The 72089-nt window shown below is 46.8% G+C and overlaps 3 protein-coding genes across 4 annotated transcripts in view; 1 reads left to right on the forward strand and 2 right to left on the reverse strand.

The window, feature by feature from the left end:
• Window positions 1-34002: 34002 nt before the first annotated feature.
• On the reverse strand, window positions 34003-37620 carry LOC542858 (protein disulfide-isomerase-like). Its single transcript, XM_044518006.1, has 10 exons — window positions 37342-37620; window positions 36979-37009; window positions 36604-36888; window positions 36311-36499; window positions 36012-36137; window positions 35257-35394; window positions 35036-35155; window positions 34813-34930; window positions 34586-34698; window positions 34003-34500 (listed from the first exon to the last, which is right to left on the reverse strand). Exons 1-10 carry the CDS (start codon window positions 37539-37541, stop codon window positions 34273-34275), a joined length of 1548 nt encoding a protein of 515 aa, XP_044373941.1. The 5' UTR covers window positions 37542-37620; the 3' UTR covers window positions 34003-34272.
• A 1627-nt stretch (window positions 37621-39247) lies between these two features.
• LOC123096310 (uncharacterized) lies at window positions 39248-44168 on the forward strand. Its single transcript, XM_044518007.1, has 2 exons — window positions 39248-39973; window positions 43782-44168. Exons 1-2 carry the CDS (start codon window positions 39469-39471, stop codon window positions 43925-43927), a joined length of 651 nt encoding a protein of 216 aa, XP_044373942.1. The 5' UTR covers window positions 39248-39468; the 3' UTR covers window positions 43928-44168.
• A 25553-nt stretch (window positions 44169-69721) lies between these two features.
• The window catches only part of LOC123096312 (TOM1-like protein 3), an 8589-nt gene continuing 6221 nt past the window's right edge, over window positions 69722-72089 (reverse strand). For both annotated transcript variants that reach the window (XM_044518008.1, XM_044518009.1), the window contains 3 exons: window positions 71283-71368; window positions 70967-71200; window positions 69722-70808 (listed from right to left, as the gene is read on the reverse strand). In XM_044518008.1, the coding sequence (XP_044373943.1) occupies window positions 70049-70808; window positions 70967-71200; window positions 71283-71368 (1080 nt within the window). In that variant the 3' untranslated portion in view covers window positions 69722-70048. The remainder of the gene's footprint in view (window positions 70809-70966; window positions 71201-71282; window positions 71369-72089) is intronic.

Genomic DNA, 72089 nt, shown 5'->3' on the forward strand with positions numbered 1-72089 from the left:
TTGGGGCTTGTCGTTGCTGTTTTTGGTCTCAGAGGTGCCAGCTTTGCTTGCAGTGTTATTGCTACAGGCTAGCCAACTATCCTCGCCCGCACAAAAACAGGTCATGAGTGTCGTGAGGGCTGCCATGGACTTCGGCTTTTCTTGGCCGAGGTGACGGGCAAGCCATTCGTCGCGGATGCTATGCTTAAAGGCCGCTAGGGCTTCGGCATCCGGACAGTCGACAATCTGGTTCTTTTTAGTTAGGAACCTGGTCCAGAATTTCCTGGCTGACTCTCCGGGCTGTTGAACTATGTGACTTAAGTCATCAGCATCTGGAGGTCGTACATATGTACCTTGGAAGTTGTCACGGAAGGCGTCTTCCAAGTCCTCCCAGCTGCTAATAGAGTTTTCAGGCAGACTGTTTAACCAGTGCCGAGCTGGCACTTTGAGTTTTAGCGGGAGGTATTTGATGGCGTGAAAGTCATCACCGCGGGCCATATGAATATGGAGAAGAAAATCCTCAATCCATACCGCGGGATCTGTTGTTCCATCATATGATTCGATATTTACGAGTTTAAACCCTTCTGGGAATTCATGCTCCATTACTTTGTTAGCGAAGCAGAGGGGGTGTGTGGTGCCTCTGTATCTGGCCAAGTCGCGAGGTAGTTCGGATATAGTCTGTCTGCGATTTTCGGCCTGGGCGTGATTATGTTTGTCACGTCCGGCCAAATGGTCGTCGTCGCGCGTCAGGGCACGCGCCCGTGATCCGTAGATCGATCTAGTCTGACCTGTTCTGTTTTTTAGGTCCTGCCGCAGGTCATATGTATAACCCCGAGCCGTTTTATCTCTTCCTTTACGGTGAGGTAGGACGGGCTGGTGTTCAGCTTGAGGTGTCGCTTTATCCCGGCCACGTGGTGGTCGGTCAGCCGCATTACGCGCTGATGGTACGGGCTCCAACGCCTCATCATCGGATTGGGGTAGCAATTTGCGCTTCGGGTAACTTTTAGTTGGGCAATCGAGGCCGTATTCCTCGGCTGCCAGGACATTAGTCCATCTGTCGTTGAGTAGGTCTTGATCAGCTTGAAGCTGATGCTGCTTCTTTTTCAGGCTCCTCGCAATGGCTATTAGCCGACGCTTAAAGCGCTCCTGCTCGAGAGGTTCCTCAGGCACGATGAAATCCTCGTTGCCGAGGCTCACCTCATCCTCGGCAAGTGGAAGATAATTACTGTCCTCCGAGTCTTTGTTTATGGCCTGTTCAGCAGGGCTGACTCGCCCGTCCTCCCGTTCGTCTTGTCTTCGGCATCGTCCGGAGTATTGTTTTCTCTCGTGTTGATATTGCTATCTTTTCCACGGTGTGATTTAGAGCGGCGCCGCTGACGTTGGCGTTTTTGCTGTGTCTCAGGAGGTTTATCCTCAACTGGATCCTTCACGTTATCGCCATTGTTCTCTTTAGGTGTATCCACCATGTACACGTCGTACGAAGAAGTGGTCGTCCAGCGCCCGGTAAACGGCGGGTTTTGGCATCGTCGTCCATACCGTCGATGTCTTCGGAGCCGCAATAGAGCATGTCGGTTAAGTCTTCGACAGTGGATATGACGTGGGCGGTGGGTGGGAAGCGAAATTCTCCGTCATCAGCCTCCAGTTCGAACCGGATATAATTCGGCTGTGAGTCCCCCGCTAAGGAGAGTGTTTTTAATGAGCTTAGCACATCGCCTAAAGGTGAGTGCCGGAAGATGTTCGCGGAGCTGAATTCGACAATCGATGCCTGATCAAGCTCGACGTACGCGGATGCATGTGGTTCGAAACCTGTAGCCGGAAACGAGTCCGAGGTTCCGGTGGCACAGATTCCACTCGAGGTTGGGTCTGTGTGCGGCTCCAACGCCGCTGAGTCTGCGGCTTCCGTGGCGGGGTTGAGCTTTCCGTCCTCGGATGGCACGATCTGCTCCGGATCTAGGGCTAGAGCAGTCACAGGCACTATCTCCTGGGTATGGTCCGATGACAGATTTAAGTCATGCTCATCGCAGTGGCACGGAGCGGCTACCGTGGGCTCGAATATATCGAAGATCAAGTCTCCGCGGATATCAGCGACGTAGTTCAAGCTTCCAAATCTGACCTGGTGGCCAGGGGCATAGCTGTCGATCTGCTCTAGATGGCCAAGAGAGTTGGCCCGCAGTGCGAAGCCGCTGAATACGAAGATCTGTCCGGGAAGGAAGACTTCCCCCTGGACAGCATTGTTGTAGATGATTGACGGGGCCATCGAACCTCTTGATGACGATGCAGGGGAACTCTCAATGAAAGCACCAATGTCGGTGTCAAAACTGGCGGATCTCGGGTAGGGGGTCCCGAACTATGTGTCTAAGGTTGATGGTAACAGGAGACGGGGGACACGACGTTTACCCAGGTTCGGGCCCTCTCTATGGAGGTAATACCCTACTTCCTACTTGATTGATCTTGATGAATATGAGTATTACAAGAGTTGATCTACCTCAAGATCGTAATGGCTAAAACCCTAGGAGTCTAGCCTGTATGATTATGATTATCCTTATCCCTACGGACTAAACCCTCCGGTTTATATAGACACCGGAGGGGACTAGGGTTGTACAAAGTCGGTTACAGAGAAAGGAATCTTCATATCAGGGCGCCAAGCTTGCCTTCCACGCCAAGGAGAGTCCCATCCGGACACGGGAGAGAGTCTTCGGTCTTGTATCTTCATAGCCCATCAGTTCGGCCCACGTACCATAGTTCGGAAGCCCGAGGACCCCTTAATCCAGGACTCCCTCACCAACCTATTTGAGAAAGACATCATATAGTTTTGTCATGTCATCCTGTTTAGATACTCATCATATGTTGAATTATGCCATTATATCCTATTAAGTTATCCATCATATATCTGAAACTGTGTCATGCTATCCTATTTAGTTAGGCATCATATATGTGAAATTGTGTCATGCTGTCCTGTTTGGTTAGACAACATATATCTGAATTACCACATCTGTCTATCATACAATGTCTGTACGTTCAATTTCTTTTCTTGTTTATCAGCCATTTGAATTGGAGGGGGTGATGTCAGTATCTAAGGGAGCAAACACCCGTTCTTCACAAAAGACAGTGATACCCGTCGATGCAGATAGAACCATGGTTATACTGGCCCACAAACTAGCCCCACCACACATAATCGAGACTCTTCCAGATTGCACACTTACACCGTTGGGCAGAGAACCAGCTACAACCCATCTAACCCCAACCCCAGCGGATAGTAACCCACTTCTAGTTGACAAAGCACCATGTCCACCACAAAGTACCCCCACACGAGCAGCTTGTAAAGCAACTGCAGTGCCCAAAGCACGAAGACCACCACAGCAAACCCAAACTCCACGTTTAAAGCAGAAGAGCAACTATTCTCAGGTCAGATTCCGTAGCTATGGTCCATACTCCTTTGCTATTGCATCACTGTATTTACTCATACCAACTACTTTCGAATTTGAAGGATCCAATTGAAACTCCAACGACGCAACAGGTATGTTTTAAACCTATTTCTTTAACTGGATTGCTGTTCTAACTTCTTGCTCTATGTTGATTTCAGTTTCAGTTGTATAAACAGTTATGTTCTCATGTGATGCACATTACAAGTGTTGCCAATGCTGTGTAGTTTCTGACACTTATATTCTATCTATGTTGATGTGTCTTAAAAATATATGAGTTGAATTGTGTCTCTATCTTGATTAGGCAACATAAACTGGAATGATATGGACAATACAGTGACCATAGTACATACATATATGTTTGTTTCATGATGTTATCCTATCCACCTTACTACTGAATCGGTTTACCAAAATGAGTTTCGTATACTACATGCTAAACCTGTGATGTGTCTGCTTGTTTCTCTTGTAGTATGCGAACAGAATATTGGAGAAGAGCACCCCACTATGCAATGGTAGAGTAAGTAATGCAGATAAGGTTCAAGATAGTGAGACAACCCTGTTGGTCTCCAAGAAAGGTGATAAAACGATCTTGTAGACAGTGAGAAAACCCCACAGTCCTGTGTTGATGTAGTGTTCGAGTTACTGGCCAGTACCACTGGCACAAGCTCTTCGAACTCGCTGCCTGAATCACTTCGGCTTCTTCAGTCTCAGCTACAAGCTAAAAGGCATCAGTCAGCTGTGCTGCAGCAAGAAGCCGAATGACTAAGGAAGTCCTTGCAGAATTCAGATGCATACTTTCTGGTGCAACAGCAAGTGCTGGAGGATTTAAGCGCCAAACAAGAGAAAGTTAATAAGCTTGCTAAGCATCTTGCCAGCATTATGGGTACCCAGGATATTGTTTCTTGAGCTCTTCTGAAGTGGTTTCAGTTCTGGACTTGTTTTCCTGCGGCGTTTATTTGCACTGGTCGCCAACTTTGACAACCAGTGTATATGATATGCTGCTTTATTCCCTATATTTGCACTGGTGGCGAACTTTGATGCCCAGTGGATGTAATATGTGTAATAGCCGTGATAGCCTAGCATAAGTTGCTTGCTTATTTATTTCCTTGTTGTCTTGTTTATTTGTTTGCTTGTAGTCAGTGCAGTTCTTTTTTCGCGGTTTGCTAGTGGCCGCAATAACCTATTTTTTAAAACTAGGCCACAACAACCATGGGCTACATATTTACTGTAGTTACCATGGGCCTCCTACTGGTCGTAGAAACAATGGGCCTTCTTAGGGCCGTAGAAAGAATGGGACTTCTACGGGTCGTAGCATCAATGGGCCTTCTACGTGTCGTATGATCGATAGGCCAAACATGGGCCAATAACAGACCGCATTATGGGCCGTAAACGGGAGATTTGGAATCGTCCTTTCATGGGCCGACAATAACAGGCCATCGTTAATCGGCCGTATTTGATGACGTTATGAAAACAGCCCAATGGAGTAACGGGCCGCAAACGGGCCGATTGTAACTGCGGGCTAATTTTAGCCCATAGGCAGAAAAGGCCAATTACGGGTCGTAAGTAACCGAATGCTGGAAATGAGCCCAAGAATAAATGGGCCCTGAGAAGGCCAAAAGATAACACGGGTTGGAAATGGCCCAATGGAATAATGGGCCGTTAATGGGTATAAAGGGGTACACTATTCATTGCGGGCCAGATTCACCACGGGCCGTTAATGGGCCAAGAGTTACAAATGGTCTCGTATGGGCCGAAAGACATCATGGGCCATACATGGGCCGGAAGTTACAATGGGCTGGAATCATATTGGAAGGCCCAGATGAAGCTACTGGGCTTAATTCGGATAGGTCATAACGGGCCGTGAGTTACCGGGCCGTAAATGGGCTATATACGAACAGGCCGTTAACAGGCTTTCCGTGGGCCAGCCCGTTACCTTTTGACCAAGTCAAACGGGCCGGCCTTTTCACCGGAATGGGCCTCTATTGGGCCGTGCCACGTGTCGACGTATCATAGGCGCCTCCTGTCCAATGAATGGATGACATCTGTCCCAACGGTGAGCCAACACGTGTTTCCTCCGGCCAATGAGAATTTTACACGTGGAAAATCCTCATTGGTCCGGGCTGTTAGCGGGTTATCGGATCCAAAACCGGACCCGATAGCTTAACGGCGTTCCGTTACGGTGAATGCCACGTGTCGGTCACCCTTGATGAAAGCACTTCCATGGCGCGTGATTTATCGTCATGGAAGTGGACACTTCCGTGATGATAATTTTGGTAATGTCATGGAACACTTCTACAACAGCATAGGTATGACTATCTTGATTCTGTCATAAATTTGTCATGGATGTACATGCATGACAGAAAACGTGACCTACTGTGACAAACACGTATCATCACGGAAGTGTCTTTTTTTGTAGTGGTAGATGAACACATCGAATCTAGGACACAGACTAGAAACATGAATTCTACCACGATTTCGAATAGGAAGGACAGAAACACATACGGTGCAACGGGAGCAGCACCGTTGGCGTTGAGGTTGTCGCCCATGTCGTTGAGGAAGAGGTTGCCGAGGTCGGGGAAGAAGTCATCGTCGATGAAGTCGTCGCTGCCAGCAGTCGCGAGAGTGCGCTCCCCAAATTTCAACAGTGCCCGCCGAATGGAGCGCAGGAGGGAGTGGCTGTAGGGGAGGTTGCGGCGGCCGAATGGAGCGCAGGAGTAGCACACGTAGCAGTAGATGGTGCTCCTCCCTATAGTCTCTATCTCTACTCTTATCTCTATCTCTACTACTCTTCTTTCTTTTTTATAATATACTAGTAGCTGTCAAATCGAAGAATACTGTACCGCCCGCTGCACTCCCGGCTGAACACGCCTCCTCACCTCCATCAAACCCCTCCGTTAAACCCGCATGCAAACCGAGAAACCTACTCCGGCCCACGGGAGGAAATTTGCCGGTTGCCGTTGGAGAATAATAGACTCATGTCCAATCCATTTGAGTTAATTGCGTGTATGATTCTCCCTCTATAAAAGTTAATTGCATCCTTAATCTTGTATTCTAAGTACTTTGTGGGTTCCACTGTCAATACAGTGTACATTACTTGCAGGCTGGCTACAGATTTGTACAGAAAGTTAGAAAGAAACGAATCCATACTTAATCTTGTATTCTAAGTACTCTGTGGGTTCCACCCCCAGTACAGTAGCGAAAGAAGTACTCCCTCCGTCCCATAATGTAAGACGCTTTTTGACACTACAGTAGTGTCAAAAGGCGTCTTACATTATGGGATGGAGGGAGTATATATTAAAAAAAAATAAAAAGCTACAGTTTAGGACAGAATTCGAACTCAGGCCATCGCGCTGCAAGCATCCGACCCGGACTAGTACACCAGGTGTTCGTTGCGAACCATGCAGGAGATAAACCTTTATAGCAATGAGCCCGTCGGTTGCAACGGATCCAAAGTAGAATAATACATATTCACAAATTTGAAAGAAAACAGTTTAGTTTTGATATACATATCACTAAAAATATCTTATGTTTCACTCCAAATATATTCTTTGGGTTGTTTTGATGAGGTAAGGGAGGAATGTGGTTGGTTTCTAGATACTAAGGGGTTTTGTGTAAACTGGAGCAGAGAAGTGGGAATTGTTGCAAAAGGCCACAACTTACATCACAGCCATTAGATGCAGATCTAATGGTCAGAAATGGTGGATGGCAGACACACCATCATCACCAACTGAGTCTTTTATAGGAGTATATAAGTATAAGTAATATAGGAGTAGGAGTAGAGAAAAAACCGAGTTGGTGATGATGGTGTGCCTGCCATCTTATAGTATAGACCGTCCGATCTATATATGATGGATAGAAAGCAAACTATGACAATTTTACAAAAGATACTCACACCTCTCTCCACATTTACAGATAAGGCCTTGCCTCGTTCATCCTTATCTCCCACAACCTCATTGCCGAGCAATTAAAAAAGGAAGTCTCTGGAACAATCTGGCATGGTGGCCGCTGCCGGCGCCGTCCATCCCCATGCCTCCGCCCAGTCCGACCACCAGTCACCACCACACCCCACTCCTCCTCACCTTATTTATCATCTTTCTCGAGATATCATTTTTTCGATGAAATGGTTGAGATACCATGTTTCCGATAAAATTCTCGAGATATCATTAGTTTTTACACATGGGATTACTCCTGCATGGGTCAATCACAACAGGTGTTTTGTAAAAAAATGCATCTTGATGTTCCGTGCAATGCATGTGCATCTTGCTAGTTTTTTTGCATATAATTCCAAACACCACGTAGACACGGTCTTTGACCATTTTACAACTATGTTAGTATCATTGTTAGTGGTCGTCCTTGGATGTTCGGAGCTCTTCTAGCTCTTTGGTAGTTCGTCTTTTGCTTCTTGTTTTCTCGAATACTTTGATGTATCGCAAATGACTTTCAGGCTTGGTTTCCCTTAATGGAAATCGGAAGGGGGGAAACCCTTCTTTGATCAAAAAATCATTGTTAGTAGTTAGCCGGTGCAAGTTATAGCCCCAGGTGTTTTAAACTTTTTTAGTACTGATATCTGGCGATTGTTCGCCACGAGCTCAATCATGGCGAATCCCACGTAACCACCAGATTTCCATCCAACGGTGGCCTGTTTTTAAGCCATAGTATTTGACAAAACCGCCACCCTTACACACGTACTGTAACTGCGTCGCGGGCGTTTGCAAGTGCCATGTCTGCCAGCGAATGTTTGCTGGGGATTGGAGTTAGCACCGATGGCGGTTCGTAGTCGTTCCATGCTCAGGCATTGAAGTTTGTAACTATTTTAGATTAGAATATACTAATCCTCCGGTGCTAGTAGTAGAGCAGAGTCCTGCTCCACTACTACTCTAGTCAAGCAAGTTAGGGCATAGTAGTAGGTACTGTAGGGAGTACCAGTACTGTGATCACTCAAGCAAGTTGTCTGGCATTGATATGACCCTACTTTGTTGGTACGTGTCTCGTAAGTCAATCGGCGTGCTGTAGTCATCATCACCTGTCCACTTCCCACAGCACATATTCGCTTCTCCATCTTGTCCGCACATAATTGTCCAATCTTCCATCCCCGCTAAGGCACCTCCCCCCTCTTCCGAAACCCAAGCACTAACAATGGCAGAAACGAGCAGCGTCCGCCGAAAGAGTGGCTGGAATTCGCTCCCCACAGAGGTAATCAAGCTCATTGTTTCGCGTGTGGACAATCTCAGTACCATGCTGCTCGCCGCGTGCTCGTTGGGGCTGTACCGTTTACTCAAAGCCCTCAGGCCGGAGCTTTTTAAGCCAGCTCCTTGCTTGCTAATGCCGCCTGATCTTCAGAAACGGCGTGTCATGCAGCATAACGATTGTAGGGTGGCGAGCATCAACCCTCTTGACTGCGATCCGATCCCCGTCACCCTCAAATACATTAACGGTATGTACTGGGTCGGCATGAACACGTCTTGGGTGGTGCTCGTCGACGGTGGCGGCAGCTGGATGCTCGTGGAGGTCTACACCCGGCGATTGATCCCCCTTCCTTCGATTAACACTGCACTGCTTTGGCACCATGGCCCAGAATACTTGGAATCTTACATTAGCCAACATGATACCAAGTTTGATTTGCTCAAGGTTGTAATCTGCCAAGTGCCCACAAGATCCGTGAATTATAAAGACTTCAGGCTAATTGCGTTCTTCAACTGCGGTCTCGCCTATCTGACAGGTCACTGCGGTAAGTGGATAAATCTGCACGTCCATCACAGGATCATACATCCTCCATGGTTCTCTGATGCCATTGAACACAAGGGCTTCATTTACGCTGTCGACTCCTTCTATGGCTGGACGTATTTCTGGCCTACTCCAGTCATCGCTACAAATGACTGTTATAGCAGTATGTTACTTTCCTATGATATCATGATGGCTTGCTTATATTACTATCAACATTTACTGAAAAAATATTCATGATCATAACATGTTGTTCTTAAGATTGACTACATTAAGAGCCCTGTTTGACTCCAACTTGATATGATGTTGTAGGACGCCTGGTGTCCCTACCCTTCCTAATCCGAGAACCTTTCAAAGAAAAGTGGCATGGCAGTTGTAGGTGGTTCTTGACTCGATCAGACAATCGTTCGCACGTACCGGACGTGTTGTTTCGCGGAATACAATCACAGTCACTGCAAGGTCTTTGAGCAGGATCCCAGCTTCTTTAGGCCTTCAGGAATTTTTGACTGGAGGCTAGTAAGTAGCCTTGGTACACGCTCTCTGTTTCTCGGACTGAATTATCCGATTAACCAGGAGATAACCGACGGCAAGGATCATGATGGCAGCGTGGTTTCGTTCATCAGGCAAAACTGTGTGTACACAGCGTACCGTGCGTCTCTGCATGCACCATACCTTGATATGTGCCACCACGCTCTGTAGCCCAAAGTAGGAGAGAGGGTCGCAAGTATCAGAATTCGACCTGCTGGCTGGAGTTTCCCCCGTCAGGCACCCATCTGGTTCAAGCCGTCAGCCAATCTCCACAGCTTAATAAATAGTAGCGTCTAACTGAGCCAGTTAGTTAGATGCGTACACTTGGTGTAGTAGGATCTTTGTTTAGTTTGATGCATACACTTGTTCTTTTTTGGTAGCCCTTTTGTAATGATGGCTGATGTTTGGTTTGGAAGAGAGAGCTGCGTCTTTACTCTTCTGGCCTACTTACTGCTTCTGTTGCACCCCCAGCCTTGGTTGCTGCTGCTGTTTTCAATGTACAATCAGTAGTATATTTCGTCTGTTGGTTGAATAAATGTGTTGTTAGAACGACAAACACAATGTTTTGGAAGTCGTTGAACGGTCCGATCCTTTAGTGCCCCGTACCGTACGTAGCGCATACTATTTTTTGTAGGAACACATTTTCCACTTGTTGATAACATGCAACCCACTGATGAAGGCCCAATAGAGGAGCCCATAATTAACTGGAAGGGAGGCTCTCACATGAATCTGGCCCAGGTACATGCTCATGGTCCCCTAAACATAAATAAGTAAATAAATAAAGCTAAATGCTCATGCACCAGTTCTTTAAATTCATGATTTAATAGGAGGATATTATTTCCTATGATAGTGTCGTTACATTCAGTCGATATAATTCTTTGGCAAAGATAGCGACCAGTCTTCTTTCTCCCACCATTTTCTTCCTGCAACCAGCGGACCCATGCAAATCGTAGTCAATGTCGTAAATAGTTCCAGTCCATTTTTATTTTTCAATAAGAATGTCCAACCCAGCCCAGCACATTGGCGACAGCACTTTATCCTCCACCTTGGTGCGCTCGCCGCGGCGCCACCGTCCGGCCCTGTCAACATAGTGAATCGGGAGACGACTGTAGATGTGAGCATGACAGTACAAACCCACCAGGTCCACTCCCGAAAACAAGCAAAGCCCCTCTTTTTTTACTCTAATCCACCCTGCTAATATCTAGGACCCACATCATTTTCAACGTATAGTCAATTAACGATAGAATTGCACAAAAAATTGAGGATTTGTTCGGAGGAGCAGGCTATAAACTGGGTTGGGCGGTCTCTATGGCCCGTCTAACAACACGACCAGCCGAGCAGTTTTTTCTTTGGGAAAATAGGTAGGCCACTATTTCTTTTTGAAGAATACCCAAGCTAGGCCTATTTATTTTCTCCGACTTACTGGGCTGCAAATCTTTCAAGACAAGGAGGGATGCATTCTGGCCTGGCCAAAGAGTTTGGTCAGTATCTGTTAAAAGTAAATGGGAAAATTAGTTTCTTTTTTGTTTTTGTTCTTCACTGAGATTTTATATTTCATTGGATTTTAACATGACATAGTACTAATTTATTTTTAAATTTGTTTTAGTATGGCTAATAATTTTTGGATTAAGAATATTTTGTTCCCCAGCAAAAAATTGCGAATTTTCAAAATTTCGCACATTTTTAGTTCAATTTTTTAACCCTGGTACTGACGAGAAAATGGGCAGCAATTCTAAAAATGGAAAATGGGCTGCAATAAATTCCATATGAATGAGAAAATGAGTAAAAATTATAAAAATAATAGCAAATGGGATGTACACGCCACAAATTTCGAGGCTGACTTGTTTACGCAAGGTTTTGTCAGTCAACACACGATTCTAGCAGCAGTGACTGTTGGATGTCCATCCAACGGCCGACGTGCTTCTGCAATCTCTGATCTTCCTCCTCCAGCCGCCTAAACCAGCGCCGGCGGTAGTGCCTGCTCCGTCCTCTTGTGGCCTGCTGTCATGCCGCGCAGGCTTCACCGGCCCACCCTACTCCCTCCGCTGGCTTGGCCGCACGCAATCAACTGCCTCCTTATTACGCGGAAAAAAATGATTCCTCCCACTGACATCTGGGCCGCAGTGGTTCGAAGGCTGACCTGTGGGCCTACTAAGTTGATGCGTACGCAGGGCTTTGTCAACTTAGTCAACAAACAATTCTAGCAGCAGTGACCGTTGGATTGAATCGAACGGTCCTACTGTTTCTTCAATCGTTGCTCTTCTTGCACCAGCCGCCCAAACCAGCGCCGGCAAGACCACCTGCTCCTGCCTCCAGTGGCCGGTTGTGCTGCCGTTGAGGCCTCACCGCCCCCTACTACTCCCACCGCTGGCCAGGCCCTGCGGCGACGGCAGGCTCACACCGCAGCCGAACCAGTGAAACCTCGTACTCCTCTCCGCGTGGGCATCCACTGCCGCGTCTTCCCCGGCTCCGCGTCGTCCCCTTCCTAGGCCTCACCGTCGTCCACCGCCCTGGTGCTCTCGGCGCGCTGTGGTCAACGTGGTCAACGAACGACATCCATCGGACATGGACTTTACGTGGAGAGGCTGACAGCTGGGTCCATGGCCGCACACAAGGAAATGCCTCCTTATTACGCGCAAAATAATGATTCCTCCACCTGACATCTGGGACCCACCAGAAGGGCCTCTGTATTTCGCAAAAAAAATGTTCCCCTGCTAACAGGTCGGACCCACCAGCTATATCTTCGCACGCAAGGAAGTGCATCCTTATTACGCACACAAAAATGAATACTCCCCCTGCTAGCTGGGACCCAGCTTAGTGGGAAGCTGACATGTGGGCCTACTAAGTTGACGGGGACGGAGGGCTTTGTCAACTTAGTCAATATGAACGATTCTAGCTCCAGTGACCGTACGATGTCCATCCAACGGCCGTAGTGCTTCTTCAACCTCTGGTCTTCTTGCTCCAGCCGCCCAAAGCAGCGCCGGTCGTGCCGCCTGCTCCTGCCTCCTGTGGCCGGTTGTGCTGCCGTGGAGGCCTCACCGCCCCCTACTACTCCCACCGCCGGTTAGGCCCTGCGGCGACGGCAGCCTCACACCGCAGCCGAACCAGTGAACCCTCGTACTCCTCTCTGTGTGGGCATCCACTGCCGTGTCTTCTCCGGCTCCGCGTCGTCCCCTTCCTAGGCATCGCCGTCGTCCACCGCCTTGGTGCTCTCGGTGCGGCGTGGTCAATGTGGTCAACGACCGACTTCCATCGGAAGAGTACTGTACGTGGAGAGGCTGACAACTGGGTCCACGGCCGCAGCAAGGAAGTGCCTCCTTATTACGCGAAAAATAATGATTCCTCCACCTGACAGCAGGGACCCACCAGACGGGCCACCGTATTTCATAAAAAAACGTTTCCCCCTCACTACTGGGACCCACTAGCTACATCTTCGCACGCAAGGAAGTGCGTCCATATTACGGGCAAAAAAATGATTCGCCTCCTGACTGCTAGGACCCACCAGCTACATCTTCGCATGCAAGGAAGTGCCTGACCGTCGGGACCCACCTGATCGAAGCGTACGTAGCATTGTCATTCTGGTCACGATCGTGTACGTACATACTGGTCGATGTAGAGGCGCGCACGTAGCATGTACAAGTACGTACAGCGGCCAGGGTGCAAGAAAGAAAATACGGCCACATACGTACATACGGGCGGGGTCTCGAACGCCTACTCGCGCATACGTTTGGCCAGGGCTCGTGTACATGGCTGGGTCGGAACGAAGAAGTTGCACCATCGTCGTGATCATGGGGAGGCAACCGGCTGGGTCGGAACGGAATGCATCGTCGTGTTCATCGGGAGCCAACCGGCTTGGACGGAACAGCCATGGAAACGAGGCCTGGCGTACCGCAGAAAGGAGGAAACGGCCTTGTGTTCGACCGGCCACGGTCGAAACGGGCTCCTGTTCATCGGTAGGGGTCTGGCGTACCGCAAAACGGAGGAAACAGACCTCCTACGGTCGAAACGGGGTCCTGTTGATCGGGAGGGGTGTGGCGTACCGCAAAATGGAGGGAACGGACTTGTGTTGGAGCGCTACGATCGAAATGCGGGTCCTGTTCATCGGGAGGGGTGTGGCGTACAGCAAAACGGGACTCCATGGGATACTGTTCATCTCCACCGTCGACTGCCTCCACGGGCTAGTGTTCATCCACCGTCGACTGCCTCCACGGGCTACTGTTCATCCACCGTCGACCTCCTCCAGCCTCCACCTGCGACTGTTCATCCACGGGCTCCTGTTCATCCAGCCTCCACCGCGTGCTCCTCCACCGGCTACTGTTTAACCAGCCCTCTTCACTGGGTCCTGTTCAACCACCCCTCCACGGGCTACTGTTCATCCAGCCCTCTACCGGCTACTGTTCAACCAGCCCTCCACGGGGTCGTCCTATTCATCCAGCCCTCCACGGGGTCCTATTCATCCACCCCTCCATGGGGTCCTGTTCATCCACCGGCTCGATCGGTCGGGGTCCTGTTCATCCAGCGGCAACGGCCTCTACTACCACGGGGTCATGTTCATCCAACCACCCACCGGGAACTGTTCATCCAAACCCCCCAACAATGCTCACTGTTCATCAAGGGAACGAGGCAGCAGTGTTCGATCGGCTTCAGTTAGTAGCAGTAGCGAAGGAATCACTCGGGTTCAGTTAACAGCAAGGGATCGATCGATCGCTCAGTTTCAGTAATGCGTAGCCTGCAGTGCAATCGCTCGGGTTTAGTTAGAGCCCAACGCCTCGCTCGGGTTCAGTTAGAGCGCAACGCCTCGCATACACGCGCGTACGTATGAGAGAAACGTGCATCGCTCGGCCCCCGACCACCCACCGTAACCGGGAACTCCCCGATATTTTCCTCGCCCTCGCTTTCTACCACGGTTTTTTCCATCATGGACGGCCCAAAGAATGTCATGCGGCTGCGTATCCGGCCCGCCCAGGACGAAAAGCCCATTTTCTGTCATGATTTTTTGTCATAGAAGTAGGAGCCCACATCATCTATAATGATACCGGGTTTTGTCACAATTATCATCATAGAAGTGTCATAAGCATGACAGAAAAAATTTGTTCGGCCCAAAATGTCACGGATGTGTCTTTTTTTTGTAGTGCAAGCCCTTTTGAGGAGGCTTCTTGGTGAAGTTGTTCTTGCTAGGGAAAGACTTGGCTTTGTCTTTGCGAATGAGTTTGCCACCATTGTCTTCCCTCTTCTCGTAAGGGCAATCCGCCACAAAGTGACTCACATTGCCGCAATTGTAGCAAGTCCTTACTTGTTGCTTGTTCTTTGACCCACTTGAGTTGTTCTGAGTGAAGTTGGGCCTTGAGTTCCTCTTGTTGCTCCAAAATTGCCTTGACGCAAGAGCCATGTGCTCATGGTAAGCATATTTGGTGTCCTCGGGGCCACACTCTTCTTCTTCCGGAATGGCCATGGCCTTCAAAGCAAGGGTGGGAGTGCTTTTCTTTGACCGGACACGACCAAGAGCATTGTCGGCGGTCTTGTTCATGATGTTCATGGCAATAAACTCATCCAACACTTCACTTGAGGTTAAGGTGTGAAAATCCGGCCTTTGACGAATCACAGAAGACATGGCCTTGTTGAATGGCATGATGGCCTTGAGAAACTTGCGCTTGATCCAAGTGTCATCTGTATCCTTGCTCCCATGGTCTTGGAGAGCAACCGCAAGAGTAGTCACCCTCCGGTAGAGATCACGCGGATCCTCATCTTCTAGCATCATGAATTCATCGGCCTCATCAAGGACCACTTCAAAGTTGGACCGTTGGATGTTTGAGCTCCCCTTGTACATAGAAACAATGTGCTCCCAATAATCCTTTGCACGAGTGAAAGGATGTAAGTGAGATAGATCTTCGGGTGGGACCGCATCTTGAAGGATGAACAAAGCGGAGTGATTGTATTGATTGTCCACTTCTTCTCTTGGGATGAAGTTGTTTGGATCATGCGGGTAGAAGCCTTGCTCAATGATTCTCCAAAGGTTAGTTGAGTAGTGGTTCAAATGAGACTTAATACGAAAGACCCAATTAGCAAAATCACCCTTAACAAGTTTGGGAGGAGGACCATGATTATTAATGCGAGGTGTAGAGACCGGTCCTCCATAGACCGGGGGAGGGGGAACTGAGGCAAAGGTTCCCGTCCCATTCTTGTTGTGAGAGGAAGAGACATGAGTACCTTTAGCCACTTCCTTAGCGGAATTGGCCTCCGACTCTGATGCGGTGGTATTGACAACAAGCAAAGGATCGGGAGAAGCTTTCATCCCCTCAAGCAATTCTTTAAGCATAGACTTGACTTTGGTCATCATAGACGTCTTAAGTGAAGCCATAGCTTTATTTAAGTCGTCTCGTGTGATGGAAGTCAACTCTACAGCCTCGAGCACTTCCTCCCCGGTGTCAACCATACTCTTTGGGTGGTGAAACCCTTAATAAAGAGACGAGGCTCTGATACCAATTGAAAGGATTGATATGGTTGACTAGAGGGAGTGAATAGGCAACTACCAATTTTTAGCTTTTCTTAACAAATTAGGTTTAGCAACAAAAAAGGTTGTCTAGATGTGCAACTAGGTGAGCAACCTATATGATGCAAACAACAAAGTTCCTTCCCTTTGGGGGAAGTACGTCTCCGTTGGAGCGGTGTGGAGGCACAATGCTCCCCGAGAAGCCACTAGGGCCACCGTATTCTCCTCACACCCTCACACAATGCAAGATGTTGTGATTCCACTAGTGGCGCCCTTGAAGGCGGCGACCGAACCTTTACAAACAAGGTTGGGGCAATCTCCACAACTTGATTGGAGGGTCCCAATGATGCCACGGAGCTTCACCATAATGAAATGTGGCTCCGAGGTGACCTCAACCATCTAGGGTGCTCAAACACCCAAGAGTAACAAGATCCACAAGGGATTAGTGGGGGGATCAAATTTCTCTTGGTGGAAGTGTAGATCCGGGCCTTCTCAACCAAACCCTAGAAAATCAACAAGTTTGATTGGTTAGGGAGAGAGATCGGGCAAGAATGAGCTTTGGAGCAACAAGCTTGGGGGAAAAGAGGTAGATCTTCTTGGGGAAGAAGACCCCCTTATATAGTGGGGGGGACAATCCAACCATTATCCCCTCATTCAGCCTGCAGCGAGCGGTACTACCGCTGGCCGCAGAGGTACTGCCGCTCGGCCCAGCGGTACAACCGCTGGGACCGTGCACAGCGCCTAAGGGAGAAGGGACGGAGGAGAGGGCCACTGAGCGGCACTAATAGCGGTAGTAGGCGCGGTACTACTGCTTACAAGCGGTACTGCCGCTCCTACTGCCGCTGAACCCGACACAAGACACGCAGGTCTCGAGTCGAGGCGGTACTAGCACGAAACCAGAGCCGTACTACCGTCTGTGGCCATGGACGGTACTACCGCTGTGAAACAGCGGTACTACCGCTTGTGGCTTTCAACCGTACTGCCGCTCCGGGCCGTGGTACTACCGCTGGCGCCTCCCTTATGCCACTTCCACGATAACAAGTATACTCCAAGGATGAGGGAAGGAGTTGGGGGTGCGAAAGAGAGATGTGTACGTGTTGATTCCACCCTAGCCTTTCTGATATGCACCCCCTCTTGATAGTACGATATCTCCTACGACTCAAGTCCACCTAAACCGAAACGAAAGATAACTACACCGTCTTCACTTTGAGCTCCGAGGGGAATAAATTGTCTCGTGCCAATGAATGAATATCTAAAATGCTCAACGCACACGATTAGTCCGCAAATGCATTGTCATCAAACACCAAAACCACTTAGAGAGAGATATGCCCTAACACCATGGCATGCTTGTTGGTTGCCAACTCGAAGGAGAAGATCTGTTGCATCTGGTGGTAGTTCTGGATAGGTGATACGTCTCCAACGTATCTATAATTTTTTATTGTTCCATGCTATTATATTATCTGTTTTGGATGTTTTATATGCATTAATATGCTTATCTATATTATTTTTGGGACTAACCTATTAACCTAGAGCCCAGTGCCAGTTTCTGTTTTTTTCCTTGTCTTAGAGTTTCGCAGAAAAGGAATACCAAACGGAGTCCAAATGGAATAAAACTTTCGCGATGATTTTTCTTGGACCAGAAGACATCCAAAGGACTTGGAGTGCAAGTGAGGGAAGCCACGAGGTGGCCACAAGGACAGAGGGCGCGCCCAGGGCGGTAGGGCGCGCCCCCAACCTTGTGGGCCCCTCGTGACTCCATCGACCTATTTCTTGCGCCTATATATTCTCAAATATTCCAAAACCAATCAGGAGAGCCACGAAAACACTTTTCCACCACCGCAGCCTTCTGTACCCGTGAGATCCCATCTAGGGGCCTTTTCCGGCATCCTGCCGGAGGGGGATTCGATCACGGAGAGCTTCTACACCAACACCATTGCCCTTCCGATGAAGCGTGAGTAGTTTACCACAGACCTACGGGTCCATAGCTAGTAGCTAGATGGCTTCTTGTCTCTCTTTGATTCTCAATACCATGTTCTCCTCGATGTTCTTGGGGATCTATTCGATGTAATACTTTTTTGCGGTGTGTTTGCCGAGATCCGATGAATTGTGGATTTATGATCAGCTTATCTACGAATATTATTTGAACCTCCTCTGAATTCTTATATGCATGATTTCATATCTTTGCAAGTCTCTTCAAACTATCGATTTGGTTTGGCCAACTAGATTGGTTTTTCTTGCAATGGGAGAAGTGCTTAGCTTTGGGTTCAATATTGCGGTGTCCTTTCCCAGTGACAGTAGGGGCATCAAGGCACGTATTGTATTGTTGCCATCGAGTATAAAAACATGGGGTTTCCATCATATTGCTTGAGTTTATTCCTCTACATCATGTCATCTTACTTAATGCGTTACTTTGTTCTTCATGAACTTAATACTCTAGATGCAGGCAGGAGTCGGTCGATGTGTGGAGTAATAGTAGTAGATGCAGGCAGGAGTCGGTCTACTTGATACGGACGTGATGCCTATATTCATGATCATTGCCTTAGATATCGTCATAATTTTGCGCTTTTCTATCAATTGCTCAGCAGTAATTTGTTCACCCACCTTAATATTTTCTATCTTGAGAGAAGCCTCTAGTGAAACATATGGCCCCCGAGTCTATTTTCCATCATATAAGTTTCCGATCTACAATATTAGTTTCCTATTTAGTTCCTTTGCAATCTTTTACTTTCCGATATATAAACCGAAAATACCAAAAATATTTACTTTACCGTTTATCTATCTCCATCAGATCTCACTTTTGCAAGTAACTGTGAAGGGATTGACAACCCCTTTATCGCGTTAGGTGCAAGTTGTTGATTGTTTGTGCAGGTATTCGGTGACTTGTTCGTTGTCTCCTACTGGATTGATACATTGGTTCTCAAAACTGAGGGAAATACTTACTCTACTTTGCTGCATCACCCTTTCCTCTTCAAGGGAAAAACCAACGCAAGCTCAAGAAGTAGCAATAGGGGTGTTGAGGAACTCAGCGTCCTTGGGGTGAGCGTAAGAAGAAATAGGGTAGACAGGGTAGTTAGTATGGCAATGGTTCATAGGCTTGAATTGTTGGTCTGTTAGAATGGCATGGTTTGTGAGCTAACCACGACATGGCCTTGGTAGTGCTCTACCTCCAGAAGGATCAAGTAGGTGTCCTCATCCCATGAAGCACCACTAAGGTCTCTGAGCTTGGACACTTGGATCCATCGAGCTCTCCACTTCCTCAGGTGGTTGTACACCTGGGTCGAGGTGACCTCCTATCCACAGAAGTCGAACACCTGCTTTGCAATAAGGTTCAAGTGCACCTCCTTGAAGCCCTTGTCAGTCCTCACCCCACTAGCTATGATCTCACACATCTTGTTAAGCACAAAAGTGAAGAGGAACGGCTGCCACTTCATGCTATTCCCCTTGCCATCCTTCTTCTCCTCTGCTGCTACCTTAAGAGCAGCAACATGAGCAACAGCATTGGGCTAAGCCAACACAAATGGAGGAACCATAGGCGGCACCTCGAAAACCTCTAAATCAAGAGGCATCTGTTCTAGAGGAGGCTGGGGGTCCTTGACGTAGGATGGCGGGAACTGGCTCTTGGACAGCACGATGGCCTGACTAAACTCTTGCTTGGTCATGTCCTACAAACGTAAGTGTCATCAACACCACAAGACACTACACATAGACAGTATGAACTAGCAGTACAATATGGACAGATCGAACTAGCAGTACATCTTCGACAGATCAAACTAGCATTACATCTTGGACAGATCAAACTAGCATTACATCTTGGACAAATCAAACTAGCAGTAACACATGCACAAGCATACCACAGCATAACAGAGCACTAATCATGGAGAACAGAGCACTAATCATGGACACATGGATGATCTTGTTCAACACTTGCACACTAGCATACCACCGATTCATCCATGACCACTAGCTACCAACACTTCACTGGTACGCGTCGGTGCTATACAAACGGTTTTAACCCCTTTCCGCGATGGCATTTGGAACCATCGCCAAGTGAGTGTGGGCGATAGGGGGGTCCTTCCCACACGACCCAGAAACCGTCGGGTATAGGCCCTCCTGGCACACAGGCTGGGGAAAAATGAGCTCGTGTGCGATCGGGCGAGGCATCGAAACCCAATCGTTTCCATTGTATGTACATCCCACACGGTGAATCCCAGAAAAACATTTCCGTTCTTATGTATATCACACACAGTCAATTCAAGGAATACATTTCCGTTCTTATGTACATCCCACACAGTCAATCGAGGGAAAACGTTTTCGTTCATATGTATATCACACACAGTCAATCCAAGAAATACGTTTCCATTCTTATGTACATCCCACACAGTCAATCCAGGGAAAACGTTTCCGTTCGTATGTATATCCACACAGTTTTATGTATAGGCTCGTGTGTGAAAGGTGTAACTATCACGCACGCTCTGCCTTGGTTAACCGTTTGCTTTTATCAACTACACCACACACGATTTGATGAAGAAAACTGTGTGGCATTGGGCTATCCATCACAAGCGCTTTTACTGCCAGAACCGTTTGCAAAGTTCGATGACTCATTTAGCAGGTTTATTAGTTTACAATTAATAATTCCAGTATTACGCAAATTCACATTTCATATCGAACAGCTGTTTGCCAATTTCATACCAGGCACATAAATATATTTTAACATCACAGTACAATAGCTACCTGAAAACAGCACAACACAGCATATAGCTAGTTCAACTTCATAAGAACAATATATACATTTCCTTAATCGAGATCATCCAGGCACGTCTTATCCACCTCTGCTTTAAGTTCAGTAAGAACCTGTTTTGCACTGTCCAACTGGAAAAGTGCCTCCTCCTTCGCCAACACCATCTTAGCAAAGTCTGATTTAAAAAAATCTGAGCTCATTCTCCACCTTCCTCTTTTTATCCCGCATCTTCAAATATTCTTCAGCATTGACAACACTTTCTCTAAGCCTACCTCTGTTCTCTTCCTCATACATGCTCTAGAGCTTTGTTAGGCACATCTTCAAAGACTGTGGCCACTCTTGATCAACCCACTCCAAGTAAGAACACTTCCATTCATCCTATAATATTTAAAACTAGATCGGTAACAATTGTAGGGGAAATGTGTTTATAGCAACATAGAAAATCACCAATATTTATTTTGAAAAACTGAAGAAACAGGTTAATTATGACATATCTTCTCAAAAAGATCAATGTGCAAATGAATTAATTGCTACTGAGACAACAACCAAATTCTAAAACATCAGAAGCTATAAGTAACTACAACAACGCTACAAGTTCTTACTCATGTACTATAAATAACAAATTGAACATTTTATGAGGAATGTAAATAACTGCAACAGCATAGCGACAGTGTTTGGATGACAGCAAATTGATACTAACAGGTGTGTACATGCACAAAATTAGTAACACTAAACTAATAGCACTAAGGTCGTCCACTATGTATGCCAAAACCGGTGTAAAGACAACTGTTACTACATCTCGCACCGGAGCCCTGCACTGGCGAGCCGATGCAGCAGAAAAAAAATCAGGGACCCGGACTCCGGAGCACCTAGTTGCTCCGATGCCCAATTCCTTCGTGTCATAAAGATTTAGTATTTTACTGCTTGGCTGCTCGGATGTGTGGACCAAAGTTGGCTGCACAAACTGCTGAAGCGGTGCCAAATAATTTTCTAATGGCACCGCTGATGAGATGGCAACTTTTTTAGATACTAGGTACAAACTGTGACACTATCTTAGGATGCGTTTGGTTGAAGGTGTGGTATGAATGGGTTGGGACCGTGACAGTGTCTGAATCACATGTAACAAATGATTTGTAACAACGAAAGAGGGTCTCACCTTCTCTGCACATGCCAGAAACTTCCTCCCACGGTCCATAGATTCAAACGCAACTACCTTCACGCATGGAGATTGATGGTGACAATGAGCAGACAAATCTTCAGCCACCCCGCTCCATTCGTTGCAATTGATGGTCCTAGGGAGCTACAAGAGCAAGAAATGACTCAAATCGACCACCGGGTTAAAATCCTTCATTCCAAGTCATAGCCCGAGAGAGAGAAGAGAGGCATACCTGGGTGGTGAAGGAGTCGAAGGAGGAGGAGGAACCGTTGGAGAGGTCATTAAAGAAGACCATGGTGACCCCGGCGGTATGCGAGATGGCGAGAGCGAGGAAGCAAGTGAGGAAGCGGCTATAGCTAAGGAAGGAAGGAGGAAACATGGGAAATGTGACTTGTGGTCGGGAAGAAAAGGGGGTGGGGAAGGGGGGAGGGGCGGGGTAGATATTTTGGTGGTAGGCCAAAATTTTGGAAATGTGGAGGGAAACTTTGCGCGCGGTGCCGCCGGACACCATTCACTTTGAACGATTGTGTGCATCGCAAACGATTCTTCTGCTTTACACGCATGGGATGAGTTTAATAATTCAAATTTTCATGGAAATTTCCCTGGGTTCGTCATTTCATAATTTAACATCACTTGCTAATTTGGGCACACAAAAGAGCGTACAGCACACAAACCACGCTTACTGAATCGAGCAATTTTAGTAATTCAACAGAGCCAGTTGACCTTAACATTGCTCTAACAAAAGACCAGCATTAAAAACAAAGCCTAAGTACGCATAATTTTAACATATCCGCCGCCGCGCCGGCCTATGCATCGCCGGTGTGAGATGAGACGTCGATGACTTGTCCTGGCGACATGCCGCTGTTGGTGGACTCCGCGTCCCCCCTGCTGAAGCCGACTGCGTCCTCGTCCTCGTCCTTGGCGCCGCCCTCAAGGTTGTAGTACTCGTAGTAGTGGCTGGGCCAGAGCCCGCGTTGGTACTCCATGGCCGATTCCTCGACGAACAGACTCTTCTCTACCTCGGCCTCGACCACGCGCAACTCCTCCTCCTGGCGCTCCTCGATCTCTATCGCCTCCTGCATCTCCAGCTCCCGCTCGGCGACCTCATGAGGAAGCAGGTGCTCCATGGCCACCGCCGCCTTTTCAAACGTGGGTTGCATGCTGGAGTCCGAGGTGGCCTGGAATATCTTGGCGTGTGCATCCTCGATCTTGGTGTGGATGGCATCGACCCGGGCCAGGGCCACATCGGCGGCACGGACGGTAGCTCGAGCGCTCTCGGTGTTTGCAGCCGCCGTTGCAGCAACAGCTGCAGCCGTCTCGGCTGCCGCAGATGCCCTCTCGGCGGATGCGGCGGCACTCTAGGCGTAGGCAGACGCGCTCTCGACGAAGGCGGCGGCGCTCGGGGAGGACCCGGCCATCGTATGGGCCTTCACGAAGCGTTTCCACGGCGTCATATTTGCAAGAAGGGGGTGCGGGAATGGGGATCGGGATTTGTGGATTCGGGGGTTGCCGAAACTGGAGCAGACGAGCCGGCGAAGCTTAAGGAGGAAGACTTAAATAGACCCAGAAATTTTCATCGCAAACGGTTCCTACAAAAAATTTGTGTGTGATGTTGTGGATATTTTTTATTAGCTGTGAAAGACGAATTTGGAGTAAAGTGGCAACGGATGGTGTTTTAAATGTACAAGAAAATTTGTAGTACTAATACAACTGTCATGTAAAATTTTGGAAAATTTCAGGGGTCATTTGACCTTTTAAGACATTTAAGTGACTTTCTAGCCATTTAATGACCGTAATTCAAATTTGAACTACATCTACATGGAAGAGCTAACCATAATGGTTTGAAAAGTCATATTTTGTGTACTTGTGCGCGATTTAATTCCATGTGCAGTAAATTGGAAGAAATTTTCACATATATTTGTCTAACGGCTATGACACATATAAGCATGGAGTGCCATGGCATTTAAATTCCAAAAAAAAGATTAGAAACACATGAAACCTTGCTTGATGTAATGTCATACCACCAAGATGATGTGGTAAAAAATTGGGCATGTTTAACGAAAGTTTGGACACACACCCCTCACAAACTAAAGCAACTCACTAGAAGGCTCGTGGTTCCGAGAGGGAACAATGTATGTTTGATGACGCACGGGCGATAGCTTCCCCTTACGGCCTTCAAATTTTTTCTACATTTAACGTGCACTAATACAACTGTCATGTGAAAATTCGGACAGGGGTCATTTGACCTTTTAAAGACATTTAAGTGATTTTCTAGCCATTTAATGAACGTAATTCAAATTTTAACTACATCTACATGCAACAGCTAACCATAACGGTTTGAAAAATCATATTTGTGTACTTGTGTGCATGTTAATTCCATGTGCAATAAATTAGAAGGAATTTTCAAACATATTGGTCTCACGGCATGGACACATGCATGGAGTGCCATGGCATTTAAATTCGAAAAAATAAAAAAATGATCAGAAAAAAGTGAAACCTTGCTTGATGTAATGTCATTCCACCAAGATGATGTGGTAAAAAAATTGGTCTGTTTGACGAAAGTTTGGACACACACCCCTCACAAACCGGAGCAACTCACTAGAAGGCTCCTGGTTCTGAGAGGGAACAATGCATGTTTGATGACGAACGGGAGATAGCTTCCCCTTACGGCCTTCAAATTTTTTCTACATTTAACATGCACTAATACAACTGTCATGTGAAAATTTGCAAAATTTCAGGGGTCATTTGACCTTTTAAAGACATTGAAGTGATTTTCTAGCCATTTAATGACCGCAATTCAAATTTGAACTATATCTACATGCAACAGCTAACCATAACGGTTTGAAAAATCATATTTGTGTACTTGTGTGCAAGTTAATTCCATGTGCAGTAAATTAGAAGGAATTTTCAAACATATTGGTCTCACGGCATGGACACATGCATGGAGTGTCATGGCATTTCAATTCCAAAAAATAAAAAATGATCAGAAAAACATGAAACCTTGCTTGATGTAATGTCATGATACCAAGATGATGTGGTAAAAAAATTGGCCTATTTGACGAAAGTTTGGACACACCCCCCTCACAAACCGGAGCAACTCACTAGAAGGCTCGTGGTTCTGAGAGGGAACAATGCATGTTTGATGACGAACGGGAGATAACTTCCTCTGATGGCCTTCAAATTTTTTCTACATTTAACGTGCACTAATACAACTATCATGTGAAAATTTGAAAAATTTCAGGGGTCATTTGACCTTTTAAAGACATTTAAGTGATTTTCTAGCCATTTAATGACCGTAATTCAAATTTGAACTACATCTACATGCAACGGCTAACCATAACGGTTTGAAAAATCATATTTGTGTACTTGTGTGCGAGTTAATTCCATGTGCAGTAAATTAGAAGGAATTTTCAAACATATTGGTCTCACGGCATGGACACATGCATGGAGTGCCATGGCATTTTAATTCTAAAATATTAAAAAATGATCAGAAAAACATGAAACCTTGCTTGATGTAATGTCATGCCACCAAGACGATGTGGTAAAAAAATTGGCATGTTTGACGAAATTTTGGACACACACCCCTCATGAACCAGAGCAACTCACTAGAAGGCCCATGGTTCTGAGAGGGAACAATGCATGTTTTGATGACGAACGGGAGATAGCTTCCCCTTACGGCCTTCAATTTTTTTCTACGTTTAACGTGCAATACTACAACTGTCATGTGAAAATTTGAAAAATTCTAGGGGTCATTTGACCTTTTAAAAACATTTAAGTGATTTTCTAGCCATTTAATGACCATAATTCAAATTTGATCTACATCTACATGCAACGGCTAACCATAACAGTTTGAAAAATCATATTTTTGTGTACTTGTGTGCGAGTTAAAAAATCATCAGACGATGTAAATATCTGGTGTTCAAAAAAGAAAATGTAAAGATCTGGCAAGACAACCGGCCCCCACACGATTGGCACTCTATTTCGTGGCTCGAGGTTTGGTAGGTGAGTGGCGGGGGGTCATTAATCAGACACGGTTCTGTATTGGAAACCATCAGCTATTAAGTTCACACACGGATTTTGCTGCGGGAATCATGTGTAATTCATACTACAGTACTTGTAAATTCCGGCGACCGGCGTGTGTACTGTTCCCGTCGATCTAGATTCTGGTCGCCAATAAATACTACCTTGCTCACGTCGTCCCGCCTGCATTCTCATCTACATCCTCTCCTCGCTCGCCCTCTCTCTCTCTCTCTCAAATCTCTGCCATGGCGCCGCCGGTCTGCCCACGCGCCGATGAGGAGTCGCCGCCCCCCGAGGACGCTCACTCGAATAGCAGCGACGAGGACCCCTACGCACCACCGGATGAGGTTGCGCCGGACCCCCCAACTTTGGATTGGTTTTGGGGGCAGTACAATCTTTGTCTGTGGAAGTCGCTGTCGCCGGCTGAGAAAGCCAGGAAAGTGGCATTCAAGAAGGAGATGGCGGAGGAGGAAGCCAGGTACCAAGCGGCCTGTGAAGCCCGTGATGCCACCTGGAAAAAGGAGGCGGCAGAGCTTTGGGGGCGGGCGCGTCGTCGTGCGGAAGAGGTGTACGAAGACGGGTACTTCGCGAGGAAGGCCAAAGGCGCTGGGCGCCTCATCACTTCGTGGAGGTGGGCCGATAAGCTCCAGCATGCCACCAACGAGGAGCTCCAGTGGGCGCCCAACGAAATGGCAAGATCGTTCGCGCTTGTCCGCCAGCAAGAGGTAGATCGGTACGTCAAGTGCTGCAAGGCGGAGGAGGCAGAGTACTGCCTCCGCACTGGGAAGACGCCGCGCACCAGGGAGCTGCTGGCGAGGGGCTGCCGGAATACTGGCCCCAGGAGGGATTATTAGTTTTAGTATTGTTCGTTTTTCACTTTATGCATGGTATCTAGTAGTTAAGTATCATCACTTATATGTGATGATAATATATATATTATGTGATGAACCGATGAATAATTAATATATATATATATATATTATGAATTCCATTTTCTATCTGTTTTTGTATACTAATTTGAATCTAGCTGTTATCATCCACGTATACAGAATGGAAAGCGTATATACAGACATTGAAACAGAACATATAAGAACGGAAAACAGAGTACACACATTGAAACAGAGCAATACTATGATTGCTGTGAATACATAGCTATCCACGTCGAAACGACTCAACAAAATAAAACGCGTCCATGAGACCATGACCAGCAACCCTTGCCTACGGTAGCTCTTGGCTCTGCCTGAACTCATGCAGGCGTTCGTCCAAGCGGTCGACACGCTCGCGGTACATTTGGAGCGAAATCTTGAGCTCCAAGTTGGCTATTTCATCAGAGGTCACCAGCTCGAGGATGCGACGGCCATGTTCCTCTACTGCGCCCAGGTGGACACCTAGGCCAAGGAGGCGGTCGAGCCTACCGACCAGCACGTTGGCATCGAGCGGGCCGCGAACAATGCGAACGGCGCGACCCATGCGAACAGCGCGGCAGGCGTCCGGTGCAAGTACGGCGCAGAGGGCCTCTGCCCACTCCTAGAGAGGAATGGGGGTACTGGCGGGACGTGTACCCAACTGTGACGCCCTGTTGACAGCAGGCAAGCGTTGATGGATCCGCTCTTGCTGTGGGGCGCGCCGCGCCTCTCGCTCTGCGGTGCTCCAACGGTCTCGCCGTGCGGCGAGCCGCAGCCTATCGGCGCGGATGCGCCTAGCTTGCTCTACGGTACACCATCGATCACGTTGTGCAGCGAGCTGCAGCCTCTCGGCGTTGACATGCCTATCTTGATCCGCGGCGCTGAAGCGCCATGCGCCAAGGGTCTGCTCAACCCTGGCGATGACGCGCATCACGACGTCGTCCATCGCGTTGTCGGGGAGCTCCTCGGCCTCGACGGGCCGTGGCGCCTGCTCATTTTCCTCGTCGACGAGGTTGATGTCAGAGGCGGCGCTTTGGTGGGTTGGCATGCTTGGAAAAGGTGGATGTGCTACAGGATGCGCTTGTTGCCTACGTGCGTCGCGCGCCGCCTAGGTTTATGTGCAATATCGCTGGGTGGCGGGAAACAGGTGAGGAAATGGCGGAAAATGGTGGCGTTTTCATAAAACACCATCAATTAATGGAAACTTAGCATGTAAGGAACATCGAGCTAGCACAAGAAGTAGATGATGATCAGATGAACACGGACCACACTAGGGAACCCATCGGTGATGAACTCATCAATCGCAAACGGTTGTATACTAGCAAGCGTTTGCCCACAACACACACAGCTTATTTCATCACAAACAGGTCGGATGGATCAAGTGTATGCCACATATCGCACATTGTCAAAAATTAATGCGGTAGACCTTCTTTAACATGTGTTAAAAAACAAGGACCTCGAGGTTAATTTAACTGATGGGATGGATCATATAGGTCATTTAATTTGACCTGTATGACCCATCCCATCAGTTAATTTAACATCAAGACAACTTCCCATCCAGTCACCCGTCTGATGGTTGCTCCAGCCTGAGCACAGTTAACTTGAGAGTTCTCTTAGATGAGCTATTGGTGGAACAGCTAGTCCTTACTGATATAGGATGCCTCTTCGCATCCTTACTACGTACCCGGATGACCGCCCGTCGCCCAATGGCCAATAGATGTTCTATAGACAGAGCATATCACATACGTCTTATTAGAAGCAATCGTCTGTGTTATTATCGGTCTTTGCACACATTTTTTATTACAGACCTGTTTGCTGCGTATCACACACATCTTGTTATATCGAACCGTTTATGTTCTCTTGTCTCAACACAAACAGTTCATCCGAGTGAACCACATGCCATATATCGTACACACCTTGATCTGGCTGACCGTTTTTTTTGTGTTGCCTAACCACAAACAGTTCATCCGAGGTGTTGTATAACGCACACACCTTCATCTGGTTGCCCGTTTCTTTTGTTCCTCCTCATCGCAAACAGTTAATTGAACTGAACCGTATGCCCTGCATCGAACACGCAACTAAAATCTAAACCATGTTTGATGCATCCGTCATTGCAAACGTTTTGCACCTTTTTGACGGGTTTTTTACACCACCGTTTGCGATTATGGCATCGCACACAGTTTCGTCGAAGGGTCTCTGATCGTAGTGCCGCGTTAGCAGCATCCTGCAGTAGTGCTTGCCCACATGGAAACAATCCCTAGCATGCTCCAAATCCATCACAACTAGCTACTACACCATCACAGTCAAACAGATCGGACGGCCTAACCTTAGAACATGGACAGATCTAGCTATAACTAGAAGAGAGGAGGTGGTGATTGAACTTACAGAGGCCATTGGAACGACCGCGTAGGAGGTGCCTGGCACGTCAGAAAGGAGGAGGAGTCGACCCGCCGGCGTAGTCGACCGGTCGCCGGAGTAGATGCGCCGCTTACCTCGTCGTTGAAGTGGATCCACGCTGGAGGGAAAGCTCAAGGAGGGGGGAATGGTGGCTGGAGTTTTGCCGCGGCGGTGACCCTCGATATATAGGGCGACCAAATCGGCGGGCGGTGACTCGAATTCGTCCCGTCGCTTTTTGGATATGCACCATCGCTCCCGCCATCTCCCTCCCATGCGCGGCGCGGCGCGGCGTTCCCCTCCCCTGCATCACTCGAGCCTGGCTCGCTGGAAACAACCGATTCGGTCATTCCTAGCGGGCCAGGATGAGGGGTGCTTTGAGGTTCATGCTATGCGGACCAAACAATAAACACAGGCATCCAAACAGCCATTTTCATCCTGTGAGGGCCCGGCTGGGCCTAATGCAGGCTACCAGACGCGTCCTTAATGGATTGTATGAAACAATGAAAACTTAGAGAATGGACAAAACCAAGTGTGTTTGTGCAACACACCTCAATGAAGTAAAATAGAAGTTCATGGTGTGATCACAACCCGAAATAGATGAACAGATTGTTCATTAGTACATGCAACACTATAATATACATTTCTGCACCAGAGCTCATCAGATCTCAGTGAACAGTAAAATGAAAAAAAAATACTAGAAAAATTCAAAAAAATCTGAACTTTTTTTTGCAAGTAAGATGTTTGAATGCGTGAGGTCCGTGCCAATTTTCAGCACGTTTGAACATCTGAGTAGCTCTCGGCAAAAAAAGGATCCAAACAGTGCACGAACAATAAACTTTTCACAGACCCTGATTTTATTTTTTATAAGAGCTACTCAGATATCAAAACACACTCAAATTGACAAGAACATCACGCATTCAAACAACTTTCATGCCAAAAAAATTAAAAAATGTAAAATTTCTAGTATTTTTCTATTTTACTGTTCACGTCGCAGTCGCGCGCCGCCACACTCACTTGCACAAAGAAGGGCCTGGCAGCGAGCTCAAGACATCAGAAGTGTATCTTGGAGCGACGGAAGTAGAGCCCACATCCGTCCACTGGCTTCGACGAATCCGAGTCATGGAAGGTGGCAGGGAGGAGGTACAGCGAGTCGGCGACGACTGGGTCGAGGAGACGATGAGCGTCGAGCGGGGAAAGCATGAGGTCAAGGAGAGGTGTGGGAGGCCGGTGGCGGCGGTGCCATACTTGGGATCTTACGGATTTAAGGAAAAAGGCAATGGTGGGTGAGTCGGGGCACTGTGGCTCGACAACCAGTGCACGGCGTTGGTCGAACGGTTTGGATCTGGTGGCAGGTTGTAGGATCGAAAGGAGTGTCTAGGAGGGGTGAATAGACAACTAGCATGAGTCAATGGGCAATCTTAAGTTCTTTAACATTTAGGCGGATTTTAGCACAATCTAAAGTAGTACAAGCATACTCTACACAAGCATACCTAGAGCATAGGCAACAGAAAGAAAAATCGGTCATGCCCGTGCAAGAAAGTAAGGAGTAGAATTTGAGAGAATCGCAAACAATGGTTGACACAGAAGATTTTTGACCCGCGGTCCCGATAGGTCGTGATATCGTACGTCCACGGTTGATGGAAGCTTCAATCATAAGGATTACGTTTATGGATTCCATAGAGGAATCGAGTCCACAGAGGGCTCACACACACGAAGGATCCATGAAGAAGCAACATTGCCTATTCCATCATGGCATACACCCATGAAGGGTTGGCCTCACTAGGGTAGATCTTCACGAAGTAGGCGATTTTCTTGCCCTCACAAACTTCTTGGTTTCTCCACACGATTTGGAGACTCCCAAGCAAACCTAGCCAATCTAGGAGGCACCATCCTCCAAAAGGTAATAGATGGTGTTGTTGATGATGAACTCCTTGCTCTTGTGCTTTAAAACATAATCTCCTTAACACTAATACTCTCTCATAGATTTTGACTTTTGGATAGGAGTGGTTTGGGTGGAAAGCAATGAGGTGACTAGAAATCAAAGGATCAACGGTTCGAGTGGATCCCTTTGAAATCAACACAAGGAATGGGAGCTCTCTCTCTCTCTCTGAAATATGGATGTGTAATGTGTTTACTTCGAGAGACAATGGTCGAGTGGGTGGGGGCATATATAGGCGGCACAAAAAACTGACTGTTACGCACCTTTTAGCACATCTTGGTGAGACCGGCTGAAAACACACGGTCAGACCGAATAGTAGAAATGTTTGAACTTTAGATACTTTGGTGACTCCAGATGAAACTATCCGGTGACACCAAGTTGTGCTCACCTAAGCACTTTACACACTTCGGTAATTCTGACTGAAACCATTCAGAAATTCAGAACGAGTTGTAGTAGGCAACACAAGGTTATAAGTGATCTTCGGTGAGACCAAAGGGTCAACTTGGTGGGACCGAAAAGTTAGGGTTTTAGGCAACGACTATATCATGATGGCTCGGTGACTCTGATTGGTTTGGTTCAGTGAGTCCGAGTTGAACTTTTAGTTTGTGAAATAGTGGGATCATGTGAAATGATATGAGGATTTGGGAGTTTGATCTTTAATCACTTGAGCAATGAACTCATCATCTCCTCATAAGTTAGAGACCTTTCGGTCCAAAAAACTGCCCTAAGCCAATGTACAACGCAATGCACTTAGGAGAGGTGCTTAAAGAAATAAATTATTCTTCAAGCACCGATGCTTATTTGTAGAAGGTACAAGCCTAATTAGAGCATCTCCAACGCCGACCCTTAACCGCCCGCAACCGCACGGTCCAAACGTGTTTTGCCATCCAACGCGGTTCTATAATATGTATCAGTCCAGACATGTTTTTCCTCAAAAACCGGAAACAAACCGGGGTACTTTGCGGGCGTCTGGACCGTTGCCACGCCCGCATCCAACAACCATTGCCCACCCAAACCCTCCCCTCGCCCGCGCACTTTCCCTCTCGAAGCCAGCTATTCGCGTGCCGCTCTAGAACAACCGCTCCGCATTGACGCCGGGACGTGACCTCTCACTGGCACCCGCACTAAAGCGGATCACTTGCCGAGGGCACCACCCACGCCGCGTTCCCGGTGTCCGCACATGTTCAATGCCGGAGTGACGTTTACTGGACGGGATGGGACGGATATCTACCGTGCCCGTTTAATGCCTGTTTGTCCGTCTGCCACCATTAGTAGGCTCACCGGCCGAGGAATCAACTCCGACGCCCGCGCATTTGGCGCACTGGGATGCTTAGCCTCACCGAAGTGTGCTATTTAAAGGCGACCACAACACATCCACTCCACATCTTCCTCCCGTGCACCACATCTGCCACGACCGCGAACGGGAACGCTTTCTGGAAGAGCCTCTCGACCCAGCAAAAACACGAGGTGGCCGCCTCGCAGAGGCGTCGTGCCAGGCAGATCGAGACCGGCATGTCGGCCAGCTCCCTCGTGTCTTCAACGGCAACCCCATGACGGAGATGGGCTTTGGCGACGACTCGGCGCGGGAGCCCGCGCCGGTGCATGCCGACTTACCATGGAGCAAGCGAGGCGCACTTCACTGTGGCCATGGCGGAGGAGGGCAAATTTGACAAATTTAACCTATAGACGAAATCAAATCACAGAATGAACTATCCGTGAAACTATTTCACGCGGCTGACCTTTTTGTGTGACGCCCGACACGAAGGCGCCACACTACACTGTGTAACGCCTAACAGATAGGCGCTACACGGCCAGCGTCGCACCCGTGTGATCAGAAAATTACTAAGTCAGTGTGCAGCGCCTGAGAGCTAGGCGCCACACTATACAGTGTAGCGCCTAGCTCCTAGGCGTTGCACTAGTGCAGCGCCTAGCTCCCAAGCGTTGCACTAGTGCAGCGCCTGAGAGCTAGGCGCCATTGCACTAGTGCAGCGTCTGAGAGCTAGGCGCCACGGGTCAGCCGCGTGAAATAGTTTTACGGACAGTTCATTCTGTGATTTGATTTCGTCTATAAGTTAAATTTGTCAAATTTGCCGCAGAGGAGCAGCCTGTGTTGGCACCTATTCCGGTATTCTGCAGGCTTACAACTTGTTCCTCTCCTCCTCGTGCAACCCCAGCTGGCGGAGGGCCAAACCTACAGCAAGTGTGCGAGCGAGGAGGTCGTAGCGGCCATGGCCACGGCGAACCCCAACTTCTTAACGCAGAGCTGGCGTAGCCAGATGCGGATGTGGCGCTGGGATAGAGGACAAGAAGACAAGAACACTGCGCGTCCTATGTGCAGGCAGGATCATTCGAGGGCGCATGTGGCAGGAGGGCAGGCATTTTCATGTTCAGCCGGAAGAGTTTAGACAAGACTCTAATTAGGCCTTGAACAATCAAAAAATTGTTTTTTTGTTAAACACGGATCACAGGAGAAACGAGGCACCCCTCATGTAATTGGTGCTTTTTAGAAAGAAAAAAACTAATATTCGTATTTTCTTAAGCTTTGCTCATTGACTCCCCGGTGAGGCGGTACGGATGTTCCGTTAAGCAAGGTTCCCCTACCATATCTGCAGTCGATTTTGTTGCCGTGAGCAAATCCCACTGGAAGCACTCTTAAGCATACGAATTACTAGTTCAGGCGTCTCCAAGCGAACAGAAGACACATGCATGAAGATTCTACCAAGCACAGAAGCGCCATTTATTACCAAAGCTCTCCACGAACCATTTCTACTGTCACTTGAAGATAATTTAACTAGGTACACCACTGACGGATTTGTTACAGTATTTCTCGCAACGGGATACAGAATCAGGCAAAACCGGGGCCAACACATCCAACGACCAACTCTCGTCCCCCCCTCGCAAAATCTGGCGTTGGAAGCTGCCTTGCCAAAACATGTTTCCCCCTCCTCTACCTGTCTGCTGCTAGACAGACCGATGCTCAGAGCTCGTCCTTCAGAGGCTCGGTGGCAGCCGGTTCCGCCGCCTTCTCGGTGTCCGCCGCAGCCGCCTGCCCAGCAGTCTCCTTGTTCTTCTTGATGTAGTCTACGATCTCGTCGGCCGTCCTGCCGCCCTCGTACGAGACCTTCTTCCCGCTGGGAGTGACGAAGTACAGGGTGGGGTAACCCTGGACATCGAACTCACTGGGCACGTCATTCGCGGTCGCGTCCTGTGGACAAGGTTGAGAAACAGTGGTTAGGTAAGTTGTATTCCGTTGCTGGAACTGGAACGACAGAGAGGGCAACAAATATTACCATCTTCGCGATCACAACGTCCTCTTCACTTTGAAGGGTGGCAGCTGCCTCGTCGAGGATGGGTGCTAGCTTCTTGCAGTGTCCGCACCAGGGTGCATAGAACTCGATAAGAACTGCAATATAAGGTGGCAAATCAATGAGCCATTGTTTCACTTACAAGGAATCGCAGTCACTTGTTACAACTAGCTTAATCCAGCGAGGAAAAAAAAATTAACAAAGATGAATACCATTTTTGCCAGATTTGAAGACCACGTCGTGAACGTTGTCAGCCACAACTACCTTAACAGGCTCATTGTTGGCCTCAGGAATAGGCTCAGACTTCCTGAATGGTGTCAATTTGCCATCCTACAATATGAATGAACACTAATGAAATTGCTAAACAGATTACCTGGGATCAAACAAATAAGGTTGGTATTACTACAACCAAGGGAAAAAGGAATGGCTACTTACAAAGTAATCCTTCAACCAAGCAACAATTTGGCCAGCCTCAACCTGTTCCTTCAAAAACTTCTTCGAGTCACTGTCTTGAATGAGGATCAGTGGTGCCTGATCCTCTTTCAGCCCGAAGTACTATGTTTCAAAGAAAAATCTGTTAGCACCAAGGAAAAAACAACAGTATCGATAACTACTACCTTTGTAAAGAAATATAGAAAGGGAAACAGGCAATCAACCTGGAAAGCGCCTTGGCTCGCTTCAATGTCACCAATAAGGAACTTCACATCCTTGCCACTGAACTCCTCTACAGCACCATAGTAGGCTGATTTGAAGGACTCAAACGGTCCAGTGGAGAAGTTCAAAAAGAGCATGGCCTACATACCATTTGATGTCAGAGAACAGAAGTGCCAAATAATGAGTGACCAATAACTAAAAAACAATGAAAAGGCTAATGCTCTAAGCAGCTTCACCACTAGAAACATATATCTGAACTGTTTTTACAGACAAAGCACTGAAAACACCAAAGATGATATTCTGCATCTCAAACAATCATCACATCTATGGCTCTGCAGTAGTAGACCTTTCAGGTACAACAACCATGAATGAAAACACAAAGATCCAAAAGGCTAACAAAACTAAATACACTAGTAATCCTCCAAATGTGCTGAACAAATTCTTTGCAAGATGATTTCTTCAAAGGACCGACAAATGACTAGAATATACTAATCAATCATTCATGTAAACATGTTCAAGAAAAAATTGACAAATTCAACCATCATTGGATTGCAGAAGTTTTTTGTACACACCAAGAGTCAGGCTGATAATCAATTGAAACAACATACAGCGATCAACATTATGGCCTAATTAGTTACAAACTTGAGGCATAGACCTAACTGACTAAGCATATAGTAGAAATTAGGCAACTATACAGAACTCATACAATTACAAAAAATGATAAAGCATTCTAGAAGCAAGTTGTGTCAGTCATTACCTTGGGAGCATTGGTCTGGAAGAATTTCAGGAGGTAAGGATGGTTGTCAGGGTTCTTGTCAAAAGTAACAACTTTCGGGGTGCTGCTAGCATCAATGAATTTCTCCAAAGCAGAAACATCAAAATCCTGCAAAATGTCACATCACTATGTTAATACTCAGTAATCTGTATGAAGTAAGAAGAACACAGATGAACACTCCCTCTGTTCCAGATTACTTGTCACTAAATTGTACTAAATAAGCAATAACTAATATGAACAGAGGGAGTAATGATTAGTTTACAGAGCGAGCGAAGTATAACCTTGCTGTCAACAACGAGCTCATCAAATGGCTTGAATAGCCTAACCAATGGCCTCTCCACTGCTGCATCACCACGTGGGAGATGGTTGGCATGCACGGTGTGGCCAAAGTCATAATCAGACCTCAGCTTCTCAGCAACCTCAAGGAAGTTTGTAAACTCAGTGCCGCTGAATTCAGTGAAAACACCAACCTATACAATTATCATCATTACTTAGTCAGCAGGCATAGAACATCAACCATGGCTATATGACGATTGCTATTTGAAAGTAAGAACAGACAAAATAAGAAGCTTACAATGTGGATCTTGCCGTCTTCAAGGTAAGTGGCATCTTCAGGTGCCTTGATCTCCTTGGAAGCAGGGCCAACCTGCTTCTTCAAGTACTCGACAATTCCCTCAGCCTCCCTGGGGCCCTTGTATTCCTGGATGTTCTTTCCCCCGTTCCTGAAGATCTTGAGGGTAGGGAAGCCCTGGACCTCGTACTTGCCCGCAAGCGGCTTGTTCTTCTCATCGTTGGCATCAACCTTAGCAAGGACAATCGCTGGGTCGTGCTTGCTCAACAGTTGGGCCGCCTTCTCATACTGCAACATCACACATCAACGAATGAGATCAATCCATTCAGCATATAACACCAGTGCTAAGTAAGTGGTCCAAGGATGTAGAAGAATTACCTCAGGTGCCAGGCTCTTGCAGTGTCCACACCTGAAACAAAATTCAGACCAGACTAAGTGAGATTGTACTGAAATAAGTCGAACAGACAGAATCTGCAATACATAGGTACAGTATAAAGTTGGACGCAGTGGAATCCCAACAGGGACCCCAGCCCAACAACCTCTAAACCCTCGAGGAACTTGAAATCCAACCAAAACTTCAGAGGAATCGGCGATCCAGACGCACCGATCAGCAAAGCCAGATCCCCCGTCGTCCGCAACTGACGCATCTGAGACATCTCTAAACTGACCACGATCTAAACCGCTCGGATCCGCCGGAACAACACCCACACACACGCACAGACACCAGAGGCGAGGGCTCACCATGGGGCGTAGAACTCGACGAGGATGAAGGGGTGCTTGGCGATGGCGTCGTCGAAGTTGTCGGCGTGCAGGGTGAGCACGGCCTCGGGGGCCGCAGCCTCCTCCGCGGCGGCGGCGGCCTCCTCCGCCCTGGCCGCCGGGGCGGACAGGACGACGGCGAGCGCGAGCAGCAGCGAGATCCAGGCCTTGCAGATCGCCATGGCGGAAGGGACTGGGGAGCAGTGATGAGATTTCTCGGGGCGGACACGACCACGCCGCGGTGCTCCACGGGTTTTAATAGGAGCGGAGAGGCCGAGAGGTGGGGTTTAGAGTCTCCAACGTGGACGCGGTCCACGGTGGACTGGACCGTGTCCACGGGTCCCACGACGGCCAGGGCTCCGTGGGCGCGGCCCACAGAGATCACGGGATGATTACTGGGATGTTTTGCACTCAGGTCCCTGTTGCTATCCGAATCCCAATTTGAGGTGTTAAGGCCGCTTAAAGTTAGGCTAGTAAATTACAATGAGGTCCCTACCGAGGGTGTTGATCCAATTAACTGGAATATGCCGCGTGACTCAAAAGGGAGGGGTTAGCGGATCCGGGACGCCACGTCACGCTCGTGCGCCGCCACTGTACGGTACACGTGGGCTGCAAACACGTACCCTTATGGGGTCAGGCGAATCGCAGGGCGCCACGTCATGTGAGTGACACGTCTACTGCCTCCTGATTAGCCGAGGCTACTCAGCCGACGCGCACCGGGCACTGTTGCCGAATCAGGACTAGGAAGATATGGCGGAAATATTTATGTTTGGAAGATTATTAATTCCATCCGTAGCCGAGGAGATCATTCATTCATTCGCTGCGTATAAATGTATGAAGAAATTAACCCGTTCCAAATTTGGAGTATCTTTGGTGATTAATGATTTGCATGGAACACAATAATAATTCTGCGTAATTTTGATTCGTTTCACACTGTAGCGTGACGAGCCACACATTACCCATCTCACGTCGCCGAAAAATGCATGAAAAATATTTTTTTAGAAACACAGTACAAATGCACACGTTCACAGACACGTATATGCATAATTATTACTGTAATATTTGTGTTCGAGGTGTTTTGCATTTCTGATGAGTCCTTTTAGCAGACTGGACATATGCGGCATTTTCTGTTTCGCTAAAAAATGGATTAGTGGACGGTGCAAAATAATCGTCGCAGCAAAACTGACGGCGACGCATTTGCGAACAACCTGCTTCGTCCAAATGCGGTGTGAATGAAAAAGATCATCTAACCGCAGTGCGTGATAATTCCGAAAATGGTTGAAAAGTGCAACACAAGGCCCAAATCTTACGTGCAAGGAAACACTAATCTTGGTGTTATGCGCAACTGAATCAAGGGGCAAAAGCGTTTGCACTGCCTGTAATCCACCACCAAGCTGGAAAAAGCTTGTATGTATTGTAGTTGAGCACGGGAGATAAGCCTCATCTCAAGCTGGAAAGCTTGGAAGAAAACAACAAGATCTGGCCTGTGAATCTTGTTGTGTTGCACACGTGCCTTTTGTACTGTTATTACAGGCGTGACAATGACATGTGTGTCGTCTCACACTCTCTTGCGTGGAAGAGGCCAATCTTGAACTGAAACGAGACAGAGGCATCGCCTGTCGATCGTCCATTTTTCTTTTGGTGAGGCTACGTGCTGTCTGTGGTGCAAGCGAGTGGACGGGTCTCCAACGGCCCGGGCGCCTCCATCTACGATCCATGCAAAACGAGTTTACATGCAGATGAACGAAAAAGCATGCCATGCGTTCCATGGCGCTTCCTGGAACCAACCGAGGCGGCGTGCGCCGACTCACACGGCGAGCGTGCGCGCGGACGATCTGGATTCGGCGAGGAACTCACGCGGGTGTTCGTCTCCAACTACTGCGCTACGCTGCGCAGGTCTAGATCATCACGCTCTTTTGTCGCATGCCTCTTGCTTGTGCTGAGTAGACGAGGGTAAAAAAATGTATATATAGACACATTTTACTATGTTTGATGCTCAGAAGGATGGCCTATCGAAAGACTTGCTAGATAGTGAGGAGGCAATTGATGAGCTTGATAAGGCTAATTTAGCTAATCAGGATAAGAACAAACAGAAGGGCCCAGTCTGGCATGTTTTGCTCTGATTCTGATCATGAAAACTTTGTCTTGGAGTGTGCTGTTGCTAATAAGGAAGAGCAACATGTAGAAGAGAAAGGAATTGAATCTGAAGATGTGTATCCTTCTGGATTTCTAAGCTCCACTCCAACAAAACCCCTTGTGGGGAATGCTGAGGGGACATCCAGTTCTGGTGGTAAACTTGAAAGTATGGAGTATTGCGAGAGTATTCTTAGATCTGTAGACTTTTGTGAGTCTGATGAAGAAGAATTCAAGGGTGATGAACTAAAGACTCTTCCCCCTGAAGCTGTCCAGGCCATACAAAATATCTCTTTGAAGATATCACTGCTGGAAACCCTTGATCATGCTCAAGATCAAGGGCTGGCCACTGGGAAAAACAAATGGGGGCATGTTCTGGTTCAGAAACCTGCTACTAGGGGACATGGCAATGTGAATATCATGGAGAAAGCTGCGGCTTACAAGAGGAAGCAGAATCTCGAAATTCCTAAAACCTTCAAAGGTAAATCCTTCACTAACACTGATCATAACACTTTGTTTGACCAAATGAGTAAAATTGACTTATGCATTGGGGGTGATGATGCTAATAAACATGAAACTACTGATGATTTGATTGATGGGGAAAAAGAGAGATGCTTGGCTTTTGCCAATAATAACCCTGAAATTGTTCTTCCAGATAATCTTGAATTAAACCATGATGATTTGTTTGGGACTCCTTTGGATGGCTGCTCTCTCAAGCCAGTGGGCACTGCTGATGCCTTAAGGAGAACTCCAAATGTCTTAACAAAAGTTAGGCCTTGTGGTCTGTCTCACCCTTTCAAAGTTTCTTAAATGATAGGGCTTATTTGGAATATTAGAGGTCTTGGTCAATCTGGGAAAGTTCAGTGCCTTTGTGATACTATTGCTCGATCTAATCCTGATTTTATTGGGTTTCAAGAGACTAAGAGAGAAATTATTTCTGAGGGTTTCCTCAAAGCTATTGATAGGACTAATAATTTTGACTGGCATTATTTACCTGTTGTTAATACTGCTGGTGGGATCCTTTTGGGTCTTAGAAAAAGTTTATTTGAAACCATTGGTTTTGTTAATCATGAGTTTTCTATTAAAGCCACTGTTAAAAACAATGAGGATGGTTTTGTTTGGCACTTGGTGATAGTATATGGCTCTGTGTCCCCAGAGTTTAAAATGGATTTTGTTGCTGAACTTCATGATATCTTAGACTCTGCATCCTATCCTATTTTAATTTGTGGTGACTTCAACCTGGTTAGGAATGAGAGTGAGAAGAGTAGTGGATTAGTTAACCATCATACCACCTTCCTTTTTAATGATTGGATTAATAGATGGGGACTGCTGGAGATTTCTATCTCTAATAGGGGCTATACTTGGTCCAATAATCAAGATAACCCTATTTTTCTGTGTTGGACAGAGTTTTTGCCTCTGTGGACTGGGATTCTCACTTCTCGATGTCGTCCCTAACTGCTCTCCCTAGAGTGGGGAGTGACCATACTCCCTTAGTGCTAGACACTGGAGGGAGGAAATCATCCAGTCCTAAGATGTTCCGTTTTGAGAAATGGTGGCTGTCATAACCTGGCTTCCACCAGATGGTGCGTGAGACTTGGTCGGCTACTTCTTCCTCTATCTCTTCTGTAGATAACTGGTTATCTAAAACCAGACTGCTTAGGAAGAAGACAAAAGGCCGGGCCATTAATATTGAGGCTGCTTTAAGGAAAAAGAAAAAATCCCTCCTTATGGAGTTTGACCTGCTTGACGTTCTATCTGAATCCCAGCAGTTGTCTGCTGCTGATCATGATAGAATGAAAGCTGTGAAAACAGAATTGGAAGAGATTTGGAAAAAAGAGGAAACGGCCTTGTGGCAAAAATCTAGAGACAGAAAAATTCTTGAAGGGGACCGTAACAATGCCTATTTTCAAGCCCTAGCTAATCACAGGCATAGGAAAAACCATCTTTCTGAACTAGTGGGCCCTTCTGGACCTGTGACTTCCACTGAAAACATGATGGGAGTAGCTACTGAATTCTACAAAAATTTATTTGCCTATGAACCTAAACCAGATTTGCACTTAGGAACTGGTTTTTGGTCTGAGATAGAAATGATTAGTGAGGATGAGCAGAGAGACTTAGAGAGATCCTTTTCTGAGGAAGAGATCAAAGAAGCAATTATGAGCTCGTATGCCAGTGGGGCTCCTGGTCCTGATGGGCTGTATTTCCTTTTTTATCAAAAAATTTGGGATCTAATTAAAAATGACTTTATATGGATGGTCAGGGATTTTGAAAATGGGGATTTGGACATCTATAAGCTTAATTATGCCATCATCACCCTTATCCCTAAAATTCCCCAGGCTAGAGAGATGAAAAACTTCAGACCTATTAGTCTTAGTAACTGTGCTGTAAAAAAAATTCTCCAAGGCCATGAATACTAGGGTTTCCCCTAGCTGTGATAAAATCATTTCACACAACCACACTGCTTTTATTAAAGGGAGGTTTATCTTAGAGAGTGTGGTGATGGCCCATGAAGTTATTCATGAGGTTCACAGAACTAATTCCAGTGGTTTGATTCTTAAACTTGATTATGAGAAAGCCTATGATAGAGTCAGTTGGGATTTTCTGGAGGAAATGCTTCTTTCTAGAGGCTTTGGGGTTAAATGGGTTGCCTGGGTTCTCAGCACCTTGAAACATGGGACTTTCTAGGTTAGAATTAATGACACTAATGGGCCACACTTTGTGGGGAAATAGGGCTGAAACAAGGTGACCCCCACTCCCCTCTTTTATTTAACTTAGTGGCTGATGTCTTTTCTAAGATGCTGGTGAAAGCTGTCAATAATGGGTTAATTGGTGGGCTCCTCCCACATGCCATCCCTGGTGGGGTGGTTAGTTTGCAATACGCTAATGATACCATTTTGTTTATCCAGGATTCTGTGGAATATGCCAAGAATTTGAAATGGATTCTGACCTGTTTTGAAAAGCTTTCTGGCTTAAAAATTAATTTTCATAAGAGTGATTTACATACCATTCATGTTTCTGATGCAATGTCCAGAGAATTTGCCTAGATTTTTTGCTGTCAATTTGGTGAATTTCCCTTCAAGTACCTCGGTGTGCCCCTGCACTTTAAAAAACTTAGAAGGGAAGACCTGCAACCTATCATTGACAGGATTATTAGGAATATTGCTGGCTGGTTAGGCAAGCTCTTGTCTTATAGGGGCAAGCTGATCTTACTAACCACATGTATTGCTAGCATTCCCTCTTATCTCATGGCCATGATGAAATTTCCCAAATGGGCTATTGACATGATTACCTCCCAAATGTCTCACTTTTTTTGGGGTAATGTGGGTGATGTTCATAAATATCATCTAGCTAACTGAGGCCTTGTGGCCCATAGGAAAGAGTTTGGTGGTCTGGGTGTCCCTAATCTCAGGGAGTTTAATATGGCTCTCCTGGCAGCATGGGGAAAAATATTCTATGATGGGAGGGAGGGAGATTGGAAAAAACTTTTATGCTTTAAATATGCTACTGACAAACCAAATATTCTTTATGCTAAACCTGCCTTGGGATCTCCATTTTGGAAAAGCATCTCCTGGGCTTTTGCTGCTGCAAAAAACTTTTGGAGATGGAACCCTGGGAATGGTGAACATATTGCTTTTTGGCATGATATTTGGGTTGGGGAATGTTCCCTTAAAACTGCCTTTTCGGATCTGTATGCTATATGTCAACAGCAGGATGCCACCTTGTCCCAGGTTTGGGATGGAGTACAACTGTGTCTCACCTTCATGAGATGTGTGGATGAGTCCAAGTTAAACAAATGGAACATGTTAGTTGACCTGGTTAAACAAACTACTTTATCCGTCCAATCAGATAGCCCCGTCTGGGGCTTGGAGTCGAATGGTCAATACTCTGTTAAATCATTTTACAAGTTGATTAACTTTGGTGGGGTTTCCTCTGATATTAGAGATTTCATATGGAAGATTAAAGTCCCCCCGAATATCAATGTTTTCTTGTGGCTGATGTATAATAACAAAAGCTTGACTAGGGATAACCTTGCCAAAAGAAGACATGTTGAAGATAAAACTTGTGTGTTTTGTGCTGAACCAGAATCCATTCAACACCTATTGTTTGATTGCATTGTTGCGACTAAGATTTGGGCTACGGTTGCTAAAGCTTTTAACATAACCCCTCTTGTTTCTTTTGAATCTCTATCTCCCTTCTGGAAGAAGAAAAAACAATGTGAAGCTATTAATACTGCCACATCTGCTACCTTGTGGTGCTTATGGCGTTTGTGCAATGGTTTTGTCTTTCAGGGGCGAAGCTGGCGAGATATGCGTTGTGTGTTGGATCAGGTGGGGGCAACAATCAGGCAGTGGAAAATCTTATGTTCAGAGGTCCAGAGTGCTCTACTTCTCCGGTGCTTAAGGCTTTTGGATCGGCGAAGAGGGAAACTGCTTAGAATCGTCTGGATTAGCTGAAACGAACAAATAGACTATCTACCTTTCAATGAAAAAACTCTCTGTGAGAGATGTAATAGGGTTGTAGCTTTAAGACCCTGATGTTTGTTCTGTGGCAGCTACTTTTGGTTTTCGCCGAGAGCTGTTAAACAGTCTGGTTCTGTCGTGGTTGCCTTGGCTTTAATAAAGTTGGGGCGGGGGGCAACCCCTTTCTTTTCAAAAAAAAATTATTATGTTTGTTCACTTATTTTAATATGTTGAAATACCGGAAACATCTTATATTTGTGGACACAGTGAACTATACCCATGGGGAAAAAATCCTATACGACATGGTCTCACACTTCCAACCTGTAGAACAACTCCATCGAACGACACCTGGCAGTACGAATCATAAAGCATCCGGGCAGCTTCTTCTCCCCCGCTGTGAAAACGCAATTGCCATTCCTTTTGCAAGTTCGCCATGCGCCCATGCTCGCCGCTCGTGCTTTGCCCCCGCTGCTGCTCTGTCCTCGCCGGTGCAGCCACACTCCTCAGCGCCGGCGTGATTTCCCTTCTGCTCACAACGTCTCGGCTGCTCGGCCCCATTGGTCGCGTCCATTCTCCTCGACGCCGGAGCAATTATGCTGCTCGCCCCCACCGTTACTGGTGGCCACTCTCCTGAATGCCGGCGAAACTCGACCGCTCGCCGCCGGTGTCGTGACTCGTGAGCCCTTAGTCTTGGCACCGTAGGACTCAAGGAAAATCCATCTAATCCGGCAAGATGATAATGGAATTGGTTGCTGGCCGCCATCGTATGGCTGCGGCACCAGCGTCTTGCCACGACGTCGTCACTGTCGGGAGGGAAGGAACTCGCTGTGCTTCGAATCAAGATTAGGCGAAGGGTTGGGGATAAACCGAGGAGAAAGTTGCTTTGAGATTCGCAGTGTCATGTGACCCCCGGATAATTAAGCTACAATAATTCTCTGCTAATGATGCAGGTCACTTCGATTACTGTCGCTAATCTCGTGTTAGTTCAAAACCGATTCAAATTCAAATTCAAAATCAAGCAAACAATAAAAGTTTTCAAATATTAAAACTAAAATATTCGGATTGAATCAAATATTGCATAGGTAATTATGGTGGGGAAGCCACACCTTTGTAAAATGTTTAAATACTACAAGATGAATAAAACAACCGTAAAAAGATTATATAAATAGCTTTTGTAATTAAAAAATGTCAAACTAATTTATTTGAGGACTAGACTTTTTGTTACTATGGACTAAACTGAAATACTAATTTAAATGCTACATGTATGTTTTACTAAAACTAAAATTAATAGGAAACTCATCTAAAACAGAAAAAGTAATATAAATAAAAAGAAAAAGGCAAAATAGAAAATAAAACAAAAGAAAAGAAAAAGGAAGAACCCCCCCACCGGGCCAATCGGCCCAGCTAGTCAACCGGCCGGCCAGCCCACTACCCCCGGCCTATATCCCCACTCCCCCACTCGCTTGCCTCTCACTCCCCCCTTCTCCTCTCGATCCCATTTGGATTGGGGAGGGGCCCGACCGCGCCGCCTGTTTCCCCCGCGACCCGACTCCGCCACCGCACACCGTCACCGCCTCGTCCCGCCTGGACCTCACCGTTCGCCGGAGCCCCCTCGCCGGACTGCCTCCACATCGTCGTCGTCCCCGTCGACCTCCCCGCGCCCCACTGCCCCCGAACCCTACGACCCCCGCCGTGAGCACCGCACCTCCCCTTCTCTTCCTCCCAAGCGCACGCGCTCGACCCCGTGCCGCGCACCGCGCGCCCGACGCCGTGTCTGGCCGCGCTCACCGTCCCACGCCCGCTGCTGCACGCCGTGCCTCGCGCCGCCTGCCCCCGTCGCTGCTGCCACAATCGTCAGCCGCCGCCAGCAGTGCTCCGCCCCTGCTCTCTCCTCCCCCGCACGCTCTTCCCTCCCGTCGCCGGATCCAGCCCGCGCGTGCCCGCGGTGAGCGCCTCGTGCCCCCTGCTGCAGCCCTACCGCGCGCCCGCCCACGCGGGGCCGCGCCCGCTGCCGCTCGCTGCTCCGGCCGGCCCGTGCCAGCCTCGCCCCGCCGCTCTGCGCTGCTGCTTGGCCGCCACGGCCGAAGCCGCGCCCTGCTTCCCCCGGCGCGCTGTGCGTGCGCCACACCTGCTCCCCGCAGCCCACGCACGCGCTGCTCGCCGTCCCCGCCGCGCCTGCCACCACCGCGCCCTTCCCCCGCTGCTGGCCGCGCGTCTCGCCTTGCCGCTCCCCTACCTGCGCCGCTGGCCTCGCCCCGGCCTCTTGCAGCCCTCCTCGCTCCGCCGCCCCCCACCGCTCGCTCGCGCCGTCAACTAGCGATGCCGGACGCAGCTCCGGCCGGCCAGCCTAGCCACGGCCGGACCCCCGCGCTGGCTGCCCGGGTCCGCTTCGCCCCGGCACCCCACGCCCGTAACTGTTGGGAATCGTAACAGAAATTTAAAATTTTCTACGCATCACCAAGATCAATCTATGGAGTCATCTAGCAACGAGAGAGAGAGGAGTGCATCTACATACCCTTGTAGATCGCGAGCGGAAGTGTTCAAGAGAACGGGGTTGATGGAGTCATACTCGTCGTGATCCAAATCACCGATGATCCTAGCGCCGAACGAACGGCACCTCCGCGTTCAACACACGTACGGAGCGGAGACGTCTCCTCCTTCTTGATCCAGCAAGGGGGAAGGAGAAGTTGATGGAGATCCAGCAGCACGACGGCGTGGTGGTGGAAGCAGCGGGATTCCAGCAAGGCTTCGCCAAGCGCTACTGGAGGAGGAAGAGGTGTCACGGGAGGGAGAGGGAGGCGCCAGGGCTTAGGGTGCGGCTGCCCTCCCTCCCCTCCACTATATATAGGGGCTAGGGGGGGCGCATGCCCTCCTTGGAGATCCCATCTAGAGGGGGGGCGGCCCCTCGGGGGGCAACGGCCCCCTTAGGGTTTCCAACCAGGGGGCGCATGCCCCCTCGGGGGGCAACGGCCCCCCTAGGGTTTCCAACCCTAGGCGCCTTGGGCCCTTGGATGGGGCGCACCAGCCCACCATGGGCTGGTTCCCACGCCACTTCAGCCCATGGGGCCCTCCGGGATAGGTGACCCCACCCGATGGACCCCCGGGACCCTTCCGGTGGTCCCGGTACAATACCGGTGACCCCCAGAACTCTCCCGGTGGCCGAAACTGGACTTCCTATATATAAATCTTTACCTCCGGACCATTCCGGAACTCCTCGTGACGTCCGGGATCTCAGCCGGGACTCCGAACAACTTTCGGTTAACCGCATACTAATATCTCTACAACTCTAGCGTCACCGAACCTTAAGTGTGTAGACCCTACGGGTTCGGGAGACACGTAGACATGACCGAGACAACTCTCCGGTCAATAACCAACAGTGGGATCTGGATACCCATGTTGGCTCCCACATGCTCCACGATAATCTCATCAGATGAACCACGATGTCGAGGATTCAAGCAATCCCGTATACAATTCCCTTTGTCAATCGGTATGTTACTTGCCCGAGATTCGATCGTCGGTATCCCAATACCTCGTTCAATCTCGTTACCGGCAAGTCACTTTACTCATTCCGTAATGCATGATCCCATGACTAACTACTTAGTCACATTGAGCTCATTATGATGATGCAATACCGAGTGGGCCCAGAGATACCTCTCCGTCATACGGAGTGACAAATCCCAGTCTCGATCCGTGCCAACCCAACAGACACTTTCAGAGATACCTGTAGTGCACCTTTATAGCCACCTACTTACGTTGTGACGTTTGGTACACCCAAAGCATTCCTACGGTATCCGGGAGTTGCACGATCTCATGGTCTAAGGAGATGATACTTGACATTAGAAAAGCTTTAGCAAACGAACTACACAATCTAGTGCCATGCTTAGGATTGGGTCTTGTCCATCACATCATTCTCCTAATGATGTGATCCCGTTATCAATGACATCCAATGTCCATGGTCAAGAAACTGTAACCATCTATTGATCAACGAGCTAGTCAACTAGAGGCTCACTAGGGACATGTTATGGTCTATGTGTTCACACATGTATTACGATTTCCGGATAACACAATTATAGCATGAACAATAGACAATTATCATGAACAAGGAAATATAATAATAACCATTTTATTATTGCCTCTAGGGCATATTTCCAACAGTAACCGCACCACTAGCCCCGTGCCCGTTAAGGCTCCCGGAGCCACCGACACACGGGGCCCACGCCCCAGAACGATTTTATAAAAAAAAGATTAAGAAAATAATAAAAATAAATTTAACTAATTAACTAAATTAATCATGTTTAATTAACCTAATTAACTATTGTTAATTAACTAAACAGTCAATGACATGAGGGACCCACACGTCAGTTTGACCCAGTCAACGCCCTGTTGAATGCTGACGTCATGATGACGTCAGCATACACTATTCTAGATAATGTTGATTTAAAATAATTAAGTACTCCCTCTGTAAACTAATATAAGAGCGTTTAGATAACTAAAGTAGTGAGCTAAACACTCTTATATAACTTTACGGAGGGAGTAAATTCTAAAAAATGATTAAATCTTTTAATATTAATATAAAATAAACCGTAGCTCGGATAGAAAAACTTTGTACATGAAAGTTGCTCAGAACGACGAGACGAATCCGGATACACATCCCGTTCGTCCGCAACACATCCCTAGCATAGCGAACACGCAACTTTCCCCCTCCGGTTCATCTGTCCGAAAACGCGAAACACCGTGGATACTTTCCCGGATGTTTTCCCCCTTTGCCGGTATCACCTCCTACGGCGTTAGGGCACTCCTAGCACCGTTACTTGACATGTCATGCATCTGTTTGCATTTATTCATTGTTTCCTCCCCCTTTTCTCTCCGATAGACTACGAGACTGACGCCGCTGCTGGTGCCCTGATCGACTACGTTGTTGACGACCCCTCCTTGCCAGAGCAACCAGGCAAGCCCCCCCTTGATCACCAGATATCGCCTATTCCTTCTCTCTATTGCTTGCATTAGAGTAGTGTAGCATGTTACGGCTTTCAGTTAATCCTATTCTGCTGCATAGCCTGTCATTGTTGCTACAGTTGTTACCCTTACCTGCAATCCTAAATGCTTAGTATAGGATGCTAGTATTCCATCAGTGGCCCTACATTCTTGTCCGTCTGCCATGCTATACTACCGGGCCGTGATCACTCGGGAGGTGATCACGGGTATATACTTATATACATAATGTATGATACATGTGGTGACTAAAGTCGGGTCGGCTCGTTGAGTACCCGCGGTTGATTCACGGATTGGGGGCTGAAAGGACATACTTTCCCGACGGCCCTCTGTGTGGATCTTTGTGGCGGAGCGACGGGGCAGATTGAGACCACCTAGGAGAGAGGTGGGCCTCGCCCTGGTCGGCGTCCGCGGTTACATCAATTAACATGCTTAACGAGATCTTGGTATTTGATCTGAGTCTGGCCACTGGCCTATACGCACTAACCAACTACGCGGGAACAGTTATGGGCACTCGACGTCGTGGTATCAGCTGAAGCCTTCTTGACGTCAGCGACTGAGCGGCGCGCCGGATTGGACTGGAACGCCTGCTCTTGTATTAGGGAGGCTAGGTCTGCTTACCGGCCATGTACGCAACGTGCAGGTGTGCAATGGGCGATGGGCCCAGACCCCTGCGTGCATAGGATTTAGACCAGCGTGCTGACCTCTTTGTTGTGTCTAGGTAGGGCTGTGACGTGTTGATCTTCCGAGGCCGGGCATGACCCAGGAAAGTGTTGGGGAACGTAGTAATTTCAAAAAAATTCCTACGCACATGCAAGATCATGGTGATGCATAGCAACGAGAGGGGAGAGTGTTGTCCACGTACCCTCGTAGATCGAAAGCGGAAGCGTTAGCACAACGCGGTTGATGTAGTCGTACGTCTTCATGATCCGACCGATCAAGTACCGAACGCACGACACCTCCGAGTTCAGCACACGTTCAGCCCGATGACGTCCCTCGAACTCCGATCCAGCCGAGTGTTGAGGGAGAGTTTCGTCAGCACGACGGCGTGGTGACGATGATGATGTTCTATCGACGCAGGGCTTCGCCTAAGCACCGCTACGATATTATCGAGGTGGACTATGGTGGAGGGGGGCACTGCACACAGCTAAAAGATCAATGATCAATTGTTGTGTCTCCAAGGGGTGCCCCCCTCCCCGTATATAAAGGAGTGGAGGAGGGGGGAGGGCCGACCCTCTCTATGGCGCGCCCTAGGAAGAGTCCTACTCCCACCGGGAGTAGGATTCCCCCCTTCCAAGTAGTAGGAGTAGGAGTCGAGGAAAGGGGAGAGAGAAGAGAAGGAAGGAGGGGGCGCAGCCCCTCCCCCTAGTCCAATTCGGACTAGGCCTTGGGGGCGCCCATCCTCTCCTCTCTCTTTCCCCTAAAGCCCAATAAGGCCCATATACTCCCCGGCGAATTCCCGTAACTCTCCGGCACTCCGAAAAATACCCGAATCACTCGGAACCTTTCCGATGTCCGAATATAGTCGTCCAATATATCGATCTTTACATCTCGACCATTTCGAGACTCCTCGTCATGTCCCCGAGCTCATCCGGGACTCCGAACTACCTTCAGTACATCAAAACACATAAACTCATAATATAACCGTCATCAAACTTTAAGCGTGCGGACCCTACGGGTTCGAGAACAATGTAGACATGACGGACATACGTCTCCGGTCAATAACCAATAGCGGAACCTGGATGCTCATATTGGCTCCCACATATTCTACGACGATCTTTATCGGTCAAACTGCATAACAACATACGTTGTTCCCTTTGTCATCGGTATGTTACTTGCCCGAGATTCGATCGTCGGTATCTCAATACCTAGTTCAATCTCGTTACCGGCAAGTCTCTTTACTCGTTCTGTAATACATCATCCCGCAACTAACTCATTAGTTACAAAGCTTGCAAGGCTTATAGTGATGTGCATTACTGAGTGGGCCCAGAGATACCTCTCTGACAATCGGAGTGACAAATCCTAATCTCGAAATACGCCAACCCAACAAGTACCTTCGGAGACACCTGTAGAGCACCTTTATAATCACCCAGTTACGTTGTGACGTTTGGTAGCACACAAAGTGTTCCTCCGGTAAACGGGAGTTGCATAATCTCATAGTCATAGGAACATGTATAAGTCATGAAGAAAGCAATAGCAGAATACTAAACGATCAAGTGCTAAGCTAACGGAATGGGTCAAGTCAATCACATCATTCTCCTAATGATGTGATCCCGTTAATCAAATGACAACTCATGTCTATGGCTAGGAAACATAACCATCTTTGATCAACGAGCGAGTCAAGTAGAGGCATACTAGTGACACTCTGTTTGTCTATGTACTCACACATGTAGTATGTTTCCGGTTAATACAATTCTATCATGAATAATAAACATTTATCATGAAATAAGGAAATAAATAATAACTTTATTATTGCCTCTAGGGCATATTTTCTTCAGAAAGTGTGTCCGAAGAAAGGGGATCGAGCGTGTTGGGTAATGTGGTGCACCCCTGCAGGGAAGTTTATCTATTCGAATAGCCGTGATCCTCGGTAACAAGATGACCCGGAGTTGTACCTTGACCTTATGACAACTAGAACCGGATACTTAATAAAACACACCCTTCCAAGTGCCAGATATAACCCGGTGATCGCTCTCATGCAGGGCGATGAGGGGAGGATCGCCGGGTAGGATTATGCTATGCGATGATACTTGGCGAACTTACCATCTACAGTCTTCTACATGCTGCAAGATGGAGGCTGCCAGAAGCGTAGTCTTCAGGACTAGCTATCCCCCTCTTATTCTGGCATTCTGCAGTTCAGTCCACCAATATTACCCCTTTACACTGATACCCATGCATATATAGTGTAGATCCTTGCTTGTGAGTACTTTGGATGAGTACTCACGGTTGCTTTGCTCCCCCTTTTCCCCCTTTCCTTTCTTCTCGGTTGTCGCAACCAGATGCTGGAGCCCAGGAGCTAGACGCCACCGTCGACGACGACTCCTACTACACCGAGGGTGCCTACTACTACGTGCAGGCCACCGACGACGACCAGGAGTAGTTTAGGAGGATCCCAGGTAGGAGGCATGCGCCTCTTTCAATCTGTATCCCAGTTTGTGCTAGCCATCTTATGGCAACTTGTTTAACTTATGTCTGTACTCAGATATTGTTGCTTTCTTTGACTCGTCTATGATCGAGCTCTTGTATTCGAGCCCTCGAGGCCCCTGGCTTGTAATATGATGCTTGTATGACATATTTTATTTTTAGAGTTGTGTTGTGATATCTTCCCATGAGTCCCTGATCTTCATCGTACACGTTTACGTGTATGACTAGTGTACGATTGAATCGGGGGCGTCACAACTTGGTATCAGAGCCGACTGCCTGTAGGAATCCCCCTTCCACACTCCTTGGCCGAAGTCGAGTCCAGACATTACAAAACTTTTACTAACATGGTTGTGTGCCTTACGGCCCACGTCGCCATTGGGTGGTATTAGGATCTTTTACTCCTCGTCTATACTCTGGGACTCTGATCACTCTCCTATTCGGGTTAAATGATCTTGCTAACTCTAACTCTAGGTTCTCATAAATACTTTCTCCCAGAGAGCCCTTATCACAGATGATCGCCTGCTGCACCAGAAGATTCCGAAGATACCCTCTGATGTTCTCTCGAGACTTTGTGCCCATTGCTTTTTCAATTCCCTACCATCGAAATATCCCTATGGATAAATACATGCACTTTCCATTCCTACTTTTATTCCGAGCTGATCTTGTTATTACAAGATATCCCGTAATTCTCTCTATTGACCCGAGAATATCTTGTGCCTACTGCCTTGCAGTTCTTTGCCACATGAATACCCCTACGGATAATTCCTTGCACTTCCCGAGTATCCGCCCATCCCCAGTTGTCCGTATGCTTCACAAAGTCTTCGAAATACCATTCGATCTTTCGAAAATCCTTAGCAACCTATTGCTCTGGAATTACTTGCTTGCTTTCATTATGATTAATACCATAAGTCTGGTAATCTTATTGGCATCCTTTGTCATTATCATTTGAGTCTGTTGATTCAATATGTTGCGTATGCTCGCAATCCTTAATCAGATCCTAGAATTCATCCTTCCGGCTCAGTCGTCATTTTAAACATGAGCTGGATCTCGACCAATCAAATCGGCATCGATTGTACCCCTAAGACTACTCAACTTATCCATCCTTAATCAGGGCGTTTTTTTCTAATCCCTTGAATTGGAAATCATAATTCCTTTGCATCTGAGCTTTGATTTAGTCAGTTGTTACTATAATTCAATGGCCTTTGCATTGTCTCTTCCACTGGTTGTGTGCCAATGCTCACATCAGCTCCGTTATGGACCGTCAAATCCTTTGTTGAATTTTCATCCGACAGTGTCCTTTGTATAAAAAAACCTCGAGAAGTTCTTTCCCTGATACATAATGCCTTTGGTAAATTGCATCCTCTCCTTTTGCCAACCATGCTCTACCTTCGAGCTTGTGTTATTTACTCTTTAAGTTCGTGGTATATGTTCCTAAGATGCCCCGATGGGTTGAACCAACGCCTTCCCTAATCTGTTTGAACCCATAAGATTTCACGGGTCATACTTATCTGGTATTGCACCAGGTAAAACTTTCAACAACTAATGTCATTTTTGAAACACGAGAAGTGAATGAAAGGTTATGCATTAGGGAAGTGGGAGTCGACCTTGAACTCTGTGTTCATGCCCATGGACACGATGTTGAGCCTATTATGGAAGCTTCTTGTAATAATAACTATTTCCTTGATAAATATCATCTGGTATCTGTGAATTGATTCTTTGCAACCGTGGTTCCGACCGTGATTGTTCTCCTTTGATTCTAATTCTCTGACAAGTTAAAGTACTTGCCTTCTGCAGATCAGTACACCTGCCCAACCTCTATTTTGTTCTACCTTCGAGTATTACCCCCTGGTATCTCGAGGATATCAACCCATTGCACTTCATCTTATGAATTTCTGATGAAGTAGTTCCTTGCCCCGTCATAGTCACTCCACGGGTTCTGGGTTGTCGTCAACCAAGGACATCGATTTGTGAATCAAATCAACACTGAGATTCAGTACTCCCAGTACTTTGTTGTTGAGGAGTTTAAAATCCTTCGAGTCATTCCTAGCCTAATCGACTATATCATTATCTTACTAAATTTTAACTATGCTACTTGGTCCTTAATCCCGGAGCACAACTTTCGACGATGAGCTAACCTTACGTCGATCTTCCTTGTCATATCATTTCGCCTTGAACAGCAAGCTTGATTTCGAGTTTGTGTCGCACCCTTGGTTCCCATAACCTTTCGCTTCATCATTCCTGTGACTGGATGTCATCGCCGATCGATTACATCTTCATGAAATCTCTCGACAAATGTGTCATGATCATCATCAACATTCTGAGCTCTTCCAGGATATTAATCGAATTCATGATGAGAAATACCATCCTTTCTCCTTGATGAATTGTGTTATCATCGAAAACGTCTTTGATTTCTTGCCTACACAAACTTGATATTGTTCTGTGTTGTACCTCGAGTTCCTTGCCACCCAACTTATGTTATGTTCTACCTGGAAGTGTTACCGTCTTTTATGTCAAGGATGTAGTGAGAATTGCTCCACCTCTTAAGAATTCTTGGTATAGTGATACTCCTCACCATTACCATTCTTTCTTGTGTTGTTTCTAGACGGGATACCGACAACTGGACTATGACGTGCAAATTCAAATCTTCTGGCAACCTTATTGCTTTGGAGTTAATGGTCGACATTTCATTCTTAGACCACTGGTTACCGAATCACCATTCTAACATTGATCATGCTACCTAATCCCATATTTCGGGTACACCTTTCAACCAATGTTTAACTGAGTATGTTTTCCTCGAGCATAGCTTCTTATATCATTTGATCTGACAAATGTTATCTCCTTGTTCACATAGTGGTGGAAATCCATCTTTTGGAATTCTCGATGAATTGTTGCTGAGTCCCTCGGCCACCTCCTCATCCTCTCCTTGGTTTAATGATGAATTCTTGTTTCAGAACTTGCTTCCTTAGTTCATTTCTCGAGAATCTTACAATGTCATCTCGTCAATTTGTTTTGCACCTTTTCTTCTCAGGCATCCTGAGCCTGAGGTATCCCGACACCAATCAGATTTGAATCTCGGTCAGATATTATGGTTGGAACATATTCCCAAGAGTTATACCACTGGTCTTTTATATGACCCGGTAAGATGATGTCATGCCTAGCACACCTGGCCGTAGGACCTATTGCTATAGTTCCCTTCTTAGCAAGGTTAGCGATTCTTCCATGAGGAAATCGCAAGACTTATTCTATAAGTTGTCTGATGGATCCTTTGTGCATCAAAATTCTGACCCTTACTTGATGGCCATGTCAATGCTATCTCGAAGCATGTCTGTGGTACTCCGATTTTCAACAAGAACATTTGAAGCCCGATGCTAAATGTTTCCTGCTCAATTATCCAAACACCGCTGTATGGGTAATGTCATGAAATTTCTCTCCCCTTACCTAAAGAGTTTTCTACATTATATCCTGTCATGGATATCATGCTCTGTTTATCCTTGGGAAGGATATACCCTTGAAATATGTGTTTAAACACATTTTCCTTTCCATTGTTCTGTTTGATCTGATAATCATATTTTCCTTTCATTGTTTGGTTTAACCTTTCTTCTGATCTATATGATCTAAGCAACAATATTCCCCTGCTTATGTAAACACCTCGGTGTACAATTCTGTCAGTAAGACCATGTTCCTTTTGTTGATGACCTTCCAGTAACCACCGATGGACGAGAACTTTGCCTATTGGTCTGCCTCGTTCAACGAGCAGGAAAATGGTTCTCTTCGTCCCTCGCCCTTGGTATCGATGTTGTTGTCGATATAACTGATAGGCTATCCTCTGACATGCCTTGCTTACATGATCGTGTAAGACGTCATCGCCTTCCTACTTTTAACCCACATGGTGGGCCCATAACCCACAGTTCCACAGGAATGAAACCTGACTCTCCTGCACACCCCCCGGTTTCCCAAGTTATTCCTCGCGTGTCGCCTCGTATGTAATTCGCGGGCCACCTTCCTAGTGATCTATTCTGGTAACAGACGCAATACTTAATCTCATTGCTCTGGACCCCTATCGCACTTTGTTTCAGACATCGAACGATTGCCTATCCATTTGAACCTTCTCATGGTACCTTCTTACTTTGCTCTCGATATCTTCTTAAGTTTCAATTCGAGAGATACTTATGCTTCTTCCCCTGAGTTAACCGTCCGATGCTCAATTTTGTTAGAATCCGTCCTTATAGAGTTTTTCCCCTCTTATCCTTTTGTAAGTACGGTGAAGATCCCGAAGGAAGAACGACAACTTCATCATGATGCATTGATGCATAGGAATGGAAACATCAACGCTATGGATCGACCTCTTCGAGAAGAGCAACCAAGACCGAGAAGATTCGTTAGAATTTCGTAACCAGACCTTTCCCCCGTTTTCCACCTCTTAAATCTCGGGACGAGATTTCTTGTAGTGGAGGAGAATTGTGACGCCCGGATAATTAAGCTACAGTAATTCTCTGCTAATGATGCCACGTCACTTCGATTACTGTCGCTAATCTCGTGTTAGTTCGAAACCGATTCCAATTCAAATTCAAAATCAAGCAAACAATACAAGTTTTCAAATATTAAAACTAAAATGTTCGAAGTGAACCAAATATTGCATAGGTAATTATGGCGGGGAAGCCACACCTTTGTAAAATGTTTAAATACTATAAGATGAATAAAACAGCCGTGAAAACAATTATTTAAATACCTTTTGTAATTAAAAAATGGCAAACTAATTTATTTGAGGACTAGACTTTTTGTTACTATGGACTAAGCTGAAATACTAATTTAGATGCTACGTGTATGTTTTAATAAAACTAAAATTAATAGGAAACTAATCTAAAACAGAAAAAGTAATATAAATAAAAAGAAAAAGGCAAAACAGAAAAAAAAACAAAACAAAAGAAAAAGGAAGACCCCCCCCCACTGGGCCAACTGGCCCACCTAGTCAACCGGCCGGCCAACCCACTACCCCCTGGCCTACATCCCCACTACCCCCCCCCCCCCCAAACCCTAACCGCACCCCCACTTCCCCCACTCGCTCGCCTCTCCCTCTCCCCCTCTCCTCTCGATCCCATTTGGATCGGGGAGGGGCCCCAACCTCGCGCGCCGACCGTGCCGCCCGTTTCCCCCGCGACCCGCCGCCGCCGCCGCACACCGTCACCGCCTCGTCCCGCCTAGACCTCATCGTTCGTCGGAGCCCCCTCGCCGGACTGCCTCCCCATCGCCGTTGTCCCCGTCGACCTCCCCGCGCCCCACTGCCCTCGAACCCTATGACCCCCGCCATGAGCACTGCACCTCCCCCTCTCTTCCTCCCCCGTGCACGCGCTCGACCCCGTGACGCGCACCGCGCACCCGACGCCGCTGCCAGCGCCGTCAGCCACCGCCAGCTGTGCTCCGCCCCTGCTCTCTCCTCCCCCGCATGCTCTTCCCTCACGTCGCCGGATCCAGCCCGCGCGCGCCCGCTGTGAGCGCCTCGTGCCCCCCTGCTGCAGCCCTACCGCGTGCCCACCCATGGGGCCGTGCCCGCTGCCGTTCGCTGCTCCGGCCGGCCCGTGCTGGCCTCGCCGCGCCGCTCTACACGTTGATGCTTGGCCGTCGCGGCCGAAGCCGCGCCCTGCTTCCCCCAGCGCGCTGTGCGTGCCCCACACCTGCTCCCCGCAGCCCCCGCACGCGCTGCTCGCCGTCCCCGCCGCGCCTGCCATCACCGTGCCCTTCCCCCGCTGCTGGCCGCGCGTCTCGCCTTGCCGCTCCCCTGCGTGCGCCGCTGGCCTCGCCCGGCCTCTTGCAGCCCTCCTCGCTCCGCCCCCACCACCACCCGCTCGCGCCGGCACCCCACGCTGGCTGCCCGGGTCCGCTTCGCCCCGGCACCCCACGCTTGTAACCGCACCGCTAGCCCCTGCCCGTTAAGGCTCCCCTAGAGCCACTGACACACGGGGCCCACACCCCAGAACAATTTTATAAAATAAAGATTAGAAAATAATAGAAATAAATTTCACTAATTAATTAACTAAATTAATCATGTTTAATTAACCTAATTAGCTAATTAACCTAATTAACTATTGTTAATTAACTAAACAGTCAATGACATGCGGGACCCACACGTCAGTTTGACCCAGTCAACGCCCCGTTGACTGTTGACGTCATGATGACGTCATCATACACTATTCTGGATAATCTTGATTTAAAATAATTAAGTAAATTCTAAAAAATGATTAAATCTTTTAAAATTAATATAAAATAAACCGTAGCTTGGATGGAAAAACTTTGTACATGAAAGTTGCTCAGAACGACGAGACGAATCCGGATACGCAGCCCGTTCGTTTGCCACACATCCCTAGCATAGCGAACACGCAACTTTCCCCCTCCGGTTCATTTGTCCGAAAACGCGAAACACCGGGGATACTTTCCCGGATGTTTTCCCCCTTTGCCGGTATCACCTCCTACCCCGTTAGGGCACTCCTAGCACCGTTACTTGACATGTCATGCATCATTATGCATCTGTTTGCATTGTATTCATTGTTTCTTCCCCCTCTTCTCTCCGGTAGACTACGAGACTGACGCCGCTGCTGGTGCCCCGATCGACTACATTGTTGACGAACCCTCCTTGCGAGAGCAACCAGGCAAGCCCCCCCCCCCTTGATCACCAGATATCGCCTATTCCTTGTCTCTACTGCTTGCATCAGAGTAGTGTAGCATGTTACTGTTGGGGAACGTAGTAATTTCAAAAAAATTCCTACGCACACACAGGATCATGGCGATGCATAGCAACGAGAGGGGAGAGTGTGTCCACGTACCCTCGTAGAACGAAAGCGGAAGCGTTATATCAACGCGGTTGATGTAGTCGTACATCTTCACGATCCGATCGATCCAAGTACCGAAAGCACGGCACCTCCGAGTTCTGCACACGTTCGGCTCGGTGACGTCCTCGCCTTCTCGATCCAGCAAGAGGGGCGAAGTAGTAGATGAGTTCCGGCAGCACGACGGTGTCGTGACGATGTTGGTGAAGAACAATCTTCGCAGGGCTTCGCCTAAGCACTACGAAAACTATGACGGAGGATAAACTAGAGGAGATGGGGTTGTCGGCACACGGCTTGGTGTTTCTTGATGTGTCTTGGGTGCTAGCCCCACCCCTCTATATATATGTTGAGCCTTGGGGTTGAAACCTGGAGTAAAAGCCTCCACAAAGTCGGTTTCACCCAAAGGCAAGAGTCCTTCTCGGACTCCAGGTCCAGGGCCAGACGCCAGGGTTCCCGGCGTCTGGACCCAGACGCCAGGGACCTGGCGTCTGGCCCCTCGACTTCGCAAAACTTCCTTTTGCGCTTTCCAAAAACCTCGTGGGCTTTCCCCTTTGGCCCAGATAAAGTGTTCTCGTGCCCAAACATTTCGGGAAACATCCGGAACCCCTTCCGATGGATTCCGGAACCTTTCCGGAGATCAAACACTACTATCCACATATCAATCTTTACTTCCGGACCATTCCGGAGTTCCTCGTCATATCCGTGATCTCATCCAAAACTCCGAACAACATTCGGTCACCAACATACATAACTCATAGTACTATATCGTCAACAAACGTTAAGCGTGCGGACCCTACGGGTTCGAGAACTATGTAGACATGATCGAGACACCTCTCTGGTCAATAACCAATAGCGGGACCTGGATGCCCATATTGGCTCCTACATATTCTACGAAGATCTTTATCGGTCAGACCGCATAACAACATACGTTGTTCCCTTTGTCATCGGTATGTTACTTGCCCGAGATTCGATCGTCGGTATCTCAATACCTAGTTCAATCTCGTTACCGGCAAGTCTCTTTACTCGTTTTATAATACATCATCCCGCAACTAACTCATTAGTTGCAATGCTTGCAAGGCTTATAGTGATGTGCATTACCGAGTGGGCCCAGAGATACCTCTCCGACAATCGGAGTGACAAATCCTAATCTCGAAATACGCCAACCCAACAAGTACCTTCGGAGACACCTGTAGAGCACCTTTATAATCACCCAGTTACGTTGTGACGTTTGGTAGCACACAAAGTGTTCCTCCGGTAAACGGGAGTTGCATAATCTCATAGTCATAGGAACATGTATAAGTCATGAAGAAAGCAATAGCAAATACTAAACGATCAAGTGCTAAGCTAACGGAATGGGTCAAGTCAATCACATCATTCTCCTAATGATGTGATCCCGTTAATCAAATGACAACTCATGTCTATGGCTAGGAAACATAACCATCTTTGATTAACGAGCTAGTCAAGTAGAGGCATACTAGTGACACTCTGTTTGTCTATGTATTCACACAAGTATTATGTTTCCGGTTAATACAATTCTAGCATGAATGATAAACATTTATCATGAAATAAGGAAATAAATAATAACTTTATTATTGCCTCTAGGGCATATTTCCTTCAGTCTCCCACTTGCACTAGAGTCAATAATCTAGATCACATCGCCATGTGATTTAACATCAATAGTTCACATCACCATGTGATTAACACCCATAGTTCACATCGTCATGTGACCAACACCCAAAGGGTTTACTAGAGTCAATAGTTCACATCGCTATGTGATTAACACCCAAAGAGTACCAAGGTGTGATCATGTTTTGCTTGTGAGAGAAGTTTAGTCAACGGGTCTGCCATATTCAGATCCGTATGTATTTTGCAAATTTCTATGTCTACAATGCTCTGCACGGAGCTACTTTAGCTAATTGCTCCCACTTTCAGTATGTATCCAGATGAACACTTAAAGTCATATGGATCAGTGTCAAAACTTGCATCGACGTAACCCTTTACGACGAACCTTTTTGTCACCTCCATAATCGAGAAACATATCCTTATTCCACTAAGGATAATTTTGACCGCTTTCCAATGATCTACTCCTAGATCACTATTGTACTCCCTTTCCAAAATCATTGTAGGGTATACAATAGATATGGTACATAGCATGGCATACTTTATAGAACCTATGGCTGAGGCATAGGGAATGACTTTCATTCTCTTTCTATCTTCTGCCGTGGTCGGGCTTTGAGTCTTACTCAATTTCACACCTTGTAACACAGGCAAATACTCTTTCTTTGACTGTTCCATTTTGAGCTACTTCAAAATCTTGTCAAGGTATGTACTCATTGAAAAAACTTATCAAGCGTTTTGATCTATCTCTATAGATCTTGATGCTCAATATGTAAGCAGCTTCACCGAGGTCTTTCTTTGAAAAACTCCTTTCAAACACTCCTTTATGCTTTGCAGAATAATTCTACATTATTTCCGATCAACAATATGTTATTCACATATACTTATCAGAAATGTTGTAGTGCTCCCACTCACTTTCTTGTAAATACAGGCTTCACCGCAAGTCTGTATAAAACTATATGCTTTGATCAACTCATCAAAGCGTATATTCCAACTCCGAGATGCTTGCACCAGTCCATAGATGGATCGCTGGAGCTTGCACATTTTGTTAGCACCTTTAGGATTGACAAAACCTTCTGGTTGCATCATATACAACTCTTCTTTAAGAAATCCATTAAGGATTGCAGTTTTGTTATCCATTTGCCAGATTTCATAAAATGCGGCAATTGCTAACATGATTCGGACAGACTTTAAGCATCGATACGAGTGAGAAAATCTCATCGTAGTCAACACCTTGAACTTTGTCAAAACCTTTTTCGACAAGTCTAGCTTTGTAGATAGTAACACTACTATCAGCGTCCGTCTTCCTCTTGAAGATCCATTTATTTTCTATGGCTTGCCAATCATCGGGCAAGACAACCAAAGTCCATACTTTGTTCTCATACATGGATCCTATCTCAGATTTCATGGCCTCAAACCATTTCGCGGAATCTGGGCTCATCATCGCTTCCTCATAGTTCGTAGGTTCGTCATGGTCAAGTAACATGACCTCCAGAACAGGATTACCGTACCACTCTGGTGCGGATCTCACTCTGGTTGACCTACGAGGTTCGGTAGTAACTTGATCTGAAGTTACATGATCATCATCATTAGCTTCCTCACTAATTGGTGTAGTAGTCACAGGAACAGATTTCTGCGATGAACTACTTTCCAATAGGGGAGCAGGTACAGTTACCTCATCAAGTTCTACTTTCCTCCCACTCACTTCTTTCGAGAGAAACTCCTTTTCTAGAAAGGATCCATTCTTAGCAACGAATATCTTGCCTTCGGATCTGTGATAGAAGGTGTACCCAACTGTCTCCTTTGGGTATCCTATGAGGACACATTTCTCCGATTTGGGTTTGAGCTTATCAGGATGAAACTTTTTCTTATAAGCATCGCAACCCCAAATTTTAAGAAACGACAACTTTGGTTTCTTGCCAAACCACAGTTCATACGGTGTCGTCTCAACGGATTTAGATGGTGCCCTTTTTAATGTGAATGCAGCTGTCTCTAATGCATAACCCCAAAACTATAGTGGTAAATTGGTAAGAAACATCATAGATTGCACTATATCCAATAAAGTACGGTTATGACATTTGGACACACCATTATGCTGTGGTGTTCCAGGTGGCACGAATTTTGTGAAACTATTCCACATTGTTTTAATTGAAGGCCAAACTCGTAACTCAAATATTTTACCTCCGCGATCATATCGTAGAAACTTTTATTTTTGTTACGATGATTCTCCACTTCACTCTGAAATTCTTTGAACTTTTCAAATGTTTCAGACTTGTGTTTCATCAAGTAGATATACCCATATCTGCTCAAATCATCTGTGAAGGTCAGACAATAATGATACCCGCCGCGAGCCTCAACACTCATCGGATTGCATACATCAATATGTATTATTTCCAATAAGTCAGTTGCTTGCTCCATTGTTCCGGAGAATGGAGTTTTAGTCATCTTGCCCATAAGGCATGGTTCGCAAGCATCAAGTGATTCATAATCAAGTGATTCCAAAATTCCATCAGCATGGAGTTTCTTCATGCGCTTTACACCAATATGACCTAAACGGCAGTGCCACAAATAAGTTGCACTATCATTATTAACTTTGCATCTTTTGGCTTCAATATTATGAATATGTGTATTACTACGATCGAGATCCAACAAACCATTTTCATTGGGTGTATGACCATAGAAGGTTTTATTCATGTAAACAGAACAACAATTATTCTCTAACTTAAATGAATAACCGTATTGCAATAAACATGATCAAATCATATTCATGCTCAACGCAAACACCAAATAACACTTATTTAGGTTCAACACTAATCCCGAAAGTATAGGGAGTGTGCGATGATGATCATATCAATCTTGGAACTACTTCCAACACACATCGTCACCTCGCCCTTAACTAGTTTCTGTTCATTCTGCAACTCCCGTTTTGAGTTACTACTCTTAGCAACTGAACTAGTATCAAATACTGAGGGGTTGCTATAAACACTAGTAAGTACACATTAATAACATGTATATCAAATATACCTATGTTCACTTTGCCATCCTTCTTATCCGCCAATTACTTGGGGTAGTTTCGCTTCCAGTGACCAGTCCCTTTGCAGTAGAAGCACTTAGTCTCAGGCTTAGGTCCAGACTTGGGCTTCTTCACTTGAGCAGCAACTTGCTTGCCGTTCTTCTTGAAGTTCCCCTTCTTCCCTTTGCCCTTTTCTTGAAACTAGTGGTCTTGTTAACCATCAACACTTGATGTTTTTCTTGATTTCTACCTTCGTCGATTTCAGCATCACGAAGAGCTTGGGAATTATTTTCGTCATCCCTTGCATATTATAGTTCATCACGAAGTTCTACTAACTTGGTGATGGTGACTAGAGAATTCTGTCAATCACTATTTTATCTGGAAGATTAACTCCCACTTGATTCAAGCGATTGTAGTACCCAGACAATCTGAGCACATGCTCACTGCTTGAGCTATTCTCCTCCAACTTTTAGCTATAGAACTTGTTGGAGACTTCATATCTCTCAACTCGGGTATTTGCTTGAAATATTAACTTCAATTCCTGGAACATCTCATATGGTCCATGACGTTCAAAACGTCTTTGAAGTCCCGATTCTAAGCCGTTAAGCATGGTGCACTAAACTATCAAGTAGTCATCATATTGAGCTAGCCAAACGTTCATAACGTCTGCATCTGCTCCTGCAATAGGTCTGTCACCTAGCGGTGCATCAAGGACATAATTCTTCTGTGCAACAATGAGGATAAACCTCAGATCACGGATCCAATCCGCATCATTGCTACTAACATCTTTCAACTTGTTTTCTCTAGGAACATATATAAAACATAGGGAAGCAACAACGCGAGCTATTGATCTACAACATAGATATGCTAATACTACCAAGACTAAGTTCATGATAAATTAAAGTTCAATTAATCATATTACTTAAGAACTCCCACTTAGATAGACATCCCTCTAATCCTCTAAGTGATCACGTGATCCATATCAACTAAACCATGTCTGATCATCACGTGAGATGGAGTAGTTTCAACGGTGAACATCACTATGTTGATCATATCTACTATATGATTCACGCTCGACCTTTCGGTCTCCGTGTTCCGAGGCCATATCTGTTATATGCTAGTCTCGTCAAGTTTAACTTGAGTATTCCGCGTGTGCAACTGTTTTGCACCCGTTGTATTTGAACGTAGAGCCTATCACACCCGATCATCACGTGGTGTCTCAGCATGAAGAACTTTCGCAACGGTGCATACTCAGGGAGAACACTTATACTTTGATAATTTAGTGAGGGATCATCTTATAATGCTACCGTCAATCAAAGCAAGATAAGATGCATAAAAGATAAACATCACATGCAATCAATATAAGTGATATGATATGGCCATCATCATCTTGTGCTTGTGATCTCCATCTCCGAAGCACCGTCATGATCACCATCGTCACCGGCGCGACACCTTGATCTCCATCGTAGCATAGTTGTCGTCTCGCCAATCTTATGCTTCTACGACTATCGCTACCGCTTAGTGATAAAGTAAAGCATTACAGGGCGATTGCATTGCATACAATAAAGCGACAACCATATGGCTCCTGCCAGTTGCCGATAACTCGGTTACAAAACATGATCATCTCATACAATAAAATTTAGCATCATGTCTTGACCATATCACATCACAACATGCCCTGCAAAAACAAGTTAGACGTCCTCTACTTTGTTGTTGCAAATTTTACATGGCTGCTATGGGCTGAGCAAGAACCGTTCTTACCTACGCATCAAAACCACAACGATAGTTTGTCAAGTTGGTGCTGTTTTAACCTTCGCAAGGACCGGGCGTAGCCACACTCGGTTCAACTAAAGTTGGAGAAACTGACACCCGCCAGCCACCTGTGTGCAAAGCACGTCGGTAGAACCAGTCTCGCGTAAGCGTACGCATAATGTCGGTCCAGGCCACTTCATCCAACAATACCGCCGAACCAAAGTATGACATGCTGGTAAGCAGTATGACTTATATCGCCCACAACTCACTTGTGTTCTACTCGTGCATATGACATCTACGCATAAAACCAGGCTCTGATGCCACTGTTGGGGAACATAGTAATTTCAAAAAAAATCCTACGCACACACAGGATCATGGTGATGCATAGCAACGAGAGGAGAGAGTGTGTCCACGTACCCTCGTAGACCGAAAGCGGAAGCGTTATATCAACGCGGTTGATGTAGTCGTACATCTTCACGATCCGACCGATCCAAGTACCGAAAGCACGGCACCCCCGAGTTTTGCACACGTTCGGCTCGGTGACGTCCTCGCCTTCTCGATCCAGCAAGAGGGGCGAAGTAGTAGATGAGTTCCGGCAGCACGACGGTGTGGTGACGGTGTTGGTGAAGAACAATCTTCGCAGGGCTTCGCCTAAGCACTACGAAAACTATGACGGAGGATAAACTAGAGGAGACAGGGTTGCCGGCACATGGCTTGGTGTTTCTTGATGTGTCTTGGGTGCTAGCCCTACGCCTCTATTTATATGTTGAGCCTTGGGGTCGAAACTTGGAGTAAAAGCCTCCACAAAGTTGGTTTCACCCGAAAGGCAAGAGTCCTTCTCGGACGCATGCACTTTCCAAAAACCTCGTGGGCTTTCCCCTTTGGCCCAGATAAAGTGTTCTTGTGCCCAAACATTTCGGGAAACATCCGGAACCCCTTCCGATGGATTCCGGAACCTTTTCGGAGATCAAACACTACTATCCACATATCAATCTTTACTTCCGGACCATTCCGGAGTTCCTCGTCATATCTGTGATCTCATCCAAAACTCCGAACAACATTCGGTCACCAACATACATAAATCATAGTACTATATCGTCAACGAAAGTTAAGCGTGCGGACCCTACGGGTTCGAGAACTATGTAGACATGACCGAGACACCTCTCTGGTCAATAACCAATAGCGGGACCTGGATGCCCATATTGGCTCCTACATATTCTAGGAAGATCTTTATCGGTCAGACCGCATAACAACATACGTTGTTCCCTTTGTCATCGGTATGTTACTTGCCCGAGATTCGATCGTCGGTATCTCAATACCCAGTTCAATCTCATTACCGGCAAGTCTCTTTACTCGTTCTGTAATACATCATCCCGCAACTAACTCATTAGTTGCAATGCTTGCAAGGCTTATAGTGATGTGCATTACCGAGTGGGCCCAGAGATACCTCTCCGACAATCGGAGTGACAAATCCTAATCTCGAAATACGCCAACCCAACAAGTACCTTCGGAGACACCTGTAGAGCACCTTTATAATCACCTAGTTACGTTGTGACGTTTGGTAGCACACAAAGTGTTCCTCCGGTAAACGGGAGTTGCATAATCTCATAGTCATAGGAACATGTATAAGTCATGAAGAAAGCAATAGCAGAATACTAAACGATCAAGTGCTAAGCTAACGGAATGGGTCAAGTCAATCACATCATTCTCCTAATGATGTGATCCCGTTAATCAAATGACAACTCATGTCTATGGCTAGGAAACATAACCATCTTTGATTAGCGAGCTAGTCAAGTAGAGGCATACTAGTGACACTCTGTTTGTCTATGTATTCACACAAGTATTATGTTTCCGGTTAATACAATTCTAGCATGAATGATAAACATTTATCATGAAATAAGGAAATAAATAATAAATTTATTATTGCCTCTAGGGCATATTTCCTTCAGTTGCTGCTTTCGGTTAATCCTATTCTGCTGCATAGCCTGTCATTGTTGCTACAGTTGTTACCCTTACCTGCAATCCTAAATGCTTAGTATAGGATGCTAGTATTCCATCAGTGGCCCTACATTCTTGTCCGTCTGCCATGCTATACTACCGGGCCGTGATCACTCGGGAGGTGATCACGGGTATATTCTTATATACATAATGTATGATACATGTGGTGACTAAAGTCGGGTCGGCTCGTTGAGTACCCGCGATTGATTCACGGATTGGGGCTGAAAGGACATACTTTCCCGACGGCCCTCTGTGTGGATCTTTGTGGCGGAGCAACAGGGCAGGTTGAGACCACCTAGGAGAGAGGTGGGCCTGGCCCTGGTCGGGGTCCGCGGTTACATTAATTAACACGCTTAACGAGATCTTGGTATTTGATCTGAGTCTGGCCACTGGCCTATACGCACTAACCAACTACGCGGGAACAATTATGGGCACTCGACGTCGTGGTATCAGCCGAAGCCTTCTTGACGTCAGCGACTGAGCGGCGCGCGCCGGATTGGACTGGAACGCCTGCTCTTGTATTAGGGAGGCTAGGTCTGCTTACCGGCCGCGTACGCAACGTGCAGGTGTGCAATGGGCAATGGGCGCAGACCCCTGCGCGCATAGGATTTAGACCGGCGTGCTGACCTCTCTGTTGTGCCTAGGTAGGGCTGGGACGTGTTGATCTTCCGAGGCCGGGTAAGACCCAGGAAAGTGTGTCCAGCCAAAGGGGATCGAGCGTGTTGGGTAATGTGGTGCACCCCTGCAGGGAAGTTTATCTATTCGAATAGCCGTGATCCTCGGTAACAGGACGACCCGGAGTTGTACCTTGACCTTATGACAATTAGAACCGGATACTTAATAAAACACACCCTTCCAAGTGTCAGATATAACCGGTGATCGCTCTCACACAGGCAACGAGGGGAGGATCGCCGGGTAGGATTATGCTATGCGATGATACCTGGTGAACTTACCATCTACTCTCTTCTACATGCTGCAAGATGGAGGCTGCCAGAAGCATAGTCTTCGACAGGACTAGCTATCCCCCTCTTATTCTGGCATTCTGCAGTTCAGTCCACCAATATTACCCCTTTACACTGATACCCATGCATATGTAGTGTAGATTCTTGCTTGCGAGTACTTTGGATGAGTACTCACGGTTGCTTTGCTCCCCCTTTTCCCCCTTTCCTTTCTTCTTGGTTGTCGCAACTAGATGCTAGAGCCCAGGAGCTAGACGCCACCGTCGACGACTACTCCTACTACACCGAGGGTGCCTACTACTACGTGCAGGCCGCCACCGACGACCGGGAATAGTTTAGGAGGATCCCAGGCAGGAGGCCTGCGCCTCTTTCGATCTGTATCCCAGTTTGTGCTAGCCATCTTATGTCAACTTGTTTAACTTATGTCTGTACTCAGCTATTGTTGTTTCCGCTGACTCGTCTATGATCGAGCTCTTGTATTCGAGCCCTCGAGGCCCCTGGCTTGTAATATGATGCTTGTATGACATATTTTATTTTTAAAGTTGTGTTGTGATATCTTCCCGTGAGTCCCTGATCTTGATCGTACACGTTTGCGTGTATGATTAGTGTACGATTGAATCGGGGGTCACATGCCAGGTGTCATTCGATGGAGTTGGTCTACTGGATGGGAGCGTGAGACCAGGTTGTATAGGATTTTTCTCCTACTCATGGTACGACCAAGTACTAGAGAAAAGAAAACCCACGCAAATTCACCTCTAACGAGCAAGGAAAGATCCAGGACTCCAGTGAACCAACCTGTGGTTGGATGGTTATCCCCAGCCCACCAGGGTTCAAATCCTGATGCTTGTATTTATTTCTGGATTTATTTCAGGATTTCCGGCAATGCGCATTCAGTGAGAGGAGACGTTTCCGTCGACAACGAGGTGCCTACGATGACTTCGCAAATTTCAAGATGATATGCCGGCTCAGTCTTTCGAAGGTGCTCATAGGGGTAGGGTGTGCATGTGTGCGTTTATAGGGGTGAGTGTATGAGCGTGTATATGAGCGCCTGCGTCTGTACCGTGTTTAAAACAAGATCCAGGACTCCAAGTAATGTAGCGTGATCCTTGGCCGCTTGTTACAATCAAGGAAAGCTCTGGGCCTCTGGCAACTGTCCATGTTCTTCGAGCGAGTAGTGCATTCTGCCAACGGTACCAGAATTTAGCTGCAAAGAGCTTGAATTCTTTTCCCTTTTTTCGAGATAAGAGCTAACTACTTGAATTCTCAAGCTAACTGTTCAGTAGAACAAACTGGGGCGAGCATAATTGAATTCTCAAGCTAACTGTTCAGTAGAACAAACTGGGGCGAGCATAATTTCTCCACGTTTAAAAGAAACTATGAAATACTACCTCCGTATCAAAATATAAGACGTTTTTGCAGTTCAAAAACGTCTTAGATATTGGTACACGAGGGAGTAAGTCTTACAAGATCAAATTGCAAATTCAACTATGAATAGAATACTGCTGTCAAATGGAGAAATATATACAGCTAAGTAAAATAAAGCAAGAATCGGTAACCAATACCACACAAGAAAAAGGTGAGAAATGCAACTCGCTACACACCACACCCAGTATCATGACTACGTATCTGACACCTGTGACTCTAATTGTCCAATGCGCAAACCAAATAATTCCCTGAGGCAATAAAGAACAGACCGACCGAACCCTCTTATTTGATGATATATCTAATTCGCCGACCTGTAGCAAAACCAGCAGCCTGGCAACTCAATTATGTGTGTTACATGACTGAAACACTCATCACTCAGCGAGTCCTGCGGCTGTTGGCTGGTTTAGATGGAGAAGATGGATTCTTCTTGGCAAAATCAACAAGATCCTTGAAAAGGGCATCCTCAGGTTTGGGCTGGCGGGATGCGGTCGACACTGATGCGCTCTTCCCATTCTCAGTGTTCCTTTGATTAAGAGAAAGGCTTCCTGTCCGCGTCAGCATCTCATCGTAGCCACCTTCATTGTTCTCACCAGGAAAGCCATGCTGTTGCTCAAAGAACTGCTGTCTTTGGCCATACCTTGCAGGAGGAGGCGGTAGGGAAACTGGAGCCTGCGCTTCCCATGGAGCTTTTGGAAGATCTTCACTAGTTGAAGACGAAGAAAAACCAGGAAGTGCAGTGGGGTTTATAAAGTCATCGTCAGGAAGGCTCTCAAGCTTATTCACAGATGGCTCACTCGTAGGACGAGAAGGCATGGAAAAACTGGGTGCTGCAGTTGGGTTTATGAAGTCATCGGGCACATTTTCTGACCTGCTATCATAATTTGGCACTTGATCTGTTTCTGTTTTTGAATGAGATGGTGCAGACATATTGGCTGGGGCCGTTGGGTTGACAAAATCATCTGGTACTTTTTCAGACTTATAGGAGTCTCCACTTAGATAGTCGACACTGCTTGCCTCTGTATAAACAGGCCTTTTAGTCGATGGTGGTGGAGGAAGAAGTGGGCTTGGGTATGGCCTTTCATTTCTTGGAACAGAAGACATGTTGCCCTGTGCTGCTGCGCCATCCCTTGCAGACCTATAATTTTAGTCATGAGGAGCGCAATTTGAGAAAATGATAATACGAGTTTCAAAATCGCAGAAACTATTGAAAGCATGGAACACTAATATGCATGAAATAATAATAATAATAATAATAATAATAATAATAATATAATGGAAAACAATATAGCTTGCCTGCGAGAAAGCACGGAAAACTCATCTTCTGGTTCATCGTCCTCATGGTGTACATTAAGAAGAGGGGCAAATGAAACCCCAGCAGGCCGAGCAGGGGCTGATCCTTGGTTTACGTTACCAGCAACAGGCACTGGTATATTTGGAGGGACTCCTTTTGCTATGTCATCATGACGCTGAAGAACACGCTGCAACTCATCATTTAGTCCTAGAGCCTGAAACAGAAGGCTCTCATCACTGCAGAGGGAATACCAGAAGTCCTGTCACATGACAATGCAAAGTGCACAGAACCAAAAAGGCGGAGTGAAAAAATGCATACCCAGTATCGCTAACAAGATCCATCACACGAGCATGATAAGATCGACACTGCCCAACAAGGTCAACAATGACCTCCTCCCTCACACCCTATAACATGAAGCACAATCAAATCAATATTTTCAGTAAACAGCACTGGCACATGAATGACATACATCAACATCAATAGCCAAAACGTCAAAACATCAGTTCTCCTGAATATCAGTTCATGTATCTCCTGAATACACTAGACAGAGAAGCAAAACGGCATACATCAACGGAAGTTCTCTTTTCTAAGAATATCTTTGTTGTCTTAAAAAATAAGGCCAAAACATCCAGAAGACTATTATGTCGCTATGGTTCTGCTTTCCATCATCAAACTTTGTAACACTTTATAAGCTAGGAACCATTACATTCACGGAATAATTCCACTAATGGGAGCCAAATCCTGGTGGGTGCAATAATGCTCATGTGCCCTCTTTAACTGGTAACTGCTCGGTTCTCCTGAAATCTAGTATTCATATGTATCAAGTTAAAGAAAAGAGTATGGCTATTAATCTCTACTCCCTCCGTCCAGGTTTATTGGGCCCCCTTGTATATTGGGTTCAACTTCGACCATCTATTTAAGTATCAAAATATAAATTATATGCTACCAAAAGTATATTGTTGTTCAACTCCTGAACATCTATTTGAGGTTTTTCCACGATATAATTTTTGTGACATACAGTTTACGTTTTATTGGTTAACATTATGGTTAAACTTTGGCCCAAAATAAAAGGAGGTCCAATAAACCTGGGCGGAGGGAGTATTTAAGTATTCATGTATCTTGGAG

This window comes from Triticum aestivum, chromosome 4D (assembly GCF_018294505.1).
Source record: "Triticum aestivum cultivar Chinese Spring chromosome 4D, IWGSC CS RefSeq v2.1, whole genome shotgun sequence".
In the NCBI taxonomy this organism is placed as follows: domain Eukaryota; kingdom Viridiplantae; phylum Streptophyta; class Magnoliopsida; order Poales; family Poaceae; genus Triticum; species Triticum aestivum.

Excerpts from the sequence above, each read along its gene's own strand:
- LOC542858 (XM_044518006.1), bottom strand. The coding sequence starts at position 37,541 with ATGGCGATCTGCAAGGCCTGGATCTCGCTGCTGCTCGCGCTCGCCGTC. Across the intron at positions 35,395-36,011 it reads TCCAGACCAATGCTCCCAAG|GCCATGCTCTTTTTGAACTT; the intron begins GTAATGACTGAC and ends AATGGTATGTAG. Across the intron at positions 34,501-34,585 it reads ACGTTGTGATCGCGAAGATG|GACGCGACCGCGAATGACGT; the intron begins GTAATATTTGTT and ends CCTTGTCCACAG.
- LOC123096310 (XM_044518007.1), top strand. The coding sequence starts at position 39,469 with ATGTTTTGCTCTGATTCTGATCATGAAAACTTTGTCTTGGAGTGTGCT. Across the intron at positions 39,974-43,781 it reads AATTCCTAAAACCTTCAAAG|GGGCGAAGCTGGCGAGATAT; the intron begins GTAAATCCTTCA and ends TTTGTCTTTCAG.